Source organism: Fundulus heteroclitus, unplaced genomic scaffold, assembly GCF_011125445.2.
Source record: "Fundulus heteroclitus isolate FHET01 unplaced genomic scaffold, MU-UCD_Fhet_4.1 scaffold_313, whole genome shotgun sequence".
NCBI classification, from domain to species: domain Eukaryota; kingdom Metazoa; phylum Chordata; class Actinopteri; order Cyprinodontiformes; family Fundulidae; genus Fundulus; species Fundulus heteroclitus.
Window position 1 is genome coordinate 1 of NW_023396723.1, and position 67,500 is coordinate 67,500.

Consider the following 67,500-nt stretch of genomic DNA (forward strand, 5'->3'; position numbering starts at 1 on the left):
CCAAAATTACTTATTTAGGTGTCAGAATGCGGAACAATTAGGTTCCCCACAAGGTTGTAAGTAGTGTTGCCACACACCTTAGCTGTTGGACAGCTCCATCTGTTTTAGCGCCCAAATCGTCTGAATCATGTTAAATATGAATTTCACTCAGTTTAAACAGTGTTGTGCTGTTAATAATGACCGGGCAAAAAAGAATGTTCATTTGCAGCATTTATCTGGCATCCAATTTCTGCCTTTCTGAGCTGTGAGAAGTGAATTTATCACCATTACATTCTTTCAGTGGCCTGTTGCATTAGAGCAGCAAAAAAGACTTATTTAGGTGTCAGAAGGACCAAATTAGGTCTCCCCACAAGGTGTAAGCGTTGTTTTCAACACATCTGAGTTTTGTTGACTGTTCTCTTCTGTTTTTAGCGCCCAAATCGTCTGATGATCATCTGTTAAATATGAACTTTACTGAGGTTAAAAAGTGTTCTGCTGTCTAATAGAACGGGCACATAAGAATGTTCATTGCAGGCATATTTGGCATTCAAATTTCTACCTTTCTGAGCCGCTCTTTGTGAGAAGTTGAATTCATAACCATTACATTCTTTGAGTGACCTTTTGCATTAGAGTAGCCAAAATGACTTATTTAGGTGTCAGAAGGACCAAATTAGGTCTCCCTACAAGGTGTAAGCAGTGTTTCCACACACCTTAGCTGTTGGACAGCACCCATCTGTTTTAGCGCCCAAATCGTCTGAATCATGTTAAATATGAATTTCACTCAGTTTAAACAGCGTTCTGCTGTTAATAATGACCGGGCAAAAAGAATGTTCATTTGCAGCATATCTGGCATCAAATTTCTGCCTTTCTGAGCTGTGAGAAGTGAATTATAACCATTACATTCTTTCAGTGGCCTTTTGCATTAGAGCAGCAAAAAAGACTTATTTAGGTGTCAGAAGGACCAAATTAGGTCTCCCCACAAGGTGTAAGCGTTGTTTCCACACATCTGAGTTTGTTGACTGTTCTCTTCTGTTTTAGCGCCCAAATGGTCTGAATCATGTTAAATATGAACTTTACTGAGTTTAAAAAGTGTTCTGCTGTTACTAATGACGGGCATGTAGAATGTTAATTTGCAGCATATTTGGCATCAAATGTCTGCCTTTCTGAGCTGTGAGAAGTGAATTATAACCATTACATTCTTTGAGTGGCCTTTTGCATTAGAGTAGTCAAAATGACTTATTTAGGTGTCGGAAGGACCAATTAGGTCTCCCCACAAGGTGTAATTAGTGTTTCCACACACCTTAGCTGATTTGACAGCTCCCATCTGTTTTAGCGCCCAAATCGTCTGAATCATGTTTAAATATGAATTTCACTCAGTTTTTAAAAAAACCCCCCAGTGTTCTGCTGTTAATAATGACCGGGCATGTTAGAATGTTAATTTGCAGCATATTGGCATCAAATTTTTTTTTTTTTTTGCCTTCTGAGGACCTGTGAGAAGTGAATTATAACCATTACATTCTTTCAGTGGACTTTTGCATTAGAGCAGCAAAAAATAACTTATTTAGGATGTCAGAAGAACCAAATTAGGGTCTCCCCACAAGGTGTAAGCAGTGTTTCCACACATCTGAGTTTGTAGACTGCTCTCTTCTGTTTTAGCGCCCAAATCGTCTGAATCATGTTATATATGAATTTTACTGAGTTTAAACAGTGTTCTGCTGTTAATAATGACCGGGCAAAAAGAATGTTCATTTGCAGCATATCTGGCATCAAATTTCTGCTTTTCTGAGCTGTGAGAAGTGAATTATAACCATTACATTCTTTGAGTGGTCTTTTGCATTAGAGCAGCAAAAATGACTTATTTAGGTGTCAGAAGGAACAAATTAGCTCTCCCCACAAGGTGTAAGCAGTGTTTCCACACACATTAGCTGTTGGACAGCTCCCATCTGTTTTAGTGCCCAAATCGTCTGAATCATGTTAAATATAAATTTCACTGAGTTTAAACAGTGATTTACTGTTACTAATGACCGGGCACATATAATGTTCATTTGCAGCATATCTGGCATCAAATTTCTGGCTTTCTGAGCTGTGAGAAGTGAATTATAACCATTACATTCTTTGAGTGGCCTTCTGCATTAGAGCAGCAAAAATGACTGATATATGTGTAAGAAGGACCAAATTAGATCTCCCCACAAGGTTTAAGCATTGTTTCCACACACCTTATTTTATTCACTGCTCTCCTGTGTTTTAGCGCCCAAAATCGTCTGAATCATGTTGAATACGAATTTCATTGAGTTTAAACAGTGTTCTGCTGTTACTAATTACCGGGCACATAGAATGTTCATTTGCAGCATATTTGGCATCAAATTTCTGTCTTTTTGAGCTGTGAGAAGTGAATTATAACCATTACATTCTTTGAGTGGTCTTTTGCATTAGAGCAGCCAAAATGACTTATTTAGGTGTCAGAAGGACCAAATTAGGTCTCCCCACAAGGTGTAAGCAGTGTTTCCACACAACTTAGTTTATTGACTGCTAACTTCTGTTTAGCGCCCAAACCGTCTGAATCATGTAAATATGAATTTCACTGAGTTTAAACAGTGTTCTGCTGTTACTAATGACCGGAAACATTGAATGTTCATTTGCAGCATATTTGGCATCAAATCTCTTGCATTCTGAGCTGTGAGAAGTGAATTATAACCTTTACATTCTTTGAGTGGCCTTCTGCATTAGAGATGCAAAAATGAATTATATATGTGTAAGGAGGACCAAATTAGATCTCCCCACAAGGTTGAAGCATTGTTTCAACACAACTTAGTTTATTGACTGCTATCTTCTGTTTTAGCGCCCAAACCGTCTGAATCATGTTAAATTTGAATTTCAATGAGTTTAAACAGTGTTCTGCTGTTACTAATGACCGGGCACATAGAATGTTCATTTGCAGCATATTTGGCATCAAATGTCTGCCTTTCTGAGCTGTGAGAAGTGAATTATAACCATTACATACTTTGAGTTGCCTTTTGCATTAGAGTAGCCAAAATCACTTATTTAGGTGTCAGAAGGACCAAATTAGGTCTCCCCACAAGGTTTAATAATTGTTTCCACACACCTGAGTTTGTTGACTGCTTTCTTCTGTTTTAGCGCCCAAACCGTCTGAATCATGTTAAATATGAATTTCAGTGAGTTTAAACAGTGTTCTGCTGTTACTAATGACCAGGCACATTGAATGTTCATTTGCAGCATATCTGGCATCAAATTTCTGCCTTTCTGAGCTGTGAGAAGTGAATTATAACCATTACATTCTTTGAGTGGTCTTTTGCATTAGAGCAGCAAAAATGACTTATTTAGGTGTCAAAAGGAACAAATTAGCTCTCCCCACAAGGTGTAAGCAGTGTTTCCACACACATTAGCTGTTGGACAGCTCCCATCTGTTTTAGTGCCCAAATCGTCTGAATCATGTTAAATATGAATTTCACTGAGTTTGAACAGTGTTCTGCTGTTACTAATGACCGGGAACATAAAATGTTCATTTGCAGCATATTTGGCTTCAAATTTATGCCTTTCTGAGCTGTGAGAAGTGAATTATAACCATTACATTCTTTGAGTGGCCTTTTGCATTAGAGATGCAAAAATGAATTATATATGTATAACGAGGACCAAATTAGATCTCCCCACAAGGTTTAAGCATTGTTTCCACACAACTGAGTTTATTGACTGCTATCTTCTGTTTTAGCGCCCAAACCGTCTGAATCATGTTAAATATGAATTTCAGTGAGTTTAAACAGTGTTCTGCTGTTACTAATGACCAGGCACATAGAATGTTCATTTGCAGCATATTTGGCATCAAATTTTTGCCTTTCTGGGCTGTGAGAAGTGAATTATAACCATTACATTCTTTGAGTGGCCTTTTGCATTAGAGCAGCCAAAATGACTTATTTAGGTGTCAGAAGGACCAAATTAGGTCTCCCCACAAGGTGTAAGCAGTGTTTCCACACAACTTAGTTTATTGACTGCTAACTTCTGTTTTAGCGCCCAAACCGTCTGAATCATGTTAAATATGAATTTCACTGAGTTTAAACAGTGTTCTGCTGTTACTAATGACCGGAAACATTGAATGTTCATTTGCAGCATATTTGGCATCAAATCTCTTGCATTCTGAGCTGTGAGAAGTGAATTATAACCTTTACATTCTTTGAGTGGCCTTCTGCATCAGAGATGCAAAAATGAATTATATATGTGTAAGGAGGACCAAATTAGATCTCCCCACAAGGTTGAAGCATTGTTTCAACACAACTTAGTTTATTGACTGCTATCTTCTGTTTTAGCGCCCAAACCGTCTGAATCATGTTAAAAATGAATTTCAGTGAGTTTAAACAGTGTTCTGCTGTTACTAATGACCGGGCACATAGAATGTTCATTTGCAGCATATCTGGCATCAAATTTCTGCTTTTCTGAGCTGTGAGAAGTGAATTATAACCATTACATTCTTTGAGTGGTCTTTTGCTTTAGAGCAGCAAAAATGACTTATTTAGGTGTCAGAAGGAACAAATTAGCTCTCCCCACAAGGTGTAAGCAGTGTTTCCACACACATTAGCTGTTGGACAGCTCCCATCTGTTTTAGTGCCCAAATCGTCTGAATCATGTTAAATATAAATTTCACTGAGTTTAAACAGTGATTTACTGTTACTAATGACCGGGCACATATAATGTTCATTTGCAGCATATCTGGCATCAAATTTCTGGCTTTCTGAGCTGTGAGAAGTGAATTATAACCATTACATTCTTTGAGTGGCCTTCTGCATTAGAGCAGCAAAAATGACTGATATATGTGTAAGAAGGACCAAATTAGATCTCCCCAAAAGGTTTAAGCATTGTTTCCACACACCTTATTTTATTCACTGCTCTCCTGTGTTTTAGCGCCCAAAATCGTCTGAATCATGTTGAATACGAATTTCATTGAGTTTAAACAGTGTTCTGCTGTTACTAATTACCGGGCACATAGAATGTTCATTTGCAGCATATTTGGCATCAAATTTCTGTCTTTTTGAGCTGTGAGAAGTGAATTATAACCATTACATTCTTTGAGTGGTCTTTTGCATTAGAGCAGCCAAAATGACTTATTTAGGTGTCAGAAGGACCAAATTAGGTCTCCCCACAAGGTGTAAGCAGTGTTTCCACACAACTTAGTTTATTGACTGCTAACTTCTGTTTTAGCGCCCAAACCGTCTGAATCATGTTAAATATGAATTTCACTGAGTTTAAACAGTGTTCTGCTGTTACTAATGACCGGAAACATTGAATGTTCATTTGCAGCATATTTGGCATCAAATCTCTTGCATTCTGAGCTGTGAGAAGTGAATTATAACCTTTACATTCTTTGAGTGGCCTTCTGCATTAGAGATGCAAAAATGAATTATATATGTGTAAGGAGGACCAAATTAGATCTCCCCACAAGGTTGAAGCATTGTTTCAACACAACTTAGTTTATTGACTGCTATCTTCTGTTTTAGCGCCCAAACCGTCTGAATCATGTTAAACATGAATTTCAGTGAGTTTAAACAGTGTTCTGCTGTTACTAATGACCGGGCACATAGAATGTTCATTTGCAGCATATCTGGCATCAAATTTCTGCTTTTCTGAGCTGTGAGAAGTGAATTATAACCATTACATTCTTTGAGTGGTCTTTTGCATTAGAGCAGCAAAAATGACTTATTTAGGTGTCAGAAGGAACAAATTAGCTCTCCCCACAAGGTGTAAGCAGTGTTTCCACACACATTAGCTGTTGGACAGCTCCCATCTGTTTTAGTGCCCAAATCGTCTGAATCATGTTAAATATAAATTTCACTGAGTTTAAACAGTGATTTACTGTTACTAATGACCGGGCACATATAATGTTCATTTGCAGCATATCTGGCATCAAATTTCTGGCTTTCTGAGCTGTGAGAAGTGAATTATAACCATTACATTCTTTGAGTGGCCTTCTGCATTAGAGCAGCAAAAATGACTGATATATGTGTAAGAAGGACCAAATTAGATCTCCCCACAAGGTTTAAGCATTGTTTCCACACACCTTATTTTATTCACTGCTCTCCTGTGTTTTAGCGCCCAAAATCGTCTGAATCATGTTGAATACGAATTTCATTGAGTTTAAACATTGTTCTGCTGTTACTAATTACCGGGCACATAGAATGTTCATTTGCAGCATATTTGGCATCAAATTTCTGTCTTTTTGAGCTGTGAGAAGTGAATTATAACCATTACATTCTTTGAGTGGTCTTTTGCATTAGAGCAGCCAAAATGACTTATTTAGGTGTCAGAAGGACCAAATTAGGTCTCCCCACAAGGTGTAAGCAGTGTTTCCACACAACTTAGTTTATTGACTGCTAACTTCTGTTTTAGCGCCCAAACCGTCTGAATCATGTTAAATATGATTTTCACTGAGTTTAAACAGTGTTCTGCTGTTACTAATGACAGGAAACATTGAATGTTCATTTGCAGCATATTTGGCATCAAATCTCTTGCATTCTGAGCTGTGAGAAGTGAATTATAACCTTTACATTCTTTGAGTGGCCTTCTGCATTAGAGATGCAAAAATGAATTATATATGTGTAAGGAGGACCAAATTAGATCTCCCCACAAGGTTGAAGCATTGTTTCAACACAACTTAGTTTATTGACTGCTATCTTCTGTTTTAGCGCCCAAACCGTCTGAATCATGTTAAACATGAATTTCAGTGAGTTTAAACAGTGTTCTGCTGTTACTAATGACCGGGCACATAGAATGTTCATTTGCAGCATATCTGGCATCAAATTTCTGCTTTTCTGAGCTGTGAGAAGTGTATTATAACCATTACATTCTTTGAGTGGTCTTTTGCATTAGAGCAGCAAAAATGACTTATTTAGGTGTCAGAAGGACCAAATTAGGTCTCCCCACAAGGTGTAAGCACTGTTTCCACACACATTAGCTGTTGGACAGCTCCCATCTGTTTTAGTGCCCAAATCGTCTGAATCATGTTAAATATAAATTTCACTGAGTTTACACAGTGATTTACTGTTACTAATGACCGGGCACATATAATGTTCATTTGCAGCATATCTGGCATCAAATTTCTGGCTTTCTGAGCTGTGAGAAGTGAATTATAACCATTACATTCTTTGAGTGGTCTTTTGCATTAGAGCAGCAAAAATGACTTATTTAGGTGTCAGAAGGAACAAATTAGCTCTCCCCACAAGGTGTAAGCAGTGTTTCCACACACATTAGCTGTTGGACAGTTCCCATCTGTTTTAGTGCCCAAATCGTCTGAATCATGTTAAATATAAATTTCACTGAGTTTAAACAGTGATTTACTGTTACTAATGACCGGGCACATATAATGTTCATTTGCAGCATATCTGGCATCAAATTTCTGGCTTTCTGAGCTGTGAGAAGTGAATTATAACCATTACATTCTTTGAGTGGCCTTCTGCATTAGAGCAGCAAAAATGACTGATATATGTGTAAGAAGGACCAAATTAGATCTCCCCACAAGGTTTAAGCATTGTTTCCACACACCTTATTTTATTCACTGCTCTCCTGTGTTTTAGCGCCCAAAATCGTCTGAATCATGTTGAATACGAATTTCATTGAGTTTAAACAGTGTTCTGCTGTTACTAATTACCGGGCACATAGAATGTTCATTTGCAGCATATTTGGCATCAAATTTCTGTCTTTTTGAGCTGTGAGAAGTGAATTATAACCATTACATTCTTTGAGTGGTCTTTTGCATTAGAGCAGCCAAAATGACTTATTTAGGTGTCAGAAGGACCAAATTAGGTCTCCCCACAAGGTTTAAGCAGTGTTTCCACACACCTTTGTTGTTGGAAAGCTCCCTTCTGTTGTAGCGCACAAAACTTCTTAATCATGTTAAATTTTATTTTAAATGGGTTTAAAAAGTTTGCTGCTGTTACTAATGACAGGGCTCATAGAATGTTCAATGGCAGCATATTTGGCTTCCAATTTCTGCTTTTCTGAGTTGTGAGAAGTGAATAAAAACCATAAAATTTTTTAACAGGCCAATTGCATCAGAGCAGCCAAAATGACTTATTTAGGTGTCAGAAGGACCAAATTAGGTCTCCCCACAAGGTGTAAGCAGTGTTTCCACACAACTTAGTTTATTGACTGCTAACTTCTGTTTTAGCGCCCAAACCGTCTGAATCATGTTAAATATGAATTTCACTGAGTTTAAACAGTGTTCTGCTGTTACTAATGACCGGAAACATTGAATGTTCATTTGCAGCATATTTGGCATCAAATCTCTTGCATTCTGAGCTGTGAGAAGTGAATTATAACCTTTACATTCTTTGAGTGGCCTTCTGCATTAGAGATGCAAAAATGAATTATATATGTGTAAGGAGGACCAAATTAGATCTCCCCACAAGGTTGAAGCCATGTTTCAACACAACTTAGTTTATTAACTGCTATCTTCTGTTTTAGCGCCCAAACCGTCTGAATCATGTTAAACATGAATTTCAGTGAGTTTAAACAGTGTTCTGCTGTTACTAATTACCGGGCACATAGAATGTTCATTTGCAGCATATTTGGCATCAAATTTCTGTCTTTTTGAGCTGTGAGAAGTGAATTATAACCATTACATTCTTTGAGTGGTCTTTTGCATTAGAGCAGCAAAAATGACTTATTTAGGTGTCAGAAGGAATAAATTAGCTCTCCCCACAAGGTGTAAGCAGTGTTTCCACACACATTAGCTGTTGGACAGCTCCCATCTGTTTTAGTGCCCAAATTGTCTGAATCATGTTAAATATAAATTTCACTGAGTTTACACAGTGATTTACTGTTACTAATGACCGGGCACATATAATGTTCATTTGCAGCATATCTGGCATCAAATTTCTGGCTTTCTGAGCTGTGAGAAGTGAATTATGACCATTACATTCTTTGAGTGGCCTTCTGCATTAGAGCAGCAAAAATGACTGATATATGTGTAAGAAGGACCAAATTAGATCTCCCCACAAGGTTTAAGCATTGTTTCCACACACCTTATTTTATTCACTGCTCTTCTGTGTTTTAGCGCCCAAAATCGTCTGAATCATGTTGAATACGAATTTCATTGAGTTTAAACAGTGTTCTGCTGTTACTAATTACCGGGCACATAGAATGTTTATTTGCAGCATATTTGGCATCAAATTTCTGTCTTTTTGAGCTGTGAGAAGTGAATTATAACCATTACATTCTTTGAGTGGTCTTTTGCATTAGAGCAGCCAAAATGACTTATTTAGGTGTCAGAAGGACCAAATTAGGTCTCCCCACAAGGTTTAAGCAGTGTTTCCACACACCCTTGTTGTTGGAAAGCTCCCTTCTGTTGTAGCGCACAAAACTTCTTAATCATGTTAAATTTTATTTTAAATGGGTTTAAAAAGTTTGCTGCTGTTACTAATGACAGGGCTCATAGAATGTTCAATGGCAGCATATTTGGCTTCCAATTTCTGCTTTTCTGAGTTGTGAGAAGTGAATAAAAACCATAAAATTTTTTAACAGGCCAATTGCATCAGAGCAGCCAAAATGACTTATTTAGGTGTCAGAAGGACCAAATTAGGTCTCCCCACAAGGTGTAAGCAGTGTTTCCACACAACTTAGTTTATTGACTGCTAACTTCTGTTTTAGCGCCCAAACCGTCGGAATCATGTTAAATATGAATTTCACTGAGTTTAAACAGTGTTCTGCTGTTACTAATGACCGGAAACATTGAATGTTCATTTGCAGCATATTTGGCATCAAATCTCTTGCATTCTGAGCTGTGAGAAGTGAATTATAACCTTTACATTCTTTGAGTGGCCTTCTGCATTAGAGATGCAAAAATGAATTATATATGTGTAAGGAGGACCAAATTAGATCTCCCCACAAGGTTGAAGCATTGTTTCAACACAACTTAGTTTATTGACTGCTATCTTCTGTTTTAGCGCCCAAACCGTCTGAATCATGTTAAACATGAATTTCAGTGAGTTTAAACAGTGTTCTGCTGTTACTAATGACCGGGCACATAGAATGTTCATTTGCAGCATATCTGGCATCAAATTTCTGCTTTTCTGAGCTGTGAGAAGTGAATTATAACCATTACATTCTTTGAGTGGTCTTTTGCATTAGAGCAGCAAAAATGACTTATTTAGGTGTCAGAAGGAACAAATTAGCTCTCCCCACAAGGTGTAAGCAGTGTTTCCACACACATTAGCTGTTGGACAGCTCCCATCTGTTTTAGTGCCCAAATCGTCTGAATCATGTTAAATATAAATTTCACTGAGTTTACACAGTGATTTACTGTTACTAATGACCGGGCACATATAATGTTCATTTGCAGCATATCTGGCATCAAATTTCTGGCTTTCTGAGCTGTGAGAAGTGAATTATAACCATTACATTCTTTGAGTGGCCTTCTGCATTAGAGCAGCAAAAATGACTGATATATGTGTAAGAAGGACCAAATTAGATCTCCCCACAAGGTTTAAGCATTGTTTCCACACACCTTATTTTATTCACTGCTCTCCTGTGTTTTAGCGCCCAAAATCGTCTGAATCATGTTGAATACGAATTTCATTGAGTTTAAACAGTGTTCTGCTGTTACTAATTACCGGGCACATAGAATGTTCATTTGCAGCATATTTGGCATCAAATTTCTGTCTTTTTGAGCTGTGAGAAGTGAATTATAACCATTACATTCTTTGAGTGGTCTTTTGCATTAGAGCAGCCAAAATGACTTATTTAGGTGTCAGAAGGACCAAATTAGGTCTCCCCACAAGGTGTAAGCAGTGTTTCCACACAACTTAGTTTATTGACTGCTAACTTCTGTTTTAGCGCCCAAACCGTCGGAATCATGTTAAATATGAATTTCACTGAGTTTAAACAGTGTTCTGCTGTTACTAATGACCGGAAACATTGAATGTTCATTTGCAGCATATTTGGCATCAAATCTCTTGCATTCTGAGCTGTGAGAAGTGAATTATAACCTTTACATTCTTTGAGTGGCCTTCTGCATTAGAGATGCAAAAATGAATTATATATGTGTAAGGAGGACCAAATTAGATCTCCCCACAAGGTTGAAGCATTGTTTCAACACAACTTAGTTTATTGACTGCTATCTTCTGTTTTAGCGCCCAAACCGTCTGAATCATGTTAAACATGAATTTCAGTGAGTTTAAACAGTGTTCTGCTGTTACTAATGACCGGGCACATAGAATGTTCATTTGCAGCATATCTGGCATCAAATTTCTGCTTTTCTGAGCTGTGAGAAGTGAATTATAACCATTACATTCTTTGAGTGGTCTTTTGCATTAGAGCAGCAAAAATGACTTATTTAGGTGTCAGAAGGAACAAATTAGCTCTCCCCACAAGGTGTAAGCAGTGTTTCCACACACATTAGCTGTTGGACAGCTCCCATCTGTTTTAGTGCCCAAATCGTCTGAATCATGTTAAATATAAATTTCACTGAGTTTACACAGTGATTTACTGTTACTAATGACCGGGCACATATAATGTTCATTTGCAGCATATCTGGCATCAAATTTCTGGCTTTCTGAGCTGTGAGAAGTGAATTATAACCATTACATTCTTTGAGTGGCCTTCTGCATTAGAGCAGCAAAAATGACTGATATATGTGTAAGAAGGACCAAATTAGATCTCCCCACAAGGTTTAAGCATTGTTTCCACACACCTTATTTTATTCACTGCTCTCCTGTGTTTTAGCGCCCAAAATCGTCTGAATCATGTTGAATACGAATTTCATTGAGTTTAAACAGTGTTCTGCTGTTACTAATTACCGGGCACATAGAATGTTCATTTGCAGCATATTTGGCATCAAATTTCTGTCTTTTTGAGCTGTGAGAAGTGAATTATAACCATTACATTCTTTGAGTGGTCTTTTGCATTAGAGCAGCCAAAATGACTTATTTAGGTGTCAGAAGGACCAAATTAGGTCTCCCCACAAGGTGTAAGCAGTGTTTCCACACAACTTAGTTTATTGACTGCTAACTTCTGTTTTAGCGCCCAAACCGTCGGAATCATGTTAAATATGAATTTCACTGAGTTTAAACAGTGTTCTGCTGTTACTAATGACCGGAAACATTGAATGTTCATTTGCAGCATATTTGGCATCAAATCTCTTGCATTCTGAGCTGTGAGAAGTGAATTATAACCTTTACATTCTTTGAGTGGCCTTCTGCATTAGAGATGCAAAAATGAATTATATATGTGTAAGGAGGACCAAATTAGATCTCCCCACAAGGTTGAAGCATTGTTTCAACACAACTTAGTTTATTGACTGCTATCTTCTGTTTTAGCGCCCAAACCGTCTGAATCATGTTAAACATGAATTTCAGTGAGTTTAAACAGTGTTCTGCTGTTACTAATGACCGGGCACATAGAATGTTCATTTGCAGCATATCTGGCATCAAATTTCTGCTTTTCTGAGCTGTGAGAAGTGAATTATAACCATTACATTCTTTGAGTGGTCTTTTGCATTAGAGCAGCAAAAATGACTTATTTAGGTGTCAGAAGGAACAAATTAGCTCTCCCCACAAGGTGTAAGCAGTGTTTCCACACACATTAGCTGTTGGACAGCTCCCATCTGTTTTAGTGCCCAAATCGTCTGAATCATGTTAAATATAAATTTCACTGAGTTTACACAGTGATTTACTGTTACTAATGACCGGGCACATATAATGTTCATTTGCAGCATATCTGGCATCAAATTTCTGGCTTTCTGAGCTGTGAGAAGTGAATTATAACCATTACATTCTTTGAGTGGCCTTCTGCATTAGAGCAGCAAAAATGACTGATATATGTGTAAGAAGGACCAAATTAGATCTCCCCACAAGGTTTAAGCATTGTTTCCACACACCTTATTTTATTCACTGCTCTCCTGTGTTTTAGCGCCCAAAATCGTCTGAATCATGTTGAATACGAATTTCATTGAGTTTAAACAGTGTTCTGCTGTTACTAATTACCGGGCACATAGAATGTTCATTTGCAGCATATTTGGCATCAAATTTCTGTCTTTTTGAGCTGTGAGAAGTGAATTATAACCATTACATTCTTTGAGTGGCCTTCTGCATTAGAGCAGCCAAAATGACTTATTTAGGTGTCAGAAGGACCAAATTAGGTCTCCCCACAAGGTTTAAGCAGTGTTTCCACACACCCTTGTTGTTGGAAAGCTCCCTTCTGTTGTAGCGCACAAAACTTCTTAATCATGTTAAATTTTATTTTAAATGGGTTTAAAAAGTTTGCTGCTGTTACTAATGACCGGGCTCATAGAATGTTCAATGGCAGCATATTTGGCTTCCAATTTCTGCTTTTCTGAGTTGTGAGAAGTGAATAAAAACCATAAAAAATTTTAACAGGCCAATTGCATCAGAGCAGCCAAAATGACTTATTTAGGTGTCAGAAGGACTAAATTAGGTCTCCCCACAAGGTTTAAGCAGTGTTTCCACCCACCCTAGTTGTTGGACAGCTCCCTTCTGTTGTAGCGCACAAAACGTCTGAGTCATTGTCAGGGCTCAGCAGGCAGAGCCATGCAGCCTTGCCGGCTCTACGCTCTCCTTTGCTCACAGGTGACAGCAGTTGACTGGTGGGCGGGACTGACACACCTGAAGCGAGTTCAGCAGCACCTCAGCGCACGGACAGCGGGAGGATGCCAGTGTTACCTTGTCGCGGTATGCCTAAAGGCCATCCACCACCTCCTGAGCTTCAGACCCGTGAGTTTTCGATCCCCGTTTTGGATCTAATCCTTCTCTCGTGTGTTTTCTCCAGTGCTCTCGTGTTTTTGGAACCTTTCTCTCGTGTGACTCTGCGCTGTGAAGACCAGGCTCTCGAATCCACAACCCGCTCAGATTCTGCTCTGGCGACCGTCCCCTCAAACTCACTTGGTGGTACCAAGTTAGGAGCGAGTTCTCCCTTCCCGGATTCACCCTGGTCACCCCCGGACTCTCCTGGTTCCTCCCGCTGTTCCTTCCGGATCAGGACGCTGTGAAGACCAGGCTCTCGAATCCACAACCCGCTCAGATTCTGCTCTGGCGACCGTCCCCTCAAACTCACTTGGTGGTACCAAGTTAGGAGCGAGTTCTCCCTTCCCGGATTCACCCTGGTCACCCCCGGACTCTCCTGGTTCCTCCCGCTGTTCCTTCCGGATCCCTGGACCCGCCGGCGCTGCTGGGACCCTGCCCAACCTCCGTTCACCGGTCACTCTGTCATCTGTGCCTCAACCATCAGCTGAGCCCATCTCCCTCCCCCCGGTTTAGTTCCTAGAGATCCGTGGTAAGCGTACGTATTTAGTTGTACTTCCCTTTATCCTTATACTCTGTTAACCGTTTTCCCCTTTACCACACAGATCCCGTGTACCTGCCCGAGTCGGTCCCTGCGTGTTCCCGGTCTTGAGACCCTTCCCGAATCCTTTCGCTAAGATCAATAAAAACTGTTAAAACTGCTTCCTGTTTGCCGGTGTTCTCTGCATGTGGGTCAGACATCTTAAACCAAACATGACAGTGATGGTAAATTTGAATTTCAGAAGGACCAAATTAGGTCTCCCCACAAGGTTTAAGCAGTGTTTCCACACACATTTGTTTTTTGACTGCTCTCTTCTTTTTTAGCGCACAAATCGTCTGAATCATGTTAAATTTGAATTTCACTGGGTTTTCACAAGTGTTCTGTTGTTACTAATGACCAGGCTAATAGAATGTTCATTTGCAGCATATTTGGATTCCAATTTCTGCCTTTTTGAGTTGTGAGAAGTGAATTATAACCATTAAATTTTTTAACAGGCCAACTGCATTACAGCAGCCAAAATTACTTATTTAGGTGTCAGAAGGACCAAATTAGGTCTCCCCACAAGGTTTAAGCAGTGTTTCCACACATCTGAGTTTGTTGACTGCTCTCTTCTGTTTTAGCGCCCAAAGCCCAAATAGTCTGAATCATGTTAAATTTTAATTTCACTGGGTTTAAACAGTCTGCTGCCGTTTCTAATGACCAGGCTCATAGAATGATCTTTGGCAGCAATTCCTTTCCAACTTAAAAGTTGGAAAATTACTACATTTCCACAATAAGCATTTAATCCCCTTCTCAGAATCAGCAGTTTACAGATACCATTTACAGCTATATTAGTTCTTATTTTGGAAAGGAACAGTATGAAATACAACACTCAAATTCACTATGTGTTATCAAACACACAAAGTAGGCATACACCATACTGTACTACCATTATCTTCAGCCAAACAGTTTCACAATGACACAATGGGTTTTACAACAGAACAGAAACAGAACAGAATTTTAAAATATGAAGAAAATCATCAAGGCAAGGCAAGGCAAGGCAAATTTATTTATATAGCACAATTCAGTACAAGACAATACAAAGTGCTTTACATGATTAAGATATACCAAAATAATAAAATGTAGATAGAAAATAGAATAAAAGCAAGTAGGGATAGAATGTAGTAACAAAAAAGAACATTAAAAACAGTAAAACTGTTTAACTAGAACAGTCAAAGGCAATTTTAAACAGATGTGTTTTTAATCTTGATTTAAAAGAACTCAGGCTTTCCGCACTTTTACAGTTTTCTGGAAGTTTGTTCCAGATAAACGGAGCATAGGAACTAAATGCTGCTTCTCCATGTTTAGTTCTGGTTCTAGGTATGTGGAGTAGACTGGAGCCAGAAGACCTTAGTGGTCTGGAGGGTTGATACACTGATAACAAGTCTGTGATGTATTTAGGTGCTAAGCCATTTAAGGATTTATAGACTAACAGAAGTATTTTAAAGTCTATTCTCTGAGATACAGGGAGCCAGTGTAAGGACTTTAGAACTGTGGTTATGTGCTCTACTTTCTTAGTCTTAGTGAGGACGCGGGCAGCAGCGTTCTGGATCAGCTGCAGCGATCTGATCCACTTTTTAGGCAGGCCTGTGAAAACACCGTTGCAGTAATCAATTCTACTAAATATAAACGCATGGATTAGTTTTTCCAGATCCTGCTGAGACATCAGTCCTTTAATCCTAGAAATGTTCTTCAGGTGATAGAAAGCTGACCTTGTAATTGTCTTTAGATGCTTTTGAAGGTTCAGGTCTGAGTCCATCACTACTCCCAGATTTCGGGCCTGATTGGTGGTTTTTAGCTGAAGCGACTGAAGCTGTGTGCTAACTTTTGATCTTTCCTCTATTGGTCCAAATATTATTACTTCAGTTTTGTTTTTATTCAATTGGAGAAAATTTTGGCACATCCATGCATTGATTTCTTCTAGGCATTTACTCAGTGCCTGAATTGGTTCATAGTCACCTGGTGACATGGTGATGTAGAGCTGTGTGTCGTCTGCATAGTTATGGTAGCTGATGTTATTTTTTATTATCTGGGATAGAGGGAGCATGTAGATATTGAATAGGAGGGGACCCAGGATGGACCCTTGGGGAACCCCACATGTGATTTTTGTCGTCTGGGATGTAAAGTTACCTACTGATACAAAAAAGTCCCTGTCCTTTAAGTAGGATTTAAACCAGTTGAGAGCTGTACCAGAAAGGCCGACCCAGTTCTCCAGGCGTTCTAACATCAGCTGACAAAATTCTGTACATGCTACAATGTTCACACTACCTTCCAAAATCCTTCTACTCTCTTCAAAACAAATAGCCTGACATTCAAACTCACTCACCACCTGACAAAATGTCTCTCTCTCTCTCTCTGTATGGGTGTGTGTGTGTTTGAGAGAGAGAGAGAGAGAGTTTAACAATACATTTATTAAAAGATTTAAAAAGTTACACAACTACCACAAACAACCATCAGTAAGACACGATTTACAAAATCCAAATTATCCTAGCATACTTCCAAAGACAAGTTCTTCATTTACAAGCTAACACAGAACATTTTTGTAGCACCATATTCTGGAAAAACTTTCTAGGTCTTTCATCATCCAATAATAATTAAAATCTATTTTCAAACGAGCTTTCAACATCTTTACAAACATGAACACATCATCCACAGCTTTCTCTATTCTGTTTTTTCTGCTCATATAAATAGCCATCTTTGCTCTTCCAAGAATAAAATTAAAAATCTGGCATTTAATTTTAGTCTTGTGAGAGTATCTGTACCCCAAAATGAACATTTGTTAAGAAAAAAACTCTCCATATAGTCCAAACAAATTTTCTAACATTGCAAATACTGGCACCAAACGAGAGCACTCCATAAAACAATGAAACACAGTTTCACGATTAGTGCAAAATGGCTAACATCAGAGTTAATAATAGAAATAAAAGCATTCACAGCCACAATGCCATGTCAAATCCTCCACTGTAAGTCAGCTGCTCGTTTGATTAATGGTGGTTTGTACAGCGCTCTCCACTCAGGTCCAACATTGTCACTAAGACCTAAGTGAGCTCTCCATGGAGTGTCAGTTCTGCCATTTAATTTGTCCCTCTGCAGAATCTTAACAAAAATTTTATACATTATTTTACTGTTCACGTCTTTAAAAATCTCAGAAGAGATCTCACTCTTTTTTTTATTTATTTTTTTCCCCAGTGTCCTGTCTAGCAATGTGGCAATAAGAATTGATATCTTAATGCCAAATAGAGCTCGACAGATTTTACTTTCACAAGTGGAGCAAACAGCTTTCGCCATAATGCTCCGCTTGATTTGTGCGTGTAAATAGCTTTATTGTGATTCCTGCAGGGAGAATTTCAAATTATATGGACACTACAATGGGAAAGTAGGAGAGTAAAAGAAAAACAAGAAGAGAAAAAAAAGAAAGAAGAGGTGAAAGAAAGAAGAGATAAAAGGAAGAGAATGATAAAACGTCCTCTGTCTGCTCCATCACCTGGAAAGAGACACAAAAAGAACAGCACAACCAACAGACATAAAGCAACAGATACAATCGTGTAACACCTTGATACCATTGCTAAATCATATGTATTATTATTTAAGCTGACATGTGTAATGTGATACCTAAAAAAGAAAGTAAAAGAAAGTAAATAAATAAATTATAGCCTTTCTGTATATAAGTGAACATTTAATACCTGGGACCCAGCACCTGTGGGAGTTTGTGAGAGTGCACTAGTTTAGGTGAAAATTTATCCAGAAGGAAATAGTTCGATAGTGATTGTGGAGAACCGAAGACCCACCTTCCCCGAGCACAGAGGCAGGAGTCAGGGGACCCGTAACCCCGGACTCCCAAAGGGGCCCCCAAAGCAGTGTGCCTGAGAGGGGCCTTCACAGGAAATCTGCAACTCCCCCCCCCCCTAGGAAAGAGGAGAGACGACCCCGAGGAAATCCCCCAGCCACCGCAATGCCGACACCCCCAAGAGCCGCGGGGACGAGCCCGTGGGCTCTGCCGGCAGCCGGTCGCGCTGAAGTGGTCCTGACCATGGGCCCTGGGCCCATGACCATGGGCCCAGGGCCCATGGTCATGGGCCCACAAGGGCCCATGTGGGCCCATGGGCCCATGTGGGCCCATGGGCCCACAAGGGCCCATGTGGCCACAAGGGCCCATGTGGCCACAAGGGCCCACATGGGCCCTTGTGGGCCCATGTGGGCCCATGGGCCCACAAGGGCCCATGTGGGCCCATGGGCCCATGACCATGGGCCCATTTGTGGGCCCATGGTCATGGGCCCACAAATGGGCCCACATGGGCCCACTTGTGGGCCCATGGTCATGGGCCCACAAGTGGTCCTGACCATGGGCGCCCCTGGGGGCCAGAGGCCCCAGGGGCGCCCCGCCCCCGCGGCAGGGGCCCCGGCCACCCCCCGGGGGGCCAGGCCCCGCGAAGCCACCGCCGGGAATGGGCCGGCGCCCACCCGGGAACCCGCCCCAAACCCGAGGACCGTCAACGTGGCAGAGGGCCAAGGCGCCTGCCAACGCAGTGGAGGAGGGCAGGGCGTGGGGGGATGGGCTCCGCACCTATCGGAGACTTGAGATGATCTTGGGAGAGGGAGCGGACCGAACCCGAACCTGGGAAAAAAAAACAAAAACAAAAAAACTCATTCACACCATCCCTCCCTTGTGCCCCACTCGCCACACACAGACACAAAAAAAAAAAGGACGCTGTACACACATTCCCACATAGCATTCACATCCAACAATCCCAAGTGGGGGGGGGTCACCACAATTCAACAATATGACTGCCTGTGCCCGACCCCCGGCCCCGCCCCCGGACCAAACGCCCCCCGGACCAGGCCCCCCAAAGAGGGGGGGCCGACACGACCCATACGGGCCACCCGACCAGAACCCCCCCTCACCCACTATATACCTAATAAACCCCCTCCCACCCCGACCTTACCCTAGCCACCCCTGCCCCCCATCCCTTCCTGGGGAGAGCAGAGGCGTCAGCCCCAGACCCGGTAAGCCGCTGGCTAGCCGCAGCAGCCCCCGCCAAGACCCCGGACCCAGTGGCCCACACCTCCTCCAGGCCCCAGACTCCGTGCCGCGATCGGAGATTGGGGGTGTGCAAAAGACCCCCGATCCTCCCTACGCCCGCTCAGATGTTGTGTTGTTGCATGTTGATCTCAGGTGTGTTTAAAACTGGGAGCACCGAAGGGGGTGCACGGCACAGCCCACCCCCCCTCCGGAAGGAAGCTGGTGCCAGCGCCCCCCCTCTAAGCAACTACCCAGAACCCTCAATGTCTAATTGCGAGAGGGGGTGAAGGGAGCCGCCCGAGGCGAGGCTCACACAACATAAGCCCCCCCCCCAGACGTCTTCCCCCCACTGCCCCATATCGTGGCCTACATGAATGTGTGTTGTGAAAATGTTTGGAGTGAAAGTGTCTAAAATGCATGATAAAATTGGGGAGAGGGACGTCACCAAAAGGTGGCAACCTCCAGTAACGCCCTCTCCCCAAGGACCTACATGTGTGGCGGCGTGATGGAGCAGGCAGAGGGAGGAGTCCGGGGATGGGGAGCAAAGGACTGGGGAGCCAACCCAGGGAGCCAGCTCCCCTACTGACTCCAATAGGCACCCCCGCTCCCCGAAAGCTCCACCCGGAGAAAGGGGCCCCTCCAGCGGCACCACCATAGCCCGGGGGCCGGGGAGAGGCCGCAGGGCCCGCCAGCCAACCACCCACCAGGACCAACACCTCTACCTCCCCCAGCCCACCCCCCAAGCGTACTGTATTTAACCCCCCCCCAAAAAAAATTTAATAATAATAATATATATATATATATATATATATATATTATATATATATATATATATATATATATATATATATATATATATATATATATATATATATATATAAATAAATAAAAAAATAAGTTAATAAGATGGGGGACCCTGGCCAGCCAGCCCACACGAGCCATCCCAAACCCCACCCCCCAGGTGAAAACCGCACCGGGAGACTACACGAACCAGGACCGGGACAGGGGGCCGGACACAAGCCCACCAGAACGTCCACCAAACACCCCCCACCCCACCCGTAGATTTAACCCCTCCCCAACACTAACATTCAAACATCTCACCATACATTCGACTCTAGACTTCCAGGCTGGGTAAGTCACTACTCCCCCTCCCTGCCCTCCCCCCACTAGTAGAATGCCAACCCAAAGAAGGGGAAGAGCATCTGCCCTGAGATGTTAATGACCATGCCCCCCTACCAGCTCAACAGACCCCGAGGCCCCTCAGCGCACCAGAGGCCCCGTGCAGGGGCGGACACCCGGGCGCACCCCGGCCCAGACCCCAAGCGGCACACCCCCCGGAACCGGAACCCCCGAGGCCCCGGTTCCGGTTTTTAAAGGTTCCGGTTCCGGTTTTTAAAGAGAGGGGTTCCGGTTTTTAAAGAGATCTCACTCTTTAAAAACGGTCCAACGCAGTTCTTAAAATCGGGGGAAATGTTTAGTGAAGGGAAAACATCATTCTCAGTAGGTTCAACAGAGCCATTACAATAATGATGCAACAAAGTCCGCTCACTACCCGTGAGGGCTTCTCTCCATTTAAAATCACCTCCAACAAATAAATATTCCTCACTGCTACATTTCTCAATGACCTTATTCAAAGAATCTAGAAATAAGACCCTCTCCACTCCCACAACAGGAGCATATATAGTAATACACCATTGTAACTTTCTCACACACTGCTCTTATTTTCAACAGACGGCCTTTAATGACCTCCTCAGATTCCACCGACTGAGGAATAAAGTTTTTAGCAAAGAGAACTCCAACCCCACCACTGTTACTGGTCTTATGACTTAAAAAGGATTCACCAGTCCATTCTCCAGTCAGCCTCATTATCAGCAGTACTGTGTGTTTCTTGTATAAAAATAATATCTAACTTTTTAAGAGAGCACAACTTGAAAAGAGAAGCTCTTTTCGCATCATCTTTTGCCCCATTTAGGTTCAAGCTGCCTATACGAATATCTCCCATAGCATAAAAAAGTAGAAGTGAAACAGAAACTAAAGACCAAAAAAGAAAAAAAGAAAGATTCTTAATGTTATTCATCATCTTCTAACTGCTTTTTGACCTTTTGCACGAGTTTTTTAATACGGTAGATTTCCACAAGGGACTAGACACGACGGGTTTGATCTGTGAGACATGGAAGGTTGGGTGCACACGGGAGTGGGACGGGAGACGAAGACGAACAGTGGTGGGACTGATGACTGAGGTGATCTCATAAGGGCCGGTGAATCGGGGAGACAACTTTCGTGCGGCTGCTCGGGAGGGGAGGTCTCGGGTGGACAGACTCGGGTGGTAGGTGGGGGCTGGGACCCGCCTCTGGTCAGCGAATCGGCGATTCTGCTCAGCAGTTTCTTGAAGGGCTTGGTTGGCTTGAGTCCAGATTTGACGGTAACGGGTGATGTGGTCTTGCACAGAAGGAACAGTGATCTGATTGTTGTCCTCGGGAAGGAGTGGGGGTTGGTAACCATGGGAGAGTTGCTGTTTTAACCACAATCAGATGTACAGGAAAGCTAACCCAGACGGGGCAGAAAGCTGTGAAATTCTGAGGAAATCTGCTCAATCGGACTGCCACCGGTTCAGAGAACGTGCTCAGACCAGGCCTCCATTCCCTCCCCACGCTGTGATTAGCCACATCATGCTGCAGGGCTAAACGCTAGCCTACCAAGAAGAAACCAACAACTTCCTCCTTCAACGCTCCTTCCGTGAATGGCCAAACTGAACAGAACTGAAAAGGGCAGGTTTGGGCAGCGGTCTGAGGGTGAAGAAAAAGGTTTATTGGGAAAATGTTTGTAAACCATGGTGTTTAGAACAAAGAGCTAACCGGTAGCTCTCGCTAGCCAAACTGCTATTAGCCTTGCTAACATCCGGTTTCGGACCCCTAAAAAGGAGTCCGTTTTAAAGCATAAAGCGTAACTGTTCTGCTCTGCTATCCTCCGATGGTGTTATAAGCCTTATTCCCGCATCAATATGGTATATTAATGCCGGTTTTCAAGGCAATTTCGGCAACTTTATGTCATAACCTCTTAGCTACCGAGTAGCTGCAGCGACCCCATGCGCTCGGAGGGAGAATCGCATTAACAAACTCGGTCGTAAGGGTTTAAATGATTTTACAGGACAAACCGGTCCTCAAAATATTATTTTAACAAATAATGTTTTGTTCAACTTGGGCTTTGCATTGTGAATGGATTGAAATACATGGCAAATGTTTTAACTCCATTCCATGTTTTTGTTAATCAGATCTGCAGTGAACCAGGAGTCACTGAAGTATTCTGATTATGATCAACCACTTTTGTTTGTCTTTTGTTTGTTTTGCATGTAAATAGTTCCTTAGCTTAGCTTCTTTTTATCTTCATTTTGCTTAGTAGTTTAGTTAAGTTACACTAGCCTAGTAGAGAGGATTTATTAATCGAAATATTGTGTTAATTCAGGTAAACAGCATTACATAGTGATGTTATCTGGATGTTCATTTTATTTCTGTTATTAAATTCTTGAACTTGAAAAGAAGCTGTCACTCCTTTATTCTATGTGTGTGCAGGTTTTGCTGTTAAAAGATCGCTAGTGCTCGAATTCATCCCTTTCAACCGTTGTCTTGATATCAGCTTAAGAGCTGATCATCACCAGACAATACTTAACAGACAGAGAGTTATTCATGAAACATTAAATAACTTTTAACAGTGTATAATTGCACAACAGTAATTTCTCTCCACCGGGGACAAACGCCTGGAGAAGAAGGCGCACGGATGAAGCTTCTGGTCTGCATCGGATACCTGGGACAGAACGGCCCCCACACCGGTGTCGGAGGCGTCGATCTCAACAATGTACTGCTTCGAAGAGTCTGGGTAGATGAGAATGGGTGCCTGGGAGAACCAGTTCTTGAGGTTGACAAAGGCTGAGTGTGCGTCGGGAGACCAGGTAAATGGAATCTTGGTGGACGTGAGTGCATGAAGGGGGGCGGCGATCTGACTGTACCCTTCTGCAAAAATTGGCAAAGCCCAGGAAGCGCTGGAGGTCTTTTCTGGACCCGGGTTCGGGCCAGTCGAGGACTGCACGGATCTTCTCGGGGTCAGATTGCACTTGACCCCCCTCCAGGATGAGTCCGAGGAAGGTAACGGAGGGTTTGTGAAACTCACATTTCTCTGCCTTGACGAAGAGCTTGTTCTCGAGGAGGCGTTGGAGGACTAATCGGACGTGCTTGTAATGTTCGGAGGGGTCACAGGAGTAAATCAGGATGTCATCTAGATAGACGAAGACGAAGACGTTGAGGAAATCTCGCAGGACATCGTTGACCAGGGCTTGGAAAACGGCGGGGGCATTGCACAGGCCGAACGGCATGACCTTGTACTCAAAGTGTCCGAGTGGAGTCTTGAATGCTGTCTTCCATTCATCTCCCCGGCGGATCCGCACCAAGTGGTAAGCATTACGTAAGTCCAGCTTAGTAAAAATGGTGGCTGATTGTACTGGTTCTAACGCGGAGGAGAGGTGATGGCGTTTAAACCACGGTAATCTATGCAGGGCCTAAGGGAACCATCCTTTTTGCCCACAAAGAAAAACCCTGCCCCTAGTGGAGAAGAGGAGGTGCGTATAAGCCCCGCGGCTAGGGACTCGTTAATATATTTTTCTAATACCTGGCGTTCGCTCCGGGAAATGTTGTACAGGCGACTGGACGGCAACGGGGCACCAGGCAGGAGATCAATGGCACAGTCATAGGGACGGTGCGGGGGAAGGGAACTAGCCTGCTCCTTGCTAAAAACCTGCCCCAGGTCGTGATATTGTTTAGGCACTACTTTGAAAACTTCGGGATCTATCTGAGCGTAGGGCAGAGCGGGTATCTGAGGCGAAGGAACAGCCGACTGTAAACAATTAGCATGACAACTAGGAGACCAGGTCTCTACCCTGCGGCCAGCCCAACTAATCAGAAGGTTATGATGTTGTAGCCACGGGAAGCCTAGGACCACGGGTGCCTGTTTAACAGGGAAAACAAGAAACAATGCACGTTCGCGGTGGTTACCTGAAACCACAAGTTCTAAAGGGATAGTTTTGTGAGTGATCTTCGGAAGATCTCCCCCATCCAGGGCAGAAACCTGGAGGGGTGAACAAAGAGCAATCGTCTCAATCCCGGCCTGTTGAACAAATGCTTGATCTATTAGGTTAAAGTCACAACCCGAATCAATTAAAGCAGACATCTTAAACGTTTCTCGGCCAGACGATAACGGCAGGAAAACAAAGACGCGGAGGAGATAACTGATGTTGGTCCGCTGGTCTCTCCTCTACGACCGGCGGACCTGTTCTTTTGGCCGATCAGGACAGTCTTTAATGAAATGTGCCGGAGAGGCACAATAAAGGCAGAGCCGAGAGCTCATTCGTTGCGGCCTTTCATCGGGGGTAAGTCGGACGCGGCCCAATTGCATAGGCTCCGGTGGGGAGGGAGGCGCTATAGCTGATCTGGTGAGGGTGCGCTCGCTAAGAGCCGGCCGAAAAACTGGCGGTTGCTCGGGGCGGCTCCGCCCGTAAGCGGTTGTCCAATCTGACCGCCAGAGCGATGTATTCATTCAACGTATCGGGCTGTTCAACACGCGCGAGTTCGTCCTTAAGGGACTCATCTAAAGACTGAAAAAAACGGATTTAAGTGCTCGCTGTTCCCAACCCGCAGCCGCCGCCACTGTACGGAACTCAATAGCGAAATTTGCTATTCGTCTGCCCCGCTGACGTAAGGTAAGCAGCCGTTGGGAATCCTGAGCCTCATCAGATTCGGCCGCGAAAATTGTTTTAAACTCGGAGATAAAGTCGCTGAAAGTGCAACCAAACTGTTGACAGTGTGGAAAGCGGGACTCCGCCCACCTCAGCGCTCGGCCCGTTAAAAGCCGTAAAATGTACGAGATCTTTGCATAGTCATGAGAATAAGTACGTGGGGAGCGATTAAACACAAGGGAACATTGAAAAAGAAAACCCCAACACATTCTCCAGCCTCTCCGGAGAACTTCTCCGGGGACGGCGAGGAGGACTCAGTTACAGACGGGGACGTAGTAGCTGACGTTGGTTCAGGGGGAGGGCTCGAGGACGCGGAAGTGGCTGGTTGTTGACTAGCGCTAGCCATACTCACTAGCTGATTAAGCTGGGAAGCTAAACCCTGCAGCTGCCCTTGTAAGCCCACTACCGCGGCTTCTAAACCCCTAATCTGATCCTGTTGTGCTGTTAATGCTTGACCGAGTGTATCTGTTGTGGCTGTTTGGCCAGAGTGTTCTTCTGTCATGTTCGGCTTAATGTGTTTCGCCCACATGCAGAAAACACTCGGAAAAAACAGATAGATTAGAAAAGGTTTATCAAACTAGAATCACAGGAAGAGTGCTGTCTGACTAGAGTTGAGTCGGGACGGGAACATGGGACCGGACCAATCTGGGAAGATGGGAAGAGGATGTATGGAGGGGACGAGGGGAATGTGCTGCTGGACGTAAGCTTACCACTAGGTTTGAAAGCCAGACCGGGGAGGAGGAGGTGTGGACTCAGCGCTTGCTTGGTGGTGGGAACACAGGTGTCCGAGAGACCAGAGAGCAGAGGCAGAAGTGGGTTCGAGCAGCACCGAGATGTCCAGTGGTCCAGAGCAGCACCGAGATGTCCAGGGGTCCAGAGCAGCGGGAGTCACCAGTAGATGTCCGGAGGGAACAGAATCCCAGAACGAGGAACTGACTCGAGAGGAACTCAGAGGAGCGGGCACGAGAGGAGGACTTGAAGTTGTTGACACAGGAGGAGGACTTTGGGACGAACAGAGGAACCTGGGAAACACAGAGGTAAGAGCGTTTTTGTCTTTTGTTGGAGATCGCAAAGCTAGAGGCCACGACTGATTGCATACCACGACGGTAACACTCTGGCATCTTCCCGCTGTCTGCGTGCTGCTTAAATGGAGCTGTCTGGTGCTACTCAACCGTCCGCAGGTGTGTGGGCTCCGCCCACTGGCCAACACCGAACACCTGTGGAAAAAGGGCAGCAGAACCGGTAGCAAGCTACACAGCCCTGCTGACTGAGTCCTGACAATAACAGCTAATTAATAAATGCATTGTTAGTGTTAATCATTACAGGCTTATAGCCCTTGGATCACAACCATTTGAATTATATTTGTTATAGCTACTATTTGAGTTTGAATGATCTAATATTAAATTATAATAGCAAATTATAATTAATAATAATATCCATAATCAAACAGGTTTCTGGCATAACATTATGCACCCTATTTAACATATTTGCGTGAATACTCCTCCCTGGCTCATGTTTATTTGTTTTAAAATATGTTAAAAACAGTAATAGTATGTTTTAATTCATTGACACTTTTTCCATACAAATGCCTTTTTGCATCATTATTTTTGCACAAAAACTGAATATTCATTTGTACACTGTTCATGCACACTGTTTTTCTCCTGCATTGTTACATCTGCTCAGTGCTGCACTTTATATTGTAATGTTGTCTTATTCCACCTGTAATCCCATTACACTTTCAAAAGCTGTATGCAACAAAATTTTGTTCTTTATGCACTGTATGCATAAATTTTATTGACTTAGACAATGTTATAGTCATTTGTATGTACAGAGTCTAAGTCAATAAAGTTTATTTATAAAAAGTCCGTCTTCCCTGCCATTCTCCAGATCTACACACAGTATAGTTGGTGGCAGTAATGCACAACTAGTTTTCCGACCGACAATAAAAACAAAAGAAGAGGAAGTTTTCGGTCTAGACCTTTTATTAGAGATTTAGTTATTAATTTATAGAATTCAGGCAATGGGTTTATTAGTTATTTTTACATGGATTCCATTACATGTAGGAGAAAAGGGAAATGAGTTGGCAGACAAATATGCAAAACAAGTTACAAAAAATTGTTATATGGATATATTGGTACCTCTCAGTAAAGAATAAATTAAATCTATTTTTAAACAAAAGGTTAAGGATGTCAGGACTCAGCCGGCAGAACCGTGAAGCTCGCTGCTGGTCCTGCCCTCTCTCCTTTCTTCAACAGGTGTCTGTTGTTCGACTGGTGGGCGGGGCACGCACACCTGCAGGTGGTTCAGCAGCACCTGGGGCTGCACTATAAGAACGGCGCATGAACAGCGGGAGGATGCCAGATTGTTACCGTCGTGGTATGACAAATCGGCCTCGGCTTTTTACTAGCTAACCTCTATTCGACCTAAAAGCCAGTTTCTGTGTCTCCTAGGTTCTCCTCTCGTGATCCTCGTCTTCTTCCCCGCCGGATTCCACCTGAGCTCCTCTGGTCCCTTCTGAGTCAGAAGCCTCGTCTCGCGGTCCAGGGCTCTCCCGGCTTCACCTGGTTCCTCCCGCTGGTTCAGGATCTCTGGATCTTCGCCGGTGCTGCTCGGACCCCACTGCTACCCACGCTCACCATTCTCACGGTCACCAACGACCATCAGATAAGCAATGAGTCCGCGATCGCTTCCTGGTCTGGAAACCGGTCTGGGTTTCCGCACTCTGTGGTAAGCGTGCACATTTCAGTAATCCCACCTAATCACTATCCTAGGTTAAATCACTTCTCTTACCTTCTAGACCAACCCGGCACCTCTGCTCTGCTCTCCCTCCTGTGTTACCGTCGCTGTGGCAGATTCTTCCCGCAAACCCGTGTTTCTTTCCATGGTCAATAAATCCTCTTAGAAAACATCACCTGTGTACCGAGTGCATTCTGCATGTGGGCAAAACACTTAAAACCAAACATGACAGAAGAACAATCTGGCCAACCTGACCCAACGGATGCATTCGGTAGGGCTTGAACGTCCCAACAGGACCAAATTCGGGGATCTTCGTCAGTGGAGACGTCACCACCCATCCCCGGGATTCCCTCACCTAATCCGGAGAAATTCTCTGGTGACAGCGGAGATTGTGGGGATTTTTTATTTCAGTGTTCCCTTGTTTTCATTTATACCTTCAGGATGATGCGAAGATTTCTTTTATTTTACGTTTACTAACGGGTAGAGGACTCAGATGCGCGGAGTTCCGCTTCCCAAATTGCCAACAGTTTGGCGTTACCTTCAGTGAATTCCTAACCGAGTTTAAAATGGTTTTCGCTGCCGAATCTGATGAGGTGCAGGATTCTCGGCGGCTCTTAGCCCTTCGGCATCGGGGAAGGCGTGTTGCCAACTTTGCCATAGAGTTTCGCACGTTGACGGCTGCGGCTGGCTGGGAGCAGCGCGCACTGAAATCAGTGTTTTTTCAATCTCTTGATGAGTCTCTTAAAGACGAGCTGACGCGTCAGGAGGAACCATCGACCCTTAATGAATATATTGCTCTGGCAGTTCGGTTAGATAACCGACTACGGGTTCGAGGCAGGAGTCGACCCGACAGACCACCCATTTACCGGCCACCTCCGCCAGAGCGAAATCTCCCTAGACCCGCTGCGGCGCCCCCCTCTCCCCTGGAACCCATGCAGTTGGGCCGGGTTCGGCTCACTCCAGATGAGAGGCAACAACGCATGGATTCTAAGCTGTGCATTTATTGCGCCTCTCCTGCTCACTTCATTAGAGATTGCCCGGAGCGGCCAAAAGATCAGGTCCGTCGGTATTAGCGGAGGATCCGGCGGACCAATCTCAGTTATCTTTATTTTCTCCTCCACGGCTCAGTTTACGAGCAGCGATCGTCTCTGTTCGAGACACCTTTAAGTTATCCGCCCTAGTTGACTCGGGGTGCGACTTTAATTTAATCGATTGGTCCTTTGCCCTCCGAGCACGACTTGAGACTGTTCCTTTGTGCACCCCCTCCAGGTTTCCGCCCTGAATGGTGGGGTTTTCCCCATGATTACCCACAGAACTAAGCCTCTTGAACTCGTAATTTCAGGTAATCACAGGGAGCTGATTACCGTTTTTGTGTTTCCGGTTAAACACACCCCTATTGTTCTAGGTTTTCCTTGGTTGCAGCAACATAACCCGCAGATTAATTGGGCTGACCGACGGGTTGAAACTTGGTCCCCCAGATGTCACGCTGTCTGCAGTCCGCTGTTCCCTTTTGCTCGACTCCCGCACAGCCGACTCCTCATGTAGATCCTGAGATTTTAAAACTAGTTCCTGAGCGTTATCATGACCTCAGGCAGGTTTTCAGTAAGACCCAGGCCAGCTCGCTTCCACCGCATCGCCCGTACGATTGCGCAATCGACCTCCTGCCAGGCGCCCCACTGCCGACCAGTCGCCTCTATAATATTTCTCTGAGTGAGCGTCAGGCCCTTGAAAGGTACATCAATGAGTCTCTTGCGGCAGGGCTAATTCGTCCGTCGTCCTCACCTCTCGGTGCTGGGTTTTTCTTTGTTTCCAAAAAGGATGGATCCCTTCGCCCCTGCATAGATTATCGCGGCTTAAATGCGATAACCGTTAAGAATAAGTATCCTCTCCCACTCCTCTCTTCTGCCCTTGAACCGGTCCAGTCAGCTACTATATTCACCAAGTTAGACCTGCGTAATGCTTATCACTTAGTGCGGATCCGCCGGGGGGATGAGTGGAAGACATCCTTCAAGACACCCCTGGGACATTTCGAGTATCTAGTCATGCGTTTCGGCCTGTGCAACGCCCCTGCTGTATTCCAAGCTCTGGTGAACGATGTCCTCCGTGACTTCCTCAACATCTTTGTTTTCGTGTATTTGGATGACATTCTCATTTACTCACGCAACTTAACCAAAAATCAACGTCACGTACGCCTGGTTCTCCAACATCTCCTGGAGAACAGGTTATTTGTCAAGGCGGAGAAGTGCGAATTCCACAAACCCTCAGTCACCTTCCTCGGTCTCATCCTGGAAGGGGGGCGGGTATGATCTGACCCTGAGAAAATTAAAACTGTTCTCAATTGGCCTGCACCTGAAAACAGGAAGGAGCTACAACGTTTGCTGGGATTCGCAAACTTTTACCGACGTTTCATCAGAGAGTACAGTCAGATCGCCGCCCCCCTCCATGCCCTCACATCTGTGAAAGTCCCCTTCGTGTGGAATCCCGAGGCCAATACAGCTTTCTCTGACCTAAAAAAGAGATTCTCTCAAGCACCCATCCTCATTCACCCTGACCCTACGAAGCAGTTCACTGTTGAATTTGATGCCTCTGACACCGGAGTTGGTGCAGTGTTGTCTCAGTGCTCGGACCAGGACCAAAAGTTACATCCTTGTGCCTTCTTCTCTAGGCGTTTAACCCCTGCTGAGCAAAATTACGATGTTGGGGACAGGGAGCTCCTGGCCATCAAGCTCGCCCTTGAGGAGTGGCGCCATTGGCTCGAGGGGTCCGAGCAGCCCGTTTTAATATGGACCGATCACAAGAACCTGGCTTATCTCCAAACGGCCAAGCGGCTGAACCCTAGACAAGCCCGCTGGTCCCTTTTCTTTTCTCGTTTCAATCTTACCATCTCCTACCGTCCCGGTTCAAAGAATCTTAAACCCGACACCCTGTCCCGCCTTTATGCCCCCACTGACTCAGAGAAGGAACCAGCACCCATTCTCCCTCCTTCTTGTGTTGTTGGAGCCCTCCAGTGGGAGATGCAAGATCTGATTACTCGTGCCCAATGCTCGGACCCAGATCCAGGTACCGGCCCGGCAAACCGCACCTACGTCCCCTCATCTGCCCATTCCCGTGTCCTCCAGTGGGCCCATTCTGAAAAGTTCTCTGCACACCCAGGCATTCATCGTACCCTCACGTTCCTCTCCCGACGTTTCTGGTGGCCCACCATATCCCAAGATATTAAAAAATTTGTCCTCTCGTGTCCTGTGTGTGCCCAGAATAAGCCATCCAACAGACCCCCAGCAGGCCTCCTCCAGCCCCTTCCGGTCCCCGAACGCCCCTGGTCACACATTGCCCTGGATTTTGTTACCGGCCTCCCCTCCTCACAAGGAATGACAACAATTCTCACTGTAGTCGACCGATTTTCCAAAGCCTGCCACCTCATCCCCCTCCGAAAACTCCCCTCAGCCCTCCAAACGGCCCAGCTCCTGGTGAAACATGTGTTTCGCCTGCATGGAATCCCGCAGGACGTTCTGTCTGACCGTGGTCCTCAATTCATCTCGCGGGTGTGGAAGGAGTTTGCCGCGGCCCTCGGGGCCCGGTACACTCTTACCTCAGGTTACCACCCGCAGACCAACGGTCAGACAGAACGGTTGAACCAGGAGCTGGAGACCACCCTCCGTTGCCTCACATCCAATAACCCTTCAGACTGGAGCAAGTACCTTCCTTGGGTAGAATACGCCCACAATAGTCACATCTCCTCTGCTACTGGCATGTCCCCCTTCGAGGCCTCCCTTGGTTATCAGCCCCCATTACTTCCCGAGGAAAACAAACAGATCGCTGTCCCCTCTGTCAACGAACACATACGCCGATGTAGACAGTTCTGGGCTCAAACCATCCAGACCCTCAGACACACCGCTGAACAGAACCGCCGATTCGCCGACCGGAGGCGGATCCCAGCCCCCAGTTACCATCCCAGTCAGCGAGTCTGGCTATCCACCCGAGACATCCCCTCCAGGTCCACCTCACGAAAACTGTCACCCCGTTTCACCGGCCCCTATGAAATTATTTCCATCATCAGTCCCACGACCGTCCGCCTCTGCCTCCCGTCTCACTCCCGCGTCCACCCCACCTTCCATGTGTCACAGATCAAGCCCGTGGTCACCAGTCCTTTCACCTCTGGCTCCGCTTTCCCTCCTGTGTTACCGTCGCTGTGGCAGATTCTTCCCACAAACCCGTGTTTCTTTCCATGGTCAATAAATCCTCTTCAAAAACATCACCTGTGTACCGAGTGCATTCTGCATGTGGGCAAAACACTTAAAACCAAACATGACAAAGGAAAGATGGCAGACGCAGTGGGAAGGAGATAGAACTGGAAGGTGGCTTTACAGTATTGAAAGAAAAGTTGGTGCAATGAGGACATTAGGAAGAAATAGAAAAGAGTTCTATGTACTATGTAAATAATATACTATTTAACAGGGTTAAATAGTACATTATTTAAAATGGAAAACATCCAACAGGAAATTGTGATTTTTGTCTTCAAGAAGGACAGTAAAACATGTTTTGTTGTTCTGTTCTAAATAGTCTGTTGAGAGAAGGGAATTAATATGTCGATTACAAGAAAATAAATTACAGTTAAATATACAAGATATTTTGTACAAAATTTCTACTTCTGAATATTTTTGTTATTTAAGAAATTACCTTAAGAAAACTTAATTGATAGAATGGATATAAGTTTTATTTATTATTATTATTTAAATTTTTTGTGGAAGAATATATATTTAGCATCCTGATCCACACTCTATTCCAGTAGATGGCGGTAATGCACATCAGTAAAACAGAAAACAGAAGAAGAAGGAGAAGGGGACGGTTGTGTTGGATTGGTCATCGGGACTGATCTCTATTTATTCACTGGTTTGCTGATTGGCCGTTGCTAGTACACGTCGCTGTGAAGCCACCAGCCGCCATATTGGTACTCCCTATTTTCCTCCAGTGACTAGGGAATATGTGCGCTACAGCATCGAACAACGATGATTTTCTCATTTTCAGGGGAGGGCTTAAAACTTTTAAAATGTCAAATGCCATATACTTTTATATATGGCTATGTACTAACACTATCAAGTACTGAGAAAGTCATGTGCTGAAATATTTTGGATGTTATTTATACACACAGACACACACACACACACACACACACACACACACACACACACACAATATATATATATATATATATTGTTTTCACAGCCAGAAAACTGCTTTGTTGTTGCAACCAAATCCTATGGGATTCTGTGAGAGTAGGGAGTAGCAAGTTGGTGGCCAGTGACTTCAGTTTTTCAGGCCTATCAGCAATCCAATAAATAAATAAATGACGAAGGTATGGATTTTGAAGGGTTGACGCCAGTGAGGAGTGGAAGAGGGAGAGGACATGGAAGAAATAAAACAGATGTAGGAAAGGGAATTCAAGGCAGTAAACGAGAACTGGAAGGAAGTAGTTCAGACGAAGAAAGGATAGTTAGGAAGAACGTTGTGAGGAAGGAATTTAAAATAATATTAAAACTTGAGAATGAGAAGCAAGAAGCAAGCAAGAACAGGATAACATCAGCCCCATTGTGGAGTCAAGAGAAATGAAAAAGAAAATTGGAGATGTTGAAATGGTAAATATTTTGAGAGATGGAAACCTTTTGGTAGTTTGTAAAAATGAAGAAAAGATGAATAATGCTTTAAATGTGTATAATATCTGTAAAAAAAAAACTCTGTAGGAGAAAAAAATCATGGGAGAAAATAAAAAGATAAGAGGAGTTATTTATGGGATCCCTTTAGATGAAGATCTTGATAAACTTAAGAGAAGTATTGTGGGTGCAAAAGTGAATAACTTGAAGAGATTGTCAAAAACAATAAATGGAGAAAAAGTAGGAAGTTTATCAATCTTGATTGAATTTGAAGAAAAAGAGCTGCTACAAAACTTTCAAATAGGTTATCTCAGTTTTCAGGTTAGACCTTATATCCCTCCACCACTTTGTTGTTTCAAATGTCAAAGGTAAGGACACATAGCAGCAGTTTGTAAAGGGAAGCAGAGATGTCCAAAATGTGGGGAAGATCACAATTTTGAAGAATGTAAAGTACAAGAAAAATGTTGTAACTGTGGAGGTTACGTATTGAGGATGTGAAGTAAGAAAGAAGGCAAAAGAAATCATAAAGATTAAAATAACTAAAAAAGATATGTGTCAGAATTCTGTTTTCCGTTCTCCACCTGCGGCTTGTTAAGGCTGCTCTACTCGAGCTTAAAGGGAGTGCTCAGTCAGCTGGAAGATGCCAGAGTGTTACCCCGTTGTGGTATGCCTAGGCCATAGCCCTGTCAACTGATCTTCGTTCCTGTGAGTTTTTGAGATTCCTGAATTTTGGCTCTAACTCTGTCTCTTGTCTTCATCAGTTAGTCGTGTTCTGGATTTACTCACCCGTGTTGTCTCCGTGCACCGAAGACTGGTCCCTGAATCCCTGCTGCTTAGATTTTGCTCTGGCATTCCCCTCTAGCCAACTTGGTGTTACCAAGCCGGACAAGAGATTCCCCTTCCTGAATTCACCCTGGTTCTTCCAGCTGCTCCTCCTGCCTGCCTCCGCTTTGATGCTGCTCGGGCTCCCCACCTATGTTCCGTCTGCCAGCTCACCTGTCGCTCAGCCATCTCCCTCCATCAGAGAGTATAAGGTCACAGAACTCCTCCTTCCACTCATCCTCCCCAGATAGGTCCTCCCTACCAAGCGGTAAGCAGAGCAGCATCTGGTAGATTTCCCTGGTTCGACTAGCGCTTAGTCATATCCTCTTTCTTCCCGCAGTACCCTTCGCTCTGACGTCCCAACCTCGTCTGTTGCTCACATTGCGTGCATTAAATTTGTGTTGAGCCTTTAATTAAACATCTTAAACTGTTTCTGTTCTCCAACTGTGTCTGCATGTGGGCCAAACACCTGAAAACCATGACACTATGCAGAAGCAGTTAAAAATGTGAAGCAACAGAAAACAAGAGTGAACAAACACCGAGTTAAATTCCACAGCAAGCCAAAGTACAGTCAGAAGAAAATATTACAATACCAGTAGAAAAACTAATATTATTTGTAGCATATGTTATCAACTGTACAGTACGAACAAACAGACGTTTGTATGGTGTGCGAAGGTGGAGACCGGGTGGGGGTGAAGAAAGCTCAGGTGAAGAGCAGTTGCACACATCAAGCATCAAGCCGGACTTTATAGAAGGTGGAGGAGATGAGACCGCCACCGTTAGGCTGGGACGGAGGCGCATAATCAGGATATCGGCTGAGCAGGTGAGATGAAAACAGTTAGATGAAAATAGTTAGAATTTACACATTAGTTTAATTTAGGTATCCAATGACTTCATTCAAAAGATTTTTATATAGAAAAAAAGAAAACTCACCCACAGCAGATCATTCTCTCTGGCGGTTATCAGCGCCATGTCTACTGCCGGGGTCCAAGCGCCAAGTGTCTTTATTTGACAAGATTTCTTGTCAAATAAACTTTCAAAAACCTTCTTTCTTTGAGTGAGTCTTTCCAGGTTGAAGCTACATTTAAAGTTTCTAATGAATCCCCTTAAATTGGATATTTAAGGTCTTTGGAACGCAGTTTATGAATCGATTGCAGTTGGTAGAATTGATATGGAATTTCTAAATGGAATAGTGGGACACCAATCAGTTTACTGGTTAAGCTGAAGTCCTTATATTAAAAGTTTCCAATGAGACAATGATAAGAGTTAAGCTAGGTCGCCTGCAACCATGTATATTATAGACCCTAATGAATGACGTCCTGGCCGAAAAAACGGAAGATGGTACGCCGCCTTTTGGGTCCAGGCGGAAACACCAATTTGTTATTGTTTCACCGTGTCCCGTCTACGGTGAAGCACCCTCGGTGGACCCAGTTCGTTTTACCCAGTCAGGCGACCCCCACTTACTTATTACCTTGAATGCAGGACGCATTAAACAGACAAGTATGCTTTTAGTTATATTTTATCTACGTAAAGACAGAGAAATAGTTACAGTCACACCAGCGCTGATGGGCCCCTGATCAGCAGGAGGCCTCGATTACTCATCACACAAACATTATATAGGGATCTCGGGACACACCCATGCAAGGGCTGTACACATCCAAACTGTGACATCAGCAGGGAAACAGCGTCACCTCCGGGGTGGTATCTGATAGATATGTGCCAATCTTTTGGGTCAGTGCCATCTAAGTGTGCCATGCAGTTCTGGGATAAACAGCTCGTTCCACTTGACCTCGTTGATATCCTAACATACACTCACCGGCCACTTTATTAGGTACCCCATGATAGTAACGGGTTGGACCACCTTTTGCCATCAGAACTGCCTCAATTCTTCGTGGCATAGATTCAACAAGGTGCTGGAAGCATTCCTCAGGGAGTTTGGTCCATATTGACATGATGGCATCACACAGTTGCCGCAGATTTGTCAGCTGCACATCCATGATGCAAATCTCCCGTTCCACCACATCCCAAAGATGCTCTATTGTATTGAGATCTGGTGACTGTGGAGGCTATTTGAGTACAGCGAACTCATTGTCATGTTCAAGAAACCAGGCTGAGATGATTCCAGCTTTATGACATGGCGCATTATCCTGCTGAAAGTAGCCATCATGGGTTGGGTACATTGTGGTCATAAAGGGATGGACATGGTCAGCAACAATACTCAGGTAGGCTGTGGCGTTGCAACGATGCTCAATTGGTACCAAGGGGCCCAAAGAGTGCCAAGAAAATATTCCCCACACCATGACACCACCACCACCAGCCTGAACCGTTGATACAAGGCAGGATGGATCCATGCTTTCATGTTGTAGACGCCAAATTCTGACCCTACCATCCGACTGTCGCAGCAGAAATCAAGACTCATCAGACCAGGCAACGTTTTTCCAATCTTCTATTGTCCAATTTCGATGAGCTTGTGCAAATTGTAGCCTCAGTTTCCTGTTCTTAGCTGAAAGGAGTGGCACCCGATGTGGTCTTCTGCTGCTGTAGCCCATCTGCCTCAAAGTTCGACGTACTGTGCGTTCAGAGATGCTCTTCTGCCCACCTTGGTTGTAACGGGTGGTTATTTGAGTCACTGTTGCCCTTCTATCAGCTCGAACCAGTCTGGCCATTCTCCTCTGACCTCTGGCATCAACAAGGCATTACCGCCCACAGAACTGCCGCTCACTGGATGTTTTTTCTTTTTCGGACCATTCTCTGTAAACCCTAGAGATGGTTGTGCGTGAAAATCCCAGTAGATTAGCAGTTTCTGAAATACTCAGACCAGCCCTTCTGGCACCAACAATCATGCCACGTTCAAAGTCACTCAAATCACCTTTCTTCCCCATACTGATGCTCGGTTTGAACTGCAGGAGATTCTCTTGACCATGTCTACATGCCTAAATGCACCGAGTTGCCGCCATGTGATTGGCTGCTTAGAAATTAAGTGTTAACGAGCAGTTGGACAGGTGTACCTAATAAAGTGGCCGGTGAGTGTATGTATATATATATATATATATGTATATATAGATAGATAGATAGATAGATAGATAGATAGATAGATAGATAGATAGATAGATAGATAGCTCTATCAATCTAAAACATTTCAAGTGTTTTATAAATGAACATAACGACAACGTTGTGTGGCATGCTGTCTGGCTGGAGACAGCATGTAACCTATCCTGGGCGGGAGGGTGGAGAAATCGGCTGCTGCTGCTGCTGCTTCTTGTCTTGTGACACTGCCTGCAAATCTTCATCATCCACCAAAGTTCGTCCTGTAACATTACCATGGCTGTTTGTCCCGTCATCTACTCTTGACCTTTTCTGTTGATTTTTCGGGCCGAAATATGACAAAATACTTTGGGAGTGGGTATTAGTTTACTTTAACCGCTTCGAGCAGAAAACGTATTAAATTAACAAATGTGAAGGACACAAGACATGTATTTATATTAGGGCTGTCAAACGATTACAAATTTGAATTTGAATCGATTAATCACATAATGTCGATAGTGCAAATTAATTGCATGTTTTATCCTTTTTATTTCTGAAAGTGTAATAGCCTGTTTGGGCATTTTAATATGCAATTTTGCAATAAATAACACTAATAAAATACATGCTTGTACAAAAAATAATTTTATTTTGTTATTTTTCAAGCACTTTTGAGAATTGGAATGAAAACATCCTAGTGCCAAATGTTAAACTCTGGACTATAATGGCTAAATGACTAATCATGACGCCCTGATGTTTACACAATGTGTAAATACATTTGTAAATAAATACCATGCCGATATATATTTTTTTGCCTCTTAAACAAAGATAGACATGGTATTAGGCATATGCATATAAATTGATAAAAATTTTGCATTTCAATAAAGTCATAAGTTTTATTGTTCGCTTTTTCACTCTCTCTCTCACACATCTAATTTTGAGCTTTCACACCAACAACAGTATTTTTGTTTGCTGTTCCATATTCATACAGTTTAAGCCTGGAAAAAGGTTTTAAATTTCCAGGTCATTCCAGTCTTTCCAGGTCATTCCAGTCTTTGCTTGCAACTGGGCAGGAGCTTAGTACCCTGAATGAGACTGTTTAGCAACTGTTTAGTAACTCCAGGTCCTTCGTTTGGCAACGTAATTCAGCCTTAGTTTGTCAAATACAGAGAAAACAAATTAATAAGCATTAAAGTACGGTTTATGGGTTGGGTTTCTACAATGTTATCAGCGTGTTAAAAACTCATCTTTAGAACCAATGTCTGCTCAAAATGGTGATCTGCACCAAGTAATCTACTTTCAGCAGTTATCACCGGTTATTGCACCGTAAACTGCAGAAAATATGTGCAGAGTTGCTCTGTCTGCCTTTACTACCGTTGGCTCCTATGGCGGAGGGATATTTCAGCTGGATACAAAGTGTCTAGTGAAGAAACGTCTCTTAATAACCGCTGTTTCGTCACCTATTTTAGAGCCCAAATAAGCGATTTCACTTTTAGAAACGTCCCAAAAAACCCGTGACTCATGAAATTTACAAGCGCCTTTAGAATAAAACAAGCCCAAAGTCGCATGAAATAAACAGTCTGCGCAACAGTGAGCGCGCTGTCACTACCCGATCCGTACCGGTAGCACGATCCGTACCATCAGCTCATTTGCGCAAGCGCAAACAGAATAACTTCCGGTTCGCCAAAAAAAATTTAATTACGGTACTGAAAATAATTATTTCTATACTTAAATCATTAAAAAAATGCTAAACTATATCGTAAATAAAATATTGAAGACTTTTCTGAAAGAAATTGATACGTTTTACATTCTCTCCATTGTATTGCTTGACGTCATCATCGGATATGCTCCAGCATCCTCCAGTCCGGGAAGTTATCATTGCATAACGTTTATCTGTATTGTCTGAATGCACTCTGTTAGTTTTATTGCTTGTTCAAACAGGACTGGAAAAAAATATTTAATCTTTAATTATACGGTGAATTTCGTTATACAAATAATCTTGTGAGTTGAGGCTTGACGATCGATTATTGATCGGAGGAGGAGCTGAGAGAAGATGGCGGACAGGGCAGTCGTATTTCTCTGAGCTCCCAAAGAGGTCCCGACACTAAATTATTTTATGAAGTGAACTATTAGTTAATATCTGTAAAATCAGCTCTCAGCTTGAAATATGAAGAAAAGCAACAAGTTTATGCCACCTGCAGTCAAGACTCTGCATACTAAAAGCTCTGAAAGTGATCACGACTATTCTGTGCCTATGGAGTCAGCAACAATTAGCAAACGGGAAAGGGAAGCCAATACCCCGACCAGCACTCCAGAAAAAAACATACACATGGAGAAAAGAACAAAAGGTACGTCCCAGGAACAAATGAACACCGAGTCCATTTTAAACGCCATAAGTTCCTTAGGACAGAAAGTAGATGACCGCATGGAAGAAGTTGGCACGCAAATGAAGCAACACAGTGCTATGCTAGCGGCTATTGCTAAATCGGTTCAGCTAAACTCAGAAGAGCTTGAAGATTGCAAAAAGAAAATAACAGCATTGGAGAAACAAGTGGATACACTCTCCAAAGAGAACATGCAGTTGAAAGAAGGTGTCCTTAACAGTGAAAGATATAAAAGACGGTGGTGCCTCCGCATAAAAGGAAAAAAGGAAAAGTCTAATGAGAACATCCGTGAAGAAGTGGTGGCCCTTCTGTGCAAAATTGCACCTAATTTGGCTTCAAAGATGGATGAAGAGGTTGATGTTGTCCATAGAGTGGGTCGAAGGATGAATAACAGGGACAGACAGATCATCATTATGTTTGTGAGACGAGCCTTAAGAGACGACATCTGGAGGAGAACTAAAACTTCTCCCATTTCCAAAGAAGAAGGAGTTCGCTTCTCTGAAGATTTGACACCAGAAGATTGGAAAGCGAGACAAGTTCCGTGGCCAAAAATTGAAAAGGCAAGAAAAGAAGGCAAAGCTGCGGGCTTCAGGGGCCCGTTTGGTTTCATTGAAGGCAAACGCATCATGGATGCTTCTACAGCTGAGAACTGAGATGCAGCAGAAATGAACATGGAAAGATAGAGGACTGTTCTGTTAATGGGACCTCTCACTCAAGGTTTTTTCTTTTCACTCTCCTAAACCGTTTGTGCATAGGTTCATGTGTTCTATTTTTCAGATAAAAAAAGATTTTTCTTTAGTTTCTTTTAACACAAGGGGACTGAAAGACTCACTTAAACGGAAAGCAGTTTTTTTGTTTTGTAAAGGACAACAAGCACATTGCACCTTTTTACAGGAAACTCATTCTGACACATCTGACGTGAAGTTCTGGTCGCAGCAATGGGGAGATAAAATTCTCTTCAGTCATGGGACAAATCGATCTGCTGGAGTCGCCATCTGCTTTTTCAGGTGTCCCGGTAAGATTTTGAGTGAAAAAGCAGATAAGGATGGACATTGGGTGGCCTGTGTTTTAGAAGTTGATAATGTCCCAATAATTTTGTTAAACATTAATGGATATAATAAGGATCAATACAACAGGAATCTGCTACATCAGATAACAATGGTTATTGCAGAGTTTAATGCTAATTTTCCTACTGATCATATCGTAGTTGGAGGGGATTTCAGCTTGGCTCCAGATGAATATATGGATCGTTGGCCTTCACTGCTGGCAAAAGAAACTCCAAATCCTATTGTTAAAGAATTTGTTAGCAGCACGAAATTGATGGACGTCTGGAGAACGCTACACAGTGGAGTCAAACAGTTCACCTGGCACAAACCTAATGGTCAAAGTAAATCACGCATTGATTATTGGCTGGTATCTACTGCAGTTCTAGAGTGTATTAAAGAAACAGAGATAGCAAACTGTCCTTTAAGTGATCACTGCATTATTAGTTTAAAACTACAAAATCTAGATAGACGTTCTAAACCCAATAATTACTGGAAATTTAATTCAAACCTTCTTAAAAACTTTGAGTTTTGTCAATTTATTAAAGAACTTATTCTAAATATATCAAATGATAATTCTATTGAAACACCAATTCTTAAGTGGGAATACTTGAAATACAGTATTAGAAAGTTTTCAATAAAATTTGGTCAAGAATTACATAGAAAAAAAAGTAGAAGAGACAATAGTGATTAAAGATCTTATGTCACTTTACAGAAAATTAAGTTGGACTGATGAAGATAAAGAAACAATAAATAAATTGCAATCTAAATTAGATGAGATTTACATAAATAAGGCAAAAGGTGCTTATGTAAGGTCCAGAGCCAGGTGGATCGAAGAAGGAGAAAAAAATAGTGCTTTCTTTTGTAACTTAGAAAAACATAGACAGGAATATAATTCTATTAATAGTCTTATTATTGATGGAGTGGAATGTTCTGAGACTAATAGAATAACAGAAGAAGTATTTAATTTCTATAGTAATCTTTATAAATCTTCACATACAGAGAGAATTACTTCATCCTTTTTTGATAAAATAAGTAATCTAGTTCCTACTATTGATGAAAACTTTAAGAAAATCTGTGATGAAGAGCTAAGAATCTCTGAATTTGACATTGCTATAAGAAATATGGAGTCTGATCGCGCTCCTGGTCCAGACGGACTCACAGCTAACCTTTATAAACATTTCTGGGAGGATTTAAAACTTTTGTTGTTTCAGGCTGTAGAAGAATGTGTTAGTAGAAAGGAACTCATGCAAACTATGAAACAAGGCATAATTAAACTAATCCCAAAACCTGGTAAAGATAAGAAAAACTTAAATAATTTAAGGCCTATCACGCTATTGAACACAGACTACAAGATCCTAACAAAGGTTTTGGCAATGAGGTTAAAAACTGGCTTGCCTAGAATAATTAGTCAAACACAATCTGGTTTTCTAAAAGGCAGATCCATCCATAACAACATCCGCCTGGTTCTGGACCTTATTGATTATAGTCACTTAATAAAAGATGATAGTTTTATGTTGTTTTTAGATTTTCACAAAGCATTTGATTCTGTAGAACATCAATTTATTGTTAACACGTTGAGACATTTCGGATTTGGTAATAGTTTTCTTAATATGATTACCATGTTAAACACCAATATCAATAGCTGCGTGTCTCTGTCACAGGGCACATGTCCCAGATTCAAAGTAGAAAGAGGAATCAGACAAGGTTGCAGTATCTCGCCTCTCTTATTTATTTTAGTCACAGAGCTACTAGCAATAACAATTAAAAACTCCAATATTGAAGGTTTGGAAATAAATAACCAGAAAATAATCATTAGCCAATTTGCAGATGATACAACCCTCTTCCTAAAAAACAAAGAACAAATTCCTATAGCTCTAAAGGTAATAGAGTTGTTCTCTCAAGCCTCAGGGCTGCAGTTAAATATAAACAAATGTGAAATTATGAGCATTCACAACTGTTCTGATTCTTCAATTTTCAATATTCCAGTTAAAAATGAGATTAAATACTTAGGCATGTGGATTACTAAATGTAAAGCTACCAGCGTTAGAAAAAATTTACAGGACAACATTGATAAATGTGGCAAAACCTTAAATAATTGGCTTCAAAGAGACTTGACGTTGTTTGGTAGAACGTTAACAAAAACTGAATCCTTATCCAGGCTGACGTATCCTGCATATTCCTTAGCCGTCCCTCCAAATATCATAAAACAGATTAATAGAATTAATTTTAACTTTATTTGGAAAAACAAACACCATTATATCAGAAAAAGTGATTTGCTAAAAAATTATGAGGAAGGTGGTATCAAGGCAATTGATTTTGAAATTATGAATGGTACTTTAAAAATGAGATGGCTTCAGTCCCTTATAAAAAACAGTGATCTCATTTGATTTGTTATTCCGTCGTTCGTATTTCAAAAAGTTGGAGGTATTGAGTTGTTATTGAAATGTGATTTTGAATTATCAAAACTCCCCCTACAACTCTCTAATTTCCACCAACAGGTTTTGTTACAGTGGAAGTTAATGTTTAAGCATAACTTTAGCCCTCATAATGTTCCACTGTGGAACAACAGAGCCATTCTATGTGGTAGAAAATCTATTTTTCTAGAAAATTGGTGGAATAAAGGAATCTGGTCAATTACTCATTTACTGGATGGAAATGGTGATTTTCTAAGTTTGGAGAATTTTAACAGGAAGTATAGAAATGATTGTTCACTAAGAATTTATAAGAAAGTTTTACGAAGTATCCCTGATGTCCTCATTCATTCAGTTAAAAACAGTTTACCTAATTTCCTTATTCCTAGACTCCATAAGATTCAATTTGAGCATTTGAGCAATTTGTGGACATTAGAGATAATAGGTGCAACAACAAGTTTTTGAATCAGTATTCTATAAATAATATGTACCCAGGAAGAACAAAAAACACAGTTCTCTTACAAAATTTTAAGAAATCTATGATAGTCAAAATTAGGACAAATTATTTGAAATTCCCAATTCCTCCTAAATATAAAGAATTACAATTTAAAATAATAAATAACATATATCCTTCAAATGAGTTTTTAAGGGAAAGATTTAAGTTTAATGTCGAGAATTGTGGCTTTTGTACAACTCAATTGGAAACAACTAAACATCTTTTTTATGAATGTAAAGAAGTATTAAACTTATGGGATCAACTTCGGAACTTTCTGTCTTCTAAAACAATAAATATAGATTTTATTTCCTTGAAAAACATTCAATTCGGTTTATCCATTAAAGAAAAAAAATTGGAATTTTTAATCAATATTATAATAATTGTAACAAAGTATTATATCCATAAATGTCGTTATGCAAAATGCTCCCTCTCAATCTCTGCTCTCAAAAACGAACTTTCCCTTTTCAAAAGATGTCTGAGAAAGATGCAAAATTTAAATGCAATTAAATTGTTTAAGTTAATTGAAGATTTTCAGTTGGTAGTCCCCACGGATTAATTTATTTTAACTACTATTATTATTTTATTTATTTTTATTCATTTTATTTTATTTTATACTTTGTTCCAGCCTTTGTATTTAACTGTATTTTTCAAAAGCAGGAGTTGTGATATTTCTACTTGTATTGAAATAATTGTTATTGACTTGTTAATTGAGATTGTTATTGTTTTTCTATATATTCAATTAAAAAAAATAAATAAATAAAAAAATAAAAAAATCTTGTTCTAAACATTTATTTTATTGGAAAGTTAAAATTATCGATTGAGAAATTAGCGCCCTCTGGTGTACACATCATAAACTAGAGAAGACCTCGTGATTATAGTAGCCGCATTTTTTTTTTTTTTTTTTACAAAAACGAACAGGGAATAGAACAAAGAACACACACAAATCGAAAAAATTAAAAAATTTGAAGAATTTGAAAAAGTTTGAAGAATTGAAACAAATAGAAGAATTTGAAAGAATTTGAAAAAGTTTGAAGAATTGAAACAAATAGAAGAATTTGAAAAAATTTGAAGAATTTGAAATTTTTTTGAAGAAATTTGTAAAATTTGAAATTTTAGAAAAAATATAAGAATTTGAAAAATTTGAAAAAATTTGAATAATTGGAAAAATCTGAAAAATTTGAAGGAATTCAAAAAATTTGAAAAATTTGAAGAAATTTGAAACATTTGAAGAAATTTGAAAATTTTCATGAATTTGAAAAATTTGAAGAATTTGAAAATTTTGAAGAAATTTGAAGAATTTGAAAATTTTGAAGAAATTTGAAGAATTTAAAAAAATTTGAAGAATTTGAAGAAATTTGAAGAATTTGAAAAATTTGAAGAATTTGAAACATTTGAAGAAATTTGAAAAAATTGAAGAAATTTGAAAATTTTCATGAATTTGAAAAATTTGAAGAATTTGAAAATTTTGAAGAAATTTGGAGAATTTGAAAAAAATTGAAGGAATTTGAAAAATTTGAAAAATTTGAAGAATTTGAAGATTAAGAACAACTAGACACGACCAATTGGGTCGTGTCTGGGCATCTATGGGGCTAAAATAGTAGCTTTAACATTTGTAAATGTGTGTGGAGAGTTGTGTGTCTGTATCTCGATTTGTGCGTGTGCAGTGGGATTTGTAAATGTGTGAGAAGATTTGAGTGTCTGTACAACAATCTGCAAATGTGTAAAACTACTTGTGTGTAATCCGTTTTGCAAATGTGTAAAAAATCCACAAATCTGTATTCAGATCTGCAAATGTGTACAGAGATTTGCAAATGTATAAAAAATCCACAAATCTGTATTCAGATCTGCAAATGTGTACAGAGATTTGCAAATGTGTAAAAAATCCACAAATCTGTATTCAGATCTGCAAATGTGTACTGAGATTCGCAAATGTGTAGATCAATCTGTAAGCACACACAGAGACACTTGTGTCTGAAGTGTTTTTGCTTCAAGACCCAGAAATACAGACAAATCATTGGTTACAAGTCAAGCGGTTTTTCGGTTGGCTCTCTTTACACACGTGATTTTTGCTACTGTTCTGCCGCGTGAGATGCACAAATGCGTGGAAGGATTTGTATGCGTATCTTTTCGATTTGTGTCCCCTTGCGCAGACTCACAGGCTCAAGGCTCAAAGGCTCACATACTGCCCTGAGCGCAGGCTCACAGGCACACAGGCTGCCTCTTCCGGCTGTGGGAGGTCACGTGACTTTCAAGGATTTTACCAAAGCGTTTTGCTTCCAGACGGCTGATAAGGCAACTTGTTATAACTATATAACTTTCTCCCTTTAACAGGCAAAGGTTTCTTGTTTTAATGAGAGACTTATCTTGCTAAAACCAGATAATTGTCTCATCATAACAACGCAACATACCCCGGCATCAGCTCGCGGGATATTTGAGTGTCGTGGAGAAGAGGAGAGACGGAGGGGCGCCTTTTATTTCTTTTTAAAAAGTCGTCATTTGTCGGAGGAATGTATTTCTGCACTGAGGAGTGACAAGGTAAGTCGTGCATATACAGCAAGTCCTCTGCTTGAAATTTTATCAATTCGGCAGTTATTTATATTTAACACTTATGCTATGGAAACACAAGTTGCAGCCCTGTAGTACAGTCTCTGGCTCCGTTTACACGGTGAAAACAGGTTTGCGTTGCCTTTGTACTCTCCATTTACACACTACAAGGTTTAACTGTTGCTTAGGGGGGGCTTTCAGCTATAGCTGTGGGTTTATTTACAACAGTTTGCAGCCGAAACAGTCCTCCGCCAGCTGCTGTTTTCTTCTTCTGGGCAATTTGACCCGGAGCTTCAAAAATCACAGCACTACTAGTGGTGCGTCATGGGAATTACACCGTTTAAGTACTCTGTAAACAGGGCCTTTGACTGCAGGTTTGAGCAATTAAACATTGATCCAGTCTAACCTTTAATCACAATTTTAAACAGTAGCTATTCTTCTTCTGATGGGAATTCTGTAAAAGTACTTTTTAAAATTCCCATAAACAAAAACATTTAGGTAGGAGGACCAGGATTAAGATAGCTACATTAAAAATACAGCCAGAAAATCATGAATGTTCTCTTTTGCATCTTAGAATGCCTGTCCATTTGATCTGACACAAAATTTAAATACTTGAAAACTTTGAATTTGGAATATTTAGATTCTCACATTTAGCAGAACTAACGTGCTCAATTTTTAGAAAGAATACATTGTTATTTTTACCTTTTGTTTAAAATAAAAAACTTGAAAGAACGATAACAAAATCTCTGCTGTGTTTACAGGTTGGCATCTCTAAAGCTGAATACATGGATGGTGCTGTCCAAAAGTTACTGCTGGATATTTTCTTCCAGCAGTAACAGAGGGGGTACCACAGCCAGAATTCATATTGACATGGAGACAGAGAATGGTACAATGAAAGACATTCAAAGATTTTTGCATCTTGATGACAGCTATCCTGAAAACTACTTAATTGTGGGATCCAGCACCCACAGCCAGCACATCAACAGCTGGTGAGATTTCTTAAGGAAACGTTGTACACAGTACTGAATGAACCTTTTTCAAAAACTGAAGAATACAGATTACTTTACTGGTGACTTCTTGGATAAGCAGCCAATTCTGCTCACCTGTTTAAATATCACTGAGGTATGTTTGAATGTAAAAGATAAATACTATATGATATATGCTTTTAAATATGGAGTAGCTATGTACTTTAAGAACTTGTTTATTTTCTTGTCTTTCAGGAAGAACTCTTAAAGTGGTTCACTTATGGAACATAATTCGTAAGATTAGAGATACTATTGCTCCAAGTTGCCGGTCCTACATGATGTATACCCTTCCACGGCTTTTTGGTGAACAAGACAATCTCAAACAGGTTTTTGAGCAAGTGGCGGAAACTTGCACAGTCCAACGTCTTCAGAGGACCGTTCACACGTGATGAGACAGTTCGAAGTATCATACCTTCTGATGACAGAGAACTTTCTTCATGCACCGTCCACACATGATGAAACAATTGAGTTATACTTATTTTTAAGAGCTTATATACACACAAACCTGTGACACGTGTGATATTTTCTTGTAAAAAAAAGAGTTTGTGGAGCAAATGACCTTGTGAGCCTGTCCAGAATGAACCTGTCACTTTCCCACACAGTCAGAATTAGGCAGCTGCAGACCCCACAACCCATAAAGGACAGGCAGTCAAAGAAATACAGATGGAGGGGGAAAAAACAGACCTCTGTTTTCTTCGATTCCCATGTACTTAAAGGTTTCATCATGATGTACATAACTTTTTGAATTTTGCTGCTAGGTTTTATATTTTCTGTGATTCTTATTGTGTTTGACAGCAAATATATGCTGCTACATATATTAGGACAATAACAAGAAATCTAACTTCACATTTGCCTTGTAATCTGTCATGTAGGACAAAATGTTTAAATGACATGTTCTGTAAACCCCTCCACTGCTCCTCATATTCAAGACATACTTTTTATATTTATAACAGCAAGACTTATAGTTCTCTGTTACTGAACACTGAGACCCAAGTTATGTACTGTTTCACAATGACGATATGGTCGAATGATATATGAAAACCTTTAATGAATCTTTGGTAAAAACCCATTACAAAATGAAGTGTTATGGTTTGTGATCAAACCAACTCATTCTTTCCTTAGAAACATAACATTATACTCCAATGTTACATCAATTCACAGAAGAACATACATTAAAAGTACCTTTACCAAGTGCTCTGAAAGATCCTTTTGAAAGGAAGTTTTCTACCTCCAGAAGATGACCAAACTAGAACATGATCTATGAGTATTAAAAAGATCAATACATGGATCTCAAAAATGAACATGAGAAAATCCTTTTACATACAACAGACAAAAGTCTTTGTTAGAAATCTGGGCACTATTGCACTCAAAGCATTTATCAATTTTACAATCAACTTTGAAGAATATAAAAGAAATGGAAAGAAAGGAAAATCAGTACAGTTTAAACACATGCTTCAGAATTTTTACCTTAAAGAAGCTTTATAGCAACAGCAATAATTTGACTTCAAAACTTGTATTTCACAATGTTGTTGGAGTAATCTTTTTAATCAGTATTTTTGCTCTATATCTTTGTCAGCAAAAACAAAAGCTAACTGACTCTATTGTGGCTCACTTCCATATGTTCCTGAAAACATGACCATTTTGAGTCAAATGGTAAACTTTCTTTTGAAATATATTACATAGTGGTATTACCTGTAACCAAAAACATTTTAGATCAAATTGGACTTTTTCCATGAAGATTTGCATGAAAAGAGTTTTTCAAGCAATGTCTGTCGAAGGACACCTCTTTCACCTTTCCCTTGGAACTCGAAGCAAAATCTCCAGGTGGCAATTCTGTCAGCATAGGTGGGAATGTAGATGACCAAGCTCTCATCATCCATGCTTGCTATAGCTGATATGTCTACAAGCACAATGAAATTATGGTTAATATAAAAAAGAAATAAACTAAAAAGACTCTTTTAAGCACACGATTATTAATCTTTACAGCAGAATTTATGATTGTATGCATGACATGTTTTAAAAAAAATTAAGCTGCTTATCCGTATCTCTATATCTTTTTGTCAGCCTCTCTCATTAACATCCATGTAGAACATTTGCAGTCACAGGCCGTTTACAGAGTACTTAAACGCTGTAATTCCCATGACGCACCACTAGTAGTGCTGTGATTTTTGAAGCTCCGGGTCAAATTGCCCAGAAGAAGAAAACAGCAGCTGGCGGAGGACTGTTTCGGCTGCAAACTGTTGTAAATAAACCCACAGCTATAGCTGAAAGCCCCCCCTAAGCAACAGTTAAACCTTGTAGTGTGTAAATGGAGAGTACAAAGGCAACGCAAACCTGTTTTCACCGTGTAAACGGAGCCAGAGACTGTACTTCAGGGCTGCAACTTGTGTTTCCATAGCATAGTTGTTAAATATAAATAACTGCCGAATTGATAAAATTTCAAGCAGAGGACTTGCTGTATATGCACGACTTACCTTGTCACTCCTCAGTGCAGAAATACATTCCTCCGACAAATGACGACTTTTTAAAAAGAAATAAAAGGCGCCCCTCCGTCTCTCCTCTTCTCCATGACACTCAAATATCCCGCGAGCTGATGCCGGGGTATGTTGCGTTGTTATGATGAGACAATTATCTGGTTTTAGCAAGATAAGTCTCTCATTAAAACAAGAAACCTTTGCCGTTAAAGGGAGAAAGTTATATAGTTATAACAAGTTGCCTTATCAGCCGTCTGGAAGCAAAACGCTTTGGTAAAATCCTTGAAAGTCACGTGACCTCCCACAGCCGGAAGAGGCAGCCTGTGTGCCTGTGAGCCTGCGCTCAGGGCAGTATGTGAGCCTTTGAGCCTGTGAGTCTGCGCAAGGGGACACAAATCGAAAAGATACGCATACAAATCCTTCCACGCATTTGTGCATCTCACGCGGCAGAACAGTAGCAAAAATCACGTGTGTAAAGAGAGCCAACCGAAAAACCGCTTGACTTGTAACCAATGATTTGTCTGTATTTCTGGGTCTTGAAGCAAAAACACTTCAGACACAAGTGTCTCTGTGTGTGCTTACAGATTGATCTACACATTTGCGAATCTCAGTACACATTTGCAGATCTGAATACAGGTTTGTGGATTTTTTACACATTTGCAAATCTCTGTACACATTTGCAGATCTGAATACAGATTTGTGGATTTTTTACACATTTGCAAATCTCTGTACACATTTGCAGATCTGAATACAGGTTTGTGGATTTTTTACACATTTGCAAATCTCTGTACACATTTGCAGATCTGAATACAGATTTGTGGATTTTTTACACATTTGCAAAACGGATTACACACAAGTAGTTTTACACATTTGCAGATTGTTGTACAGACACTCAAATCTTCTCACACATTTACAAATCCCACTGCACACGCACAAATCGAGATACAGACACACAACTCTCCACACACATTTGCAAATGTTAAAGCTACTATTTTAGCCCCATAGGCATCATCCCAGGTCCTGTTGGAAGCAAAGGCCCAATAGGAAAGCATGTGACATCCAAAATGGGACAGAAAAGTGACATATCCCTGAAAGTCACTTGAAAATTTTAAAATGTTAAGAGGAAGTGACTGTGCGAATTTCAGGCTCCTACATTAATCACAGCCACTGCAGGGGATGTTGAAAGTTGCCATTCTATCTCAATTGAGCGTCTCCCTCTGGCCCTCAGAGTTCCGTCGTCATGGAAACTCACTGACACAGCTGCAGCAGACCAGTCTACCGAAGTGCAGAGACTTTGTGTCAGAGGCTGCTATTGGATTATAATGGAGAACTTTGCCTCAAACAACGCTCCATATCTCCTGTTCCGTAAATGGTAGAGATGTAATTTTTTCAGCATTTAATTCTTAACGGATAGGGGAAGAAGACATGCTATCGGTTTTTGCTGGAAAAAGTTTAATAAAGGCATAAAAAATTATGATATAAAGGGAATTTTTAGCGATTTTCAGAAATCCTCTAAAAAGGTTCCCGAACAAATCACTCTAGCTGAAAAAGTATAAGAGATATCAAAATAATTATTTCACTCTGAGTATCAGCAGGCTTTTGAGGACTATGGAGTTCATTTTTAGGTTTGTACAAAAATCGGTGTAGGCACAGCGACGATGTAAAAAGTGGATGATGTGGAAGAATGAAGCTCCAAAGCGTTTTAAGGATTTTGCACATTCGCTACTCCCGAACAAATTGTTCCTGCGGAAAAACCGTAACAGTTATCCACAAAATTCCTTTTTTATGAGTGCCAGAAGGGTCGGGACATTCATGTGTGAAAGTCTCATACCTGTACATAAAACGGTTTAGGAGTAGCGACGATGTAGAAAAGTGCCTCATTTGGGGAGATTGAAGTCTGATCCTGTTTTAGCATTTTCCCAAAACGCTACTCCTGAACAAATTGTTCCTGCGGCAATACCGTAACATTTATCGACACAATTTGTCTTTTGTGAGCGCCAGAAGGGTCGGGACATGAATGTGTGAAAGTCTCATGCCTCTACATGAAACGGTTTAGGAGTAGCGACGATGCGAAAACATGTGATGTTTTGGATTTCCACGTGTCATTTTTGAAAACCGCTCCATAGGAAATGAATGGGAAAGGTTTCGGGTTAGTGTCGCTCTGAGGTGATTTGCGAAAAATCTATAAATCCCACACCAATTATGGTTACATTTTCCGAATCCAGACAAAAATTCCTACGTTTTGATGTATAATTTATGTGGATAGGGTGAAATTTGAGCGAGTGAGAAGAAGTTGTTCGGAGAAGAAGAATTTGTTGAATTTCTAGAGTGCGCACTCTAAACGAGGCTCCTTGACGACCATAGCAACGCATGTTATTTGCTGAATTTCTTGAAAAGCCAAAATTATTTTAAAGACGTACTATACGAAAATGGTGAAAGATATGAAAAAGCTGAAACATACCATAATAGCCAAAAGATATCACTACGTTTTAAAAGTTGAATGGCGTTTATAGCTGAAAGTAGGCTGAAGCAGTAAGATGTCAAAAAGTTGAAATATTTGAAGAATTTGAAGGATTTTCCATTAATTTTCAATGAGAGCAAAAAACGCACAAAAAGTTAAATTTTTTAAATATTATAAAAGTTATAATTACAAAAAGACATAGCAGTAATGTCGTGAACGAGCTGAACGTTTTGATACGAAAATTGTTTAAATCGGTTGAAGTATGCAGGAGTAGTTAGATGCCGAAAAACGTACGGAATAATAATCAAGACCTGAAGGAACTTAATAAGTTTCTGTACTCGTATATGTGTTTATAGCTGGGGGTTTATGTACTTTAAGAAATGTTTTATGTATTTTTATTTCCCTAACTACAACTGGGAAACATTTTTGCTATTAAAAAAAACAATGTATTTATGTATTTCTGTTGTTTATTCTTTAGAATATGCATTATTGCCGCAAATACAAAGATATACAAAAAGAAACCCCTGCGTCGAAAAAATAAAAAAAAATAAAAAAGTAAGAAAAACGAAATATTTCCCACCGGAAGTTATTCTATTCGCGCACGCGCAAATGAGCTGATGGTACGGATCGTGCTACCGGTACGGATCGGGTAATGGGGTAGTGACCACAGACATCATATACGTAGACGCGTCATAGGGCGCAGGTTCGCACGTCAACGTCACCGCCATATTGTATGTGGCAGAAAAAAGTTGAGTTCTGTTATTGTGAACGTGGATCAGAGAAGATGCCTCATTCCTGTGCTGCAATAAATACACACACACACACACACACACACACACATATATATATATATATATATATATATATATATATATATATATATATATATATATATATATATATATATATTTGTGTGTGTATGTGTTATAAATATAAGGATCAATTTGTTAAATCTAAACATTGTGGTCTTCATTATTTCATAAAACCGCGTCACATGTGAACCTTTAGGAACAGACTTTTTGGGTGAGTATTAAAGAGGTAAAATTAATAATATGAGGAAAAAAAAGTCCTAGGTCAATAAAGTAAAAATAAACAAACAAACACAAAAGTGATAATGTTATGATAAAAACATCATATTATGAGAATTAAGGGGGAACATTTCCAGAATATTCAGTTTGGAGAATTATTTCACTCCTGGAGTAACAGGGCCAGGTTAGATTATGTTAAATATTTTTATTCTTTAATAGAATAAATTCAGGAGAATGAAGCTAAAGGGATACGAAAATAAACTTGTAATATTACAAAAAGAATACTACGAATACAAAGTATATTCAGAGATTAAAGTCCCTCTGATACTGTTTAAGTGACTGAGTAACTGCAGATTTGCCACATTTAAGATGGCGGACGCTCTGACGCATCGCAGCATAGGCAGAACCCGCCCAATGACGCGTCTACTCTTATATTATGTCTATGGTAGTGACCACTGAGCTATATTATACACTGGAGTGCTAATCACCGTCTGTTTGAACGAGTCTCTGTGAAGCCACCAGCCGCCATATTGGTACTCCCTATTTTCCCCCAGTAACTAGGGAATATGTTCGCTACAGCATCGAATAACGAGGATTTTCTCATGTTCAGGGGGGGCTTAAGACTTTTAAAATGTCAAATGCCATATAGTTTTATGTTATGTTCTAAAAATATCAAGTACTGAGAAAGTCATGTGCTGAAATATTTTGCATTTTATTCATTTAAATATATATGTTTAACATTTATAAATATATAAATAAAAATATACAAAAACATATATTTTCATATGTGTATACATATATATACATATACACATACTTATATATACATGTTGGTGCTGTCATCATAAGGGCAGGGAACAGTCGGAGAATAACAGCACACAACTACATCAAGTTGTTTCCACGAGCGACACGTCACACGCCACCACTTTATTTTACTTCACACAACAACATTGCGCATGGTCCACAATTTATAGTCACACCCATTAATGACGTCATTGAAGAGCACTCATTAGAATACACATGACAACACCCCCCACTTGCTCTTGCACTATACAATCGTCATTCAAACATTTTTTTTTTCTCTTTTTTAAACATTTAAAACAAGTTATTTTACATTCCAAACATATAATGCATAAATTTTCCTAGTTTTAGCTTTGTGGCAGGTTTGGTAAAAACGTCTGCAACCATATCTGCTGTTGAGCAATACACAATGTTTATCTTTCCATCATAAAGTGCAGATCTGACAAAGTGATACTTGATATCAACATGTTTACATCTCTGACGAAATACTGGGTTCTTTGACAAAGCTATTGCCCCTTGATTGTCCTCAAATATTGTAACTGGCATATACATGCAGTCTTTGTCCATTCCACCCAACAACTGTACAAGATACAAACTTTCCTGTGTTGTCGCTGCCAATGCCATATATTCCGCTTCGCACGTAGACAGAGCCACAGTTTGTTGTTTCTTTGACTTCCATGAGATAACAGGTCCATTTTTATTAAGGCTAAAACAATAACCTGTAACGCTTCTCCTGTCACTCTGATCAGTCGCCCAGTCTGCATCGCTGTATGCTATGAGCTGAAGTTTCTCCTCGCTCCTCTTAAAGCATAAACTCTTGTCTATTGTCCCTTTCAAGTATCTCAACACGTGTTTTGCTGTTACCAAGTTACACTCCCTTGGTTGTGACAAATATTGTGAGAGTTTACTTACAACCCAACTAATATCAGGTCTTGTGCACATCATGAGATATATTAAGCTTCCTATAAGCTCACGATACAATCTTGGGTCTACAAGTTCGCTTTCACTTTCAAAGTTTAACTTCTGTTCACATGGAGTGCATCTAGTACCACATTCAGACATACCAAACTTCTCCAGTATTTTAGTTATGTGCCTTTTTTGGTTAACTTTTATTTCTCCATCTGTCTGTGTAAAATCAATGCCCAAAAAATGTTCAAGCATCCCCATATCTCTCATCTTAAACTTTGCTTTCAGCATGTCTTTAACACTGTCCATTAGAGAATCCTCACTCGTTGCTATAATAAGATCATCAACCCAAATGACTACAATCACTCTATTATTTGCTGTATGTTTTGTATACACACAGTGATCTGCTTCATTTTGTACAAAACCATTTTCAGACAAATAATCAGATAGCATCTTGTTCCAATTGTGTCCTGATTGTTTCAAACCATACAACGACTTGTTAAGTTTAAAAAACAGTTTTTCACCAAATTCTGAGTTAACCATAAAACCTTCAGGCTGTTCTATATACACTTCACAGTCACCAGCTTCCTGGCTGTAGCCTTTTGCCACATACCTGGCTTTAAAAGTCTCAGCTCCATCTGCATTCTCCTTGATGGTATAAACCCATCTACCCCCCACTGCATTTTTACCTTCTGGCAGTGTGGCCAGAGTAAATGTTATTTTCTTTTAAGGATTCAACCTCTTCCTTCATAGCTTCTACCCACTTCTCAGACTCAGGTGAAGTCAGGGCCTCTTTAAAATTTTGTGGTGTATTACACACTAAACGATAGCAATAATCAACATTGTTAAAATTTGCTGTGGCAAAATCATCACTATCTGCCTTACATTCGTAGTCCTTTAAATACAGAGGCACTTTTTTCTCTCTTTTGGAGCGTCGTAGACAATGTTCTTCATCTTGCCTGATATTTGTGTTTCCCACACTTGAAGGTTCAGCACGCATCTTTTTTGTTCCTTCTGACACCTGCTGTTCTACTTTTAACTCTGACTTAACAGGAACAGTTTTTCTGTAATACTCATCCTCCAACTCCTCTGGATCAGTCTGAGTTTGGCATTCATTTTCAGGTTTAGTCAGAAATCTGACTAACCTGTGTTTACACACCCTTCCTGTAACTGGATAATAAATCAAATATGATGGGCTGTTTTTATCATAACCAACAAAAACTCCTTCATCACACCTTGGGTCTAACTTTTTCTTATTTTGTTTGTAAGAATAGCACACTGATCCAAACTCCTTCATTTTAGAAAGATCAGGTTTCTTTCCTGTCAACATGTAATACGGCGTTTGCCCCAGACGATTATTAAAACACCTGTTGCGTATAACTGCAGAAGTCATTACAGCATAAGTCCATAATTCTTTAGGCAAATTACTCTGAATCAGCAAACACCTGGCCATCTCAAACAGGGTTCTCCAGCTTCTTTCCGCCGTCCCATTTTGATGGGGAGAATACGGCGCAGATGTCTCATGTCGAATAGCATTTTTACTCAATAAAGACTGATAATCTCTTGACATGAACTCAGTGCCATTATCTGATCTAATGCACTTTACTTTTCCATAGGGGGCTACATCTGCAATAAACCTTTCAGTAGCTCTGACTGTGTCACTTTTAGCTTTTAGAAAATAGACAAATATTGCACTTGAAAAATCGTCAGTAAATGCAAGTGAATACCTAAATCCTTCTTTTGCAGCAGGCTCAATAGGGCCAGCTAAATCTGTGTGCACTAGCTCAAGGGCCGTTTTAGCTTTTGCATCAGCTTGTCTATTTCTACTCTGGGTAAATTTCCCTTTAATACATGTTTCACAGTATAGTTTAGTTTTATCAACCTTCCCTTTAATTTTCATACCTTTCACAACATTTTCTAGTTTTAATACATCTTGAAAATTACAGTGACCTAAAATCCTGTGCCACTCTTGAATGTCATAGCAACCCAAAACTTTATCATCCTCTTTATCAGCAAAGTCATTTTCATCGAGAACATCAAGGAAATACAGCCTATTGTACACGCTGATGTCAAACCTGGTTCCATCCTTGCAGATGAGTTGATCGTGTCCTTGTTGAAAGTTGACCGAAGCTCCCTTTGCCGTCGCTGCTTTAACAGAGAAGATGCTCTGGGGGTAGGTGGGGATGAACAGCGCCCTCGTTATCGGCACCTTCACGTTCCGTCCCTCGGTGTCTCGCAGCCACACCTCTGCATCGCCTCTCTTCTGTGCCACACCACTTGTCCTCGTCCCATCAGCAAGCTCCACGAAGTGTTCCTCCGGTCGGAAGGCATCATCAAACTTTTTAAACTTGTTCAGGTCATTAATTATGTGAGACGTTGCACCGGTGTCCACCATCAGTCCTCTTTGTTTCAAGCCGCTGATCTGGCTGTCGCTCATCTTGAAAACAAATGAGTGATCATCCCCTTCGATAGCCTGTTTCACACTTTCTTTCTTCTTTCTTCGACAATTACTCTCTTTATGACTGGAGTTTTTACAGAAACTGCACCATTGTCTCTGTCCTTTATAGTTCGTCAGACATTGTCGCACTTTGTGTCCCTTCTGGCCACAGCTGTAACATGTAAACTCTGGGTTTGCTTTTTGTCTCTGCATCCCTTTGCTTGAGAATCCACTGGCTGTCATCACATTATCTTCATCCATGTTAACTTTTAACTTTTCGGTGCTTTCATAATTTCTCAACTTAACTTTGAAGTCACCAAAAGTTAATTTGTCATCATCACTTTGAGTTATGTGAACAACAAATGGCTTAAATGGTTCAGGCAAACCTTTCAAAGTCATGGCTATCAACAGCCCATCACTCAGCGTCTCTCCAGCATTTCTTAGCGCTGTAATGGCAGTTTCAGCCCAAATAATGTAGTCTGTAACAGTCTCGCTGGCAGCTTTCTGGAGGGATGTCAGTTCTGTGTAGAGGCTAATTACCCGCGGCTTTCCTTTGCCCGCATAATGGTCTCGCAGGATCTGCAACGCCCTCCTGCCGTCATCTGCCGCCTCTCTCATAACCAGAGACAAACTCTTGTCATCTAGACACTGGATCAGCTCGGCGTAGGCTTCCTCGTTTTTATCCGAGTCGTCATCTTCATCGGCGTCTGCATTCGGCTCCACCTTACGCAGTATTGTTTCTTTCAAGCCATGCACCCGGAGATGTCCCAGAAACTTTGCCTCCCACAGCTCATAATTTCTTTCATCTCCATCAAAGCACAATCTTTGCCATCGACTTCCATCTCCCTCCTGGGCCCATAACCTGTTGGCGCTGTCATCATAAGGGCAGGGAACAGTCGGAGAATAACAGCACACGACTACATCAAGTTGTTTCCACGAGCGACACGTCACACGCCACCACTTTATTTTACTTCACACAACAACATTGCGCATGGTCCACAATTTATAGTCACACCCATTAATGACGTCATTGAAGAGCACTCATTAGAATACACATGACAACAATACATATATATATATATATATATATATATATATATATATATATATATATATATATATATATATATATATTTAATATGAATAACATGTAAAATATTTCAGCACCTAATTTCCTAGTAGTTGATAGTGTTAGTACATCCACTGACTGTAGAATTACCTGTAAAACGTTTTCACTCAGCCAGAAAACTGCTTGTTGTTGCAACCAAATCCTATGGGATTCTGTGAGAGTAGGGAGTAGCAAGATGGCGGCCAGTGACTTCAGTTTTGCGGCAAAATCAGCACTCCAGTGTATTATATAGCTCAGTGGTAGTGACACGCATAGACATAATATAAGAGTAGACGCGTCATTGGGCGGGTTCTGCCTGTGCTGCGATGCGTCAGAGCGTCCGCCATCTTAAATGTGGCAAATCTGCAGTTACTCAGTCACTTAAACAGTATCAGAGGGACTTTAATCTCTGAATATACTTTGTATTCGTAGTATTTTTTTTGTAATATTACAAGTTTATTTTCGTATCCCTTTAGCTTCATTCTCCTGAATTTATTCTCCTAAAGAATAAAAATATTTAAAATAATCTAACCTGGCCCTATTACTCCAGGAGTGAAATAATTCTGCAAACTGTGATTATTCTGGAAATGTTCCCCCTTAATTCTCACAATATGATGTTTTTATCATAACATTATCACTTTTGCGTTTGTTTGTTTATTTTTACTTTCTTGACCTAGGACTTTTTTTTCCTCATATTATTATTTTTACCTCTTTAATACCCACCCAAAAAGTCTGTTCCTAAAGGTTCACGTGTGACACGGTTTTATGAAATAATGAAGACCACAATGTTTAGATTTAACAAATTGATCATATTCATAACACATTCACACACACGCACACACACACACATATATATATATATATATATATATATATATATATATATATATATATATATGTGTGTGTGTGTGTGTGTGTGTGTGTGTGTGTGTGTGTGTATATATATTTATTGCAGCACAGGAATGAGGCATCTTCTCTGATCCACGTTCACAATAACAGAACTCAACTTTTTTCTGCCACATACAATATGGCGGTGACGTTGACGTGCGAACCTGCGCCCTATGACGCGTCTATGGTGACACGCGGGTCTGTTTTGCTACACTCTCTTGAAACTACGGAAAGCGCCGAGGGTAAAAGAAACACAGTCCGTAGAGCACGGTGGGAAAAAACATTAGGGAACGGTGTGTGTGTTTTGACGCGAAATTAACGGCAACAAAAAAAAATGTCAGCGTTGTGGTTAACAAAGTTAACGGGTTAAAACGGACAGCCCTACTTTATATACATTTTTAAAAATCCATAATATTACTCATTCAGGCCAGAGCGGGGGATGTATGACCAGAGGGGGGGGGGGGGGGTCACAAACAGACTAGATAGATAGATAGATAGATAGATAGATAGATAGATAGATAGATAGATAGACAACCACACTCCATACTAGTAAGTGGCTGCTAAAAGTTTGTTCCCAACCGCCATTAAATCCAAGAAGAAGAAGGTTTCAACCTCTAACATATGCAAGATAATGGAGAAAATGAGCATGGGGTTTTCACTTTTTGTGGACGATAGGGCAATTTGGAAGAGGGGAAGAAATCTCAAATTTATTGGTAAAAAGCTACAGGACGTTATTTCAGAAATAGAGGAGTGGTCATATAAATGGGGTTTTAAATTCTCAGTAGATAAAACAAAGACAATGTTTTTTTTTTTTTTTTACAAAGAAAAGAATTGGTACAGAGGTAAAATCAAAGCTGTATAATCAAGAATTAGAAAGAGTGAAACAATTTAAGTTTTTGGGGTTATGGTTGGATGAGGGAATAACATGGAGTGTACATATCCAGAAAATACAGGACAAATGTAGGAAGGTGTTAAATGTTATGAGATGTTTGGTGGGAAGTGATTGGGGGAGGACAGAAAAGCGTTGAAGGCAATTTATTGTGGATTAATTAGATCAGTACTGGGTTATGGGTGTATGGTGTATGGATCTGCATCAAGTTCATCTCTAAAAAAGTTAGATAACATTCAGTTTCAGGCTTTGAGATTATGTACAGGGGCATTCAAAACAACTCCAACGGCAGCACAACAGGTGGAAATGGGAGAAAAGCCACTTGAGTTGAGGAGAATTCAGTTATCTCTAAACTATTTGGTTAATTTACAGGGACATAATGAAGATCATCCAGCACAAAGCACTTCAACATCTTGTTGGGAAATGGAGAAGAGGGAGAGAAAAAGCTTTGGATGGACAATTAAACAAAAAGCAATGGAGTTAGAATTAACTGATTTAATGTTCAGTCCAACCGTACCACTGCCAGCAGTACCACCTTGGATACTACCTGAAGCAAAAATAGATATTTCAATATTCAACAAGAAAAACAATGATAGGGTGTGTATTTTGAATTTAAATACAATACAGATATATTAATAGTTACTACAGTTTCATTCAGATCTACACAGATGCATCAAAAAGTTTAGTTAACAAGATAGGAGTATCTTTTATTGTTCCAGACTTTCATATTACAGTAGGAAAGAGGACCAGTGATAATATATTAGTATACACAGGAGAAATGCTAGCAAGTCTGTTTGCAGTGCAATGGGTAGAAGAAATATGACCTCTGAGAGTGATTATTTGTTCAGATTCATCTTCATCACTAATCAGTTTAAAGAGAAGCCACTCAGACAGTAGGCCAGATATTTTTGATAGAAATTCAGCAAACATTATACAGAATTCAAATGATGGGCATTACAGTAATATTTTTGTGGGTACCAGCACATATGGGAGTTACAGGAAATTAAATGGCAGATAAGGTTGCAAAGGAGGCTACAATAAGAAAAGACATCGATGTGTCAGTTAAAATTAGTAAGATGGAAATAAAAAGCATAATTTAACAGAAGATGAAGGAAAAGTGTCAAAAGCAATGTGAGGAAGAGAGGAAAGGACAGTGGTTTTACATGATTCAAAGGAGAGTAGGACAAATGAAATGTGCAAAGAGGAACAGAAGAGAAGAAACAATTATATCAAGACTTAGAGTTGGGCACACAGGATTAAACAGTACGTTATTCAAAATAGGTAAACATAACACTGGCAGTTGTGAATACTGTGGTGTTCTTTATAACATATACGCGTGAGTCGTTCAACGGTGTTCCGAACATCAACTCCATTTTTATTATTCTCCTTCACTTCCGCTCCAAACATCCCCAATACCCACAACACATTAGATCATAGCGCCCACAACAGGACAATGTCATTAAACATTTTACAATATATCACAAATACTATGAGCAACAATAGACAGTAGAACATGTTATGCTTCACTATAAGAAGTATAAAAGAGAAAGGAGGGAAATGGTTCAAAATCTAAAAATGAAAAGAATATACTTTGATTTAATAGAAATATTTAGAAAAAACTCAAGACATAAGTGTTATGTAATTGTTTTTCATTATCTTAGATTAATTAATACAATTGAGAGGATTTGAAATTTGTTTTGGTTTTGTTGATTTGGTTTGTTTGTTTTGTTTAGTATATTAGCCATTCTGATCCACACTCCATACCAGTTGGTGGCGGTAATGCACCTTTTCGTTGCGTGCCAACCGCCAAAAAAATTCCATAAAGAATAGGAAGAAGAAGGTTTCGGTCAGCTGACGCTGGAAGTAAAGGCACATGATAGAGTACCTGTTTACAAGAGAATGAAACGTTAAATCTTCCCGACACTGTTATCCAGATATTTAAAGACAATTTAAACAGTTTGTTTATGTGTAGAGGATGTGAGTGTTGCGACCAAACGTTGTTTTGGAACCGTTGTGGAGATGTTCGATTGGCAGAGCTCCATGGAGGTTTTGGTTGTTTCTGAGAACCAGCACTGTGGTCAGTTAGGAGACATCAAGAAGGCCGAGTTGTGTTATACCGGCTCCCTTATCTGTTGTCTGGGTGTCTCGGGCCAGCTGGTACTGTGGAACCCTGCGGACAATAAGGCCTCTCCGGCTGCACCGGACGGCAGCTTCACAGAGTGAGTTCTTCTGATATATTCACTTCCTGTGTTTGAGGGGGAAAAAATCCGTAATCCTTTTTACTACGATTGAATTACTTCTTATTTTGTAGCCTTACTTGCATTTAACTCTCCTCCATTAATCAGCGTTCTTTAACTTTTATGTTTGACCCATGTCACGTATAGAACGTTTATAAAATCCAATTAACCCAGTTAGCGTGCGCTTCAGAGGCGGCCAAGAGCTTCAACAGTAGATTTATTTGCCTTTATAAATGTATTGAAAACAGTGACATTTAAGCGCTTATTCTTATTCATTTGGATGATTGTTGCTTACAGCAAATGAAAATACAAAATTGAGGTCCTCAGAAAATCTGCATTTGATATGAGACTACCGTATGTTCTCTTTAATACAGAAATCAGAAATCTATTGCCAGGTACCATTAAAAAACCTTTTAACGTGACTAGAATAATAATTTATTTAATTTCAAGTCGCCTTTCAAGAATCACAAGGACACCGTACAAAGAGAGAAATAAAACACAATCAATTAAGACAGAAAAATAAGCAATATCAGCACAAGCAATAAAACTAGGCAGTGAAATAAAAATTAAAAACGAGAAATGGATGTTATTTTGGACATGCAATTCAAAAGAGGCACATCTTAAGTCTAGCTTTAAAAACAGAAAGTGATTGAAAGTTGCGAAGATCTGGAGGAAGTGAGTTCCAGAGATGGGGAGCAGAGTGGTTGAATGCATGAAGGATTGCACAAAAATAAGAGGGAGTGGGGTTGTAGATGGATTTGAAAGTGAGAAGCAGAATTTTGAGTTGAATGCAATAGTGGACACACAGCAGGGCGGGAGTGGGACTCATTTCCAGCCCTGGCTCAGACTGTCCCACTTAAGATAACGACCTATTATTATTATTATTATTATTATTATTATTATTATTATTATTAAAAGAAAATGTAGATTTATTTCATATCTCATCCTATTCCCTTTAACTTGTGGGCTTTGTGAATTTAATATCTTTTTAATGATAAAAAAATATATATATAACGGGTCACTGATATTGTTTAGGTATACAAAGCAGTTATAATAGAACTGATGGTTGTTTGTTCACATTCTTTTACAACAGCTCACCTGTTTCTTCCATATTAACTAACTCTGCTACTAACTCTAAATCACTTTTTGAAATAGGGCTGGGCCTTTATTGTATCGTTTTATTGTTATCTTGAAAATTCCTTTTTGTTATAAGAATTTGGATTTATCTTGACAACGATAAAATCTAACTTGTGGTCTCTGAAAACTCCCAATACTGCCAATGTTGACATCATGGTGATGGCTGCGTGGTAAGGAAGCTCCCGACAGAATCCGAGTAATTTTATGTGAATCCCCGAACAACTGGAGTAATTTACTAAGTTGAAAGCGACAAGGAAAAGGGGTTAGACGTTTGTTAGATATCTGTTTGACTTTGCCACTGGGTGACGAGGCAAGAGGGAACTGGTGTGAATGTGAGGCTAAAGCTAACAACTATCGAAGGAACTAACACCAAAAGAGCAGCAGCAATGGGCGACCTGGAATTGATTCTGGAAGAGCGGAGAGGATTTCGAAAACAAAATAGAGAACAACTGGGATCGATAAGAGAAGAAATAACCAAGGTAAATAGTGGACTGAGTGAGGTGGAAGAGCGTATTGGAAAACTAGAGGGCAGAACTCAGGAAACAGAAGAGGTTCTGACCGACATGTTAAAGCTAAATATTAGGGCTGGGTATTATTAGGAACCTCACTATTTGATTGGTTTCAATTATTGGAGTTGCGATTCGATTTAAAGGCTTTGATTTTCATTTAGTAAAAAGTAGTAAGACAAAAATAATTTAAGTTCCTATTGAGAGTTTGTAAATAACTTACTTATTTTCCTGCCCATGTAAACATGAATGTGACCTCACATTTCTGAGCAAATCAACATTACAATTGGCAAGTTATCAAGAACTACTTTGCACAATGTCAGAACAATATCAATAAACTGTGCTGTATAATTGTGCTGTAAATTTAATTGAGGTCCGCATAATTACGTTACATGTAATTTAGGTGCCCACTTTTAAGAGTCATTTTAAGGAACTTGTAACATCAGCGGTTTCAGCTTAGACCCATCATTCCTCCTCTTCCCTCTAAAGAAGCCATTTACAGTCTTTATTTATGCATTTTCTCACTATTTACCCCTGGCGTGCATCAAACCAATCGGGGTAAAATCCGATCACCTCAACGCCTCTAACCGGTATCATTATGTATAAATTATGCTGACACCAGACGTCACCAGAAGAAGTGTTGCTTTTTTTTTTACTGTCACTTAGGAACCAGAACTTGAAAAGCTGCACCTATACTCATCAATTCTGGGGTTGCAGTGCATAAAAAGTGCTATATTTCCTATAGGATTCCCTATTTAAGATTATTAGTGGGCTAAAAGCGAAGCAGAAACTCTTTATTCCGTCCGCTCCAACCACAAACAAAACGTGCTCAGAGAACAACTTCAGACTCAGCCTTTGGCTTGGGTAATTGCCCTGCGCCATAGAGGAGATCTGTCTGGTCAGCGCAGAGACTGAGATTAGAAACCTGTCGCTGTGAAAGATGATGCTGATGGTTCTAAACTGTAACAGGCTAGAAGTGCATGGAGCTGAAAAGAGGGAAACATCAGCAGCTGGATCATGCATAAAGACACAGCGAGAACTTGTGTGTTTCAAGTGTTGCAGCTGAGGGGAAAATGTCGGACCATATAGGCCTGATTCACCAATGAGGTTATACAGGGGTTGGACAATGAAACTGAAACAACTGGTTTTAGACCACAATAATTTATTAGTATGGTGTAGGGCCTCCTTTTGCGGCCAATATAGCGTCAGTTCGTCTTGGGAATGACATATACAAGTCCTGCACAGTGGTCAGAGGGATTTTAAGCCATTCTTCTTGCAGGATAGTTGGCTGGGCATGACATGATGCTGGTGGAGGAAAATGTTTCCTGACTCGCTCCTCCAAAACACCCCAAAGTGGCTCAATAATATTTAGATCTGGTGACTGTGCAGGCCATGGGAGATGTTCAACTTCACTTTCATGTTCATCAAACCAATCTTTCACCAGTCTTGCTGTGTGTATTGGTGCATTGTCATTCTGATACACGGCACCTCCTTCAGGATACAATGTTTGAACCATTGGATGCACATGGTCCTCCAGAATGGTTTGGTAGTCCTTGGCAGTGACGCGCCCATCTAGCACAAGTATGGGGCCAAGGGAATGCCATGATATAGCATCCCAAACCATCACTGATCCACCCCCATGCTTTACTCTGGGCATGCAACAGTCTGGGTGGTACACTTCTTTGGGGCTTCTCCACACTGTAACTCTCCCGGATGTGGGGAAAACAGTAAAGGTGGACTCAGCAGAGAATATACATGTTTCAAATTGTCCACAGCCAGGCATGGACTGGTAATCGGGCGTACCGGGCATTTTCCCGGTGGGCCGACATGCTGTTTGGGCCGGCAGACCCGACATGTATATTAATAATATGTATTATTATTATTATTATTATTATTATTATTTTATATATCTGCCTTGTTATATTTGCATAATGCATGAAGAAAAATAAAATCAGCAGCGCAAGAGTCTGTTCCGATCATCCTGCCCTTACCACAGGCTACTGCAGCCTATTGGTTATCATCCCTAACAGTCTAAAGGGCTAGGCCAATCATAAAGTAGAAAAACACCTTCACGCTCCATGTGGAACTTTGTGCAGCGGTGTTCACAGTAGTAATGGATAAGAAACGCAAGGGAGGCGCAGAGAAACTGCACGAAAAAAAGAAACGAGTTCTTCAAACGGATGCTGCGAAATGTGTCAAACTGACTGACACGTTCCCAACAGCAGGCCCTTCATCTGCTCTGGTGTCTGAAGTAAAATATAGTGGTGGTGGTGGTCGTAGTCAGTGACGTGCGGTAGGGTTCATAGCTGGTCAGGCACTGACTTCATCAGAGTCAGATTTACAAATATATACACTCTACAGAGTAGACTCGTTGCAAAGTGCTGAAGGAGACTGATTGAGCCAAATAAATTCACCAAGATACATGGAAAAATATTGGTTCTTTGATGAAAAAAAAATTGTCATTTGATTGGTAACAGTTTATGAGTTATGATGGATTTCTGCATTTGTAACACATTCTAAAACTATAACCCACATTACGCACATTTTATCACAAAAACAAAACATGAATAAGCATCGCTGTCTTACCTCTACTTATAATTTAAGTCCCTGCGGCGCTCTTTCTGAACAAAAATATCATAATTTTCCGGTAAAAGTTCTCTTTATCTTCTTCAGTTTTAAAAATCTCTCAGTCTCAATGGAGCTCACTGCCAGGGAGGAAAGCCTTCCCTGATCAGTCCTGTTCGAGCTGTATGTTTAGAGTCTTTTTAGTGCTTTACTTGTTTAGCAAAACTCGCTAATAAAACATCAATAACTTGTTTTGACTCTACTATTTGGGGATCACGAGCGGTGCCCCTTGAGCACCCCCTGCCTAGCGGCCAAGGAACTGCCGGCCTCACCTACAACCAGTTCTTTGCTGTTTATGATCGGCCAGCACCACGAAAACATGTTATCTGCACACAGTTTGATGACCAAAACACAATTCGTAATCCACATATATTAAATTGTGGAAAATCAGTTCATAACTGTTTGAACAATTTAATTTATGATCTAGAGACAGGAAGATGCATTCACAGAATGGAAGTCAGCGCAGTTAACATGGGATTGCGCAATCCCAGGGGAGGCCAAGCTCGCTGCGGCCTCACCGGCTTCGCTATGAAGCGCCACCAAGGATTTACATGAAAAATAGCGAAAAGTCTGCGATTTTAAAGAAAATATGATCAAAAATTAGGAAATTAGATAAATAAAACACTTATTACAAATGACTGAGTAAATAAAAATTTATATTATGTTATTATATATTTTCTTTCTTTCCATGATGACAAGTGAGGCATTTCTCTGGTTCATTTTGTCATTGGCATCCTTTTTTAAACAGTGAG

General features: G+C 40.7%; 1 protein-coding gene and 3 long non-coding RNA genes across 4 annotated transcripts in view; all 4 read left to right on the forward strand.

The window, feature by feature from the left end:
- Window positions 1–13,571: 13,571 nt before the first annotated feature.
- On the forward strand, window positions 13,572–14,431 carry LOC118559537. The gene is made up of 3 exons (XR_004928919.1): window positions 13,572–13,667; window positions 13,765–14,268; window positions 14,342–14,431. It is a non-coding gene; the product is annotated as an uncharacterized LOC118559537 (long non-coding RNA).
- Window positions 14,432–33,143: 18,712 nt separating this feature from the next.
- Window positions 33,144–34,755, forward strand: LOC110367793. Its single transcript, XR_002427714.2, has 2 exons — window positions 33,144–34,592; window positions 34,665–34,755. It is a non-coding gene; the product is annotated as an uncharacterized LOC110367793 (long non-coding RNA).
- Window positions 34,756–46,175: 11,420 nt separating this feature from the next.
- On the forward strand, window positions 46,176–48,332 carry LOC118559536. Its single transcript, XR_004928918.1, has 3 exons — window positions 46,176–46,217; window positions 46,988–47,348; window positions 47,447–48,332. It is a non-coding gene; the product is annotated as an uncharacterized LOC118559536 (long non-coding RNA).
- A 13,728-nt stretch (window positions 48,333–62,060) lies between these two features.
- Window positions 62,061–67,500, forward strand: part of LOC105922423 (spatacsin) — a 79,991-nt gene continuing 74,551 nt past the window's right edge. Inside the window, exon 1 of the mRNA XM_036130249.1 lies at window positions 62,061–62,462. Within this exon, the coding sequence (XP_035986142.1) occupies window positions 62,263–62,462 (200 nt within the window). The 5' untranslated portion in view covers window positions 62,061–62,262. The remainder of the gene's footprint in view (window positions 62,463–67,500) is intronic.